Here is a 62,642-nt window from a genome sequence, read left to right as displayed (position 1 = left end):
GTCTGTCCTTACGATAGCACGTGTAGCCTTGAATATTCATTTCCCAGGCCCTGTCCACTTGAAGTCACGTCTCAGTCATCCCCACAATATCGTATCTGCCAATTTCCAAAAGAGCCTCAAGCTCATCCATCTTATGTCATATGCATTGTGCATTCATGTACCTATTATCATTCCCAAAACACCATACTCCTCATGGCAGCCTGACTCTCACTCTAACCTCCATTGCCTCGACCTGTTACTAACATCACAACTCAAAACACGGGAGAGAAATTACCTTTCATTCAAGGAATGGCTACTTTCAAAATCTTGCAGTTACATTCAACCTGGATTTTGAAGAAAGATTTCACAAGACATGGAGGACCCCTTGAGTGCCTGTTGGACAAGCCTGATCTATAATGTTCACTTCAACCATACCCACTGCTAGCAAGTTCACCATTGTTACTGTTATCTGCTAAGCTTATACTGAATTCTCTATTAGATTTCTTGGTGATTATCTTATGAAAACCAACTCTAGGTTTTGCTGTCCACACTCTTCCCCCACCCCCTGTTAAATTGAAATTTTCTCTCCGTATCCACTCTGTCAAAAATTTATATAACTTTAAAAACCTCTATAACGTCATTATCCAACCTTGTCTTTTGAACAAGAAAAAGACTCAGCCCGTTGTATTATGTCTTTCTAGTTTCATTCATAGTTTCAGCACTGTTACAGCAGGGTGTAAAAGTATCAGACTCCATCTCAACACAGTTCATTTGAAGCATGACATGTTGATGTTAATGTGCTATTATTTGTAACTGAGTAGCTTAATAACAGGCCAGACTCAGATATGTCTGTGAATGTAATATTAATATGTATATCAATGAACTGTCATAAATGCTTTTGGTGTTCTTTTGGATTTTTATGAAAACATTATGAGCAAGGTGCACAATGGGGACCCAGTGGATGTGGTGTACCTAGATTTCCAAACGGCCTTTGTCAAGGTACCGCATAAGAGGCTGCTGCACAAGGTAAGGATGCATGGCGTTAGGGGTAAAGTATTAACGTGGATAGAGTTGACTTACAGGAAGCAAAGAGTGGAGATAAATGAGTGCTATTCTGGCTGGCAATCAGTGACTAGTGGTGTGTCTCAGGGGATCAGTGTTGGGACTGCAATTATTAACAATTTATACAGATGATTTGGAGTTGGGGACCATGTGTAGTGTGTCAAAGTTTGCAGATGACATGAAGATGAGGGGCAGAGCAAAGTGTGCAGAGGACTGTGAAACTTTGCAGAGGAACATAGATACTTTGAGTGAGTGGGCAAAGGTCTGGCAAATGGAATACAATATTAATAAATGTGAAGTCATCCATTTTGGTAGGAGTAACAGTAAAAAAGATTATTACTTGAATGGTAAAAAAAAAATTATAGCGTCCTGCTATGCAAATGGACCTGTGAGTCCTACTGTCACTAACTATCACTGAACTAACAAAAAGCAACACAAGGTGTTGGGATAAATGGGTGTTTAATGATTGTTAATCGGTGGCTCGTGGTGTGCCTCAGGGGTCAGTGTTGGGACCACATATATTTACAATTTATATAGATGATTTGGAGTTGGCGACCACATGTAGTGTGTTAAAGTTTGCAGATGACACTAAGATGAGTGGCAAAGCAAAGTGTGCATAGGACTGTGAAACTTTGCAGAGGAACATAGATACATTGAGTGAGTGGGCAAAGGTCTGGCAGATGGAATACAATGTTAATAAATGTGAAGTCATCCATTTTGGTAGGAGTAACAGTAAAAAAGATTATTACTTGAATGGTAAAAAAAAAATTATAGCGTCCTGCTATGCAAATGGACCTGTGTGTCCTTGTTCATGAATCGCAGAAGGTTGGTCTGCAGGTACAACAAGTAATTAGGAAGGCAAATGGAATTTTGTAACCAAAAGAGAAAATGCTGGAAAATTTCAGCAGGTCTGGCAGCAACTGTAAGGAGAGAAAAGAGCTGACGTTTCGAGTCTAACTGACCCTTTGTCAAATGGAATTTTGTTCTTCATGCTAAAGGGATTAAGTTTAAAAGCAGGGAGGTTATGTTGCAGCTGTACAGGGTGCTGGTGAGGCCACACCTGGAGAACTGCATGCAGTTTTGGTCTCCTTACTTGAGAAAGGACGTACTGGCACTGGAGGGGGTGCACAGGAGGTTCACTAAGTTGGTTCCGGAGTTGAGGGGGTTGGCTTATGAAGAGATACTGAGTAAACTGCGATTATATTCATTGGAATTTAGAAGAATGAGGGGGAATCTTATTGAAACATATAAAATTATAAAGGGAATAGACAAGAAAGAAGTAGAAAGGATGATTCCACTGGCAGGTGAAGCTAGGATAAGAGGGCATAGCCTTAAAATTAGGGGGAGCTGATTTAGGACTGAATTGAGAAGGAACTTCTTCATCCAGAGGGTTGTAAAGCTATGGAGTTCTTTGCCCAGTGAAGTAGTTGATGCTACTTCAGTAAACGTTTTTAAAGCTAAGGTAGGTTTTCTTTGAACAGGAAAGAAATTAAGGTATATGTTGAGAGTGCGGGTGAGTGGATCTGAGTCCAAGAAAAGATCAGCCATGATCTTACTGAACGGTGAAGCAGGCTCGAAGGGCCGTGTGGCCTACTCCTGCTCCAAGTGCTTATGTTCTTAAGTCTGTTAGATCCTTCAATACCAAATTACCTGTAATAAGTTCTTATGTTACTTGGGATAAAATAAATATTCCTGCATCAGGTACAACACCCTATAGGAAGCAAAACACACATCACAGCCTATTAAACCTACTCTCATACTCAATTTCTGGAAATCATGTTCAAATCTATTTACTGGTATTTGTAAGGTAGTCATTGGTGGCATATCTGCTTAGTCATTTCATTCCACGACTTGAGTACACTACTTGCACGTTTATGCTGATAAATGTATAATCCCAGTCTTTGCCCTAACCACAAAATTATTACCTTTTCAGATTGATGTCATCAAACTGCAAATAGCACCAGCAGTTTATGATGTACATCTAACACAATCATCATGGGCTGAATGGCTTCTTTCTGTGTTGTATGATTCAATGTGGCAATGCATTCTATTCCAGTACATAAACATCGAAAGGAACGGGTAAACATCTGGTGATGAGATTTGTAAACGTTGTCATTATATTAAAATAGGATCCACGTCACCTGTCTCAACAAACCAATCCAATTGTATAGCACAATTGTCATTAATAGCTATTCACCTTCCTAGCTGGATTGTTGTCCACTCCTTTGCCTGTCCAACTGTTCTTCTCTCTCTTTGGGATCTATTTACACTTCACCCCCTTCCCCCACCCTATCTTCTGCATATAAACCGACATTTTCCCAGTTACTATCAGTTCTGAGGAAGGGCACTCAATCCAAAGTATTAACTGTGAATTCTGTCCACAGATGTTTCCAGACCTGCTGAGCTTTTCCAGCAATTTCTGTTTTTGTTTCTGATTTACAGAAAATGCAGTTCTTTCAATTTTTATCCAATAATACAGCATATTAGAACATTAAATTGCGGAAATCAAGAATGAAGGAACACAATCATAGTAAGCCATAGGATAGAGTATTTAGGAACCAGAGGGGTAGTAGGAATGTGGAACTCTCTTCCTCAAAGGAATGCCTACAGCAGAGAAGGAGGGCATTGAACTGTCCTGGCAAAGGTAAATCAGGGAGCCCCTCTGCCCAGCACTTCCTGGTATCTATTCCAATTTGTTATTTTCACTTTCTTACTTAATTCCCATTTGAAAGCTATGATTAAATTAACTTGCCCCACATCCCAGGTGCTGCATTCCAGATCTGAACCACTCACTGTCAAAAGGTTCAAATTTTGCAATGCAAATTTCTCCATCAACATATGTTTTAGCTTCTACCTCAATGCCAGGTATATATCTATGAACTCCAGCCTATTTCTCTCTCTTAAAAAAATTGAAAAAGCATAGAATCCATACAGTGCAGATAGAAGCAATTTCGGTCCATCAAATCTATACCATCCCTCTAAAGAGCATTCCACCCCATATGGGGTTTTAACCCATGGCCAAATCTCCTCTCCTGCATATCTTTGGAGTGTGGGAGAAAATCCACACAGACACAGGGAGAATGTACAAACTCCACACAGAACGCCACCCAAGGCCAGAATTGAACCTGGGTCCCTGACACTGTGAGGTAGCAGTGCTAACCACTGAGCCACCATGTTGCCCATAGAACAGAGTATTTTAATTTTTAATTTAGTTTCTATGATATCTCTCCATCATTGTGATTAGCTATTTACTCTACTTGGTGACATCATTGTTGCTGGATGTCAAGTGATAACCTGGCTTGGTGCCAGATTCAAACTGGCATTGGGAAATCAATGCCAAAGGGATTGCAACACCTTTGTGGGCAGGTTTCATCCAGGTCACCAGTAAATGTTGTGAAATCAAGGCCAACATGTCAAGAGTATTTAAATTATTGACAGTTTCCCATTTTACACTTTTCCTTGTGCATTTATCGTGATCTATTTATAGAGTGGCTCTGTGTGTGACAACGTAAATTTGATGATCCCTACTTGTTTTCATATCCAGAAGTGCTCTTACACACAACTGAATGATTTATTTCTTTTTTCCCCATTCCCAAAGCACCCATGGTATTTTTTCAGCTAATAACCAGCACCAGTAAATGATCTGTGTTTTCCAGCTGCCTGTTAAGGCTAGTGCAGACCATAAAAAGTGTGGGAGAGGTAGGGACAAAGGAAGGGGCATAAATCACATTGGTGTTGGGAGGGTTGGCAATTCTTATCCTTGTGTACTACCATTCTGACCAGCTGCATGACGCAAGGAGAAAGAGCTACCTTTTCATAATATAGAAGCAAACTTGAAAACAACACAGACATTCCCCAATAAAATATTTTATGACAGTATTTCAATATATGTTTACATTTTCTACCTTCCTTGTTTTGTAGAAATCTTTGTTACCTCCAATACAGTGTCTCTCTTATAAGTTCTGTTGAACACAATTCTTTGTCAAGTACCTCCAATATCGACCACCTTCCCTCCAGTAATTGGAATAAACAAATAGTAAAAAGAATTACAACAGCTGTGACCTTCACAGATGGAGCACCTGTGTGTGCATTATCTGCATTGCTCCATTAATTTCCAATGCATTCATTATTCTTATTGTGTAATTTTGTGACCCCCTTTCTGATTTTGGCAGAGGCTTCACTCCAATGCAATTCTGAACTCAACTGATTGCCAATATGTCAATAAACCTGTGAAGGAATTGGCAAAAGCTACTTAGCTCCATAAACTGGATTTGCTTTTCTGTTCAAAGATTTCATTGTTATTTTCTCAACTGATTCAGAAATATATTTACACCATTGTACTTCTTAAAAATGCTAATTTATGTACATCATAAACTGTCTTATGATAAATAGTATAACTTTCTGAGGGAGTAGGGCAAGAGAGGCAACACAATTACTTGCTCTTCTCCATTCATCCCGAATATCATTTTTCATAAACTTTCACAGCTTGTGAGAGATGTTATTCTATTATTCAGTAGCATATTTGGTGTCTGGTAACCAAATAACCTTTAAATTTAACTTTGAATTAAATACAATAATTTCTCCTTCTTTTCAGTGCTGTTGTAAATCCAATCCAGTGACACCTGGATAGAAGATTGTCTGTGACCCTGGGTGAAGGGTCCTCTTATCCTAACCAAAGTCTGCAGCAAGAAAAGAGATAGCATTGGTTTGTACTTAACATATGGAAAATTTACTGATGCAACAGCACATGATGGAGTCAAGATAAAATATGAGAGTATGAAATATGAAATATGACACTGATAAAATATTTCCAACATAATGTATACAAACAATATATTTGCAACACTATGTACCTACAATATCACATTACTTGCTTATGATGCAAGAAACTTTATTTGTCATTCCACTAAAACATTTATCCCACTTCTCTTTTACTTCACTCCTCATGGTAAATCTGCTAGTGATTTGAAGTGTCTAATGTATTTCTTATACTTCTCCTCATTAGAATCTTAACTCATAAGTGATTAACTCCATCTTATTTCCAGTGGTAGGTTTGTAGTTCTTAATGATGCTGTCCAGAGTGTATGTAATGACCAGCAGCTTATTTGCTAAGACGTTGGTCCGGTTGAATGAGCAGGACTGGTTCTAATGTCTGATGTCACAATCAAAGCGGTACTGTGAACATTCCCCTTAGCCTCATCACTAACCAGCTTCCATCAGTGACGCAAAGACCTCATCCCAAAGTATACTGTTAGCTCAAGGTTATAATTAATGGTTAAAATATAGAAGCACTGAAAAATGAAAGTGTAAGTGCATCAAATCTGAATTCCAACTGGGGATCTATGTTCCCAGGTTGAGAAATGTAGCATTTCCAGTCAGGCTTGCCAAAGGATTGGTGAATTTAGCCTGGAACCTTTACAGAATTGTTAACAATTTTCTGCTCCTCGGGCCTCATGATTCTTATTGCCAAAGTTGGTTGCCACAGTACACTGATTATCGTAGAGCACTCCAACATTAAAAATCAAACTTGTGCATTCCAATACAAATGCTAAGAAAATAATTAATCAATTGGATTGGTTGATCTTATGGCCCTTCCTATGATTTGATGTTTATGTAACCAAAATTAGGTGTTGGTGTCTGCAGGAAAATGTAAATAATATGTTACATAGAATCTGAGATTTGAGGAAATGCAGTGCAAAGGATTAATGTCAAATATTTAAATGTACAGTGGGCATATAAGATCACTCGACAACAGCATCTACCGAAAGATGGTTCTATGTGAAGCTTTGTGATAAGCCTTGTCCAGTATATATTTAGAAAATAATGGAATAAATAATAAAATAATATTTGACAATTAATGGGACTAAATGTAGATAGGTCTCCCTACACTGATGGCTTCCATCTGAAAAGAGATAGCTACAGAAGAAGTGGATGCAGTGGTTGTAATTTTACAAAATCCTTGGATTCTTGAGAAGTCAGAAGTCACACAACACCAGGTTATAGTCCAACAAGATTATTTGAAATCACAAGCATTCGGTGTGCTGCTTCTTCACCAGGCATAGTGAGAAGTGCCAGTGTTTTGGAAAACTATCATTGTGATATTTCTATTCAAAAAGGCAGGGAGGCAAAAAGCAAGTAATTGCAGGCTGATTAGACTAACAACTATTGTTGGAAAGGTATTGGAATAAATTAATAAGGAAGTAATATCAGAACATTTGGAAATTCATAATCTCATCAAGCTGAGTCAGCATGGCTTCATGAAAGGGAAGTCATGTTTGGCTAATTTATTAGAGTTTTTTGAGGATGTCTCAACCAGAGTGGATAGAGAGGAACAAGTAGATGTGTTGCATTTGGACTTCCAGAAGGTGGTTGACAAGGTGCCTCACAAAAAGTTGCCATAAGGATAACATAGTGTTGTGGGTAGTAAACTGGCATGAGCGGAGAATTGGTTAATGGGCGGGAAACAGTGAGTGGGGATAAGGGGTTCTTTTTCAGGTTGGTGACCTGTGACCAGTGGGGTTACACAGGGATCAGTGCTGGGACCGCAACTGTTTATGATATATATTCATGACTTGGTGGAAGGAAGCCAATACTGTATACTGCAGACAAATTTGCAGAAGACACAAAAATAGGTGGAAGGCAGGTTGTGGGAGGGATACAAACAACTTACAAGGAGATATTGATAGGTTAAGTAAGTGCACAAAAGTTGGCACAAGGAGTACAATGTGGGAAAATATGAACTTGTTCATTTAGAAGGGAGGACAAAATAACAGTATTATTTAAATGAGAAAAACTGCAGAAAGCTGCAACACATAGGGACTTGGGTGCACTTGTGCATGAAATAAAGGTATAGCAGGTCATAAGGAAGGCTAATGGAATATTAATCCTGATTTTGAGAGGGTTGGAGTATAAGAGTAGGGAAGTCTTGCTGCAAATGTACAAGGTGCGGGTGAAACCACATCTGGAGTACTGTGAGTAGTTTTGGTCCTGTAGGAAATACGTTATTTTATTGGAGACAGTTCAGAGAAGGTTCACTAGGGATGGTGCCGAGCATGGAGGGATTGTCTTATAAACAAAGGTTAAATATGTGAGGACATTCCTCACTGGAGTTTAGAAGAATGAGAGGTGATCGCATTGAAACACACAGGATCCCTAAGAAACTGGACAGGGTAAATGCTGAGAGGATGTTTCCCCTCATGGGTGAATCTAAGACCAGACAGCATAGTCTCAGAATAAAGCGACTGAGATGAGCATGAATTTCTTCTCTCAGAAGATTGTGAACTCCTTGCCAAAGAGAGCTGCAGAGGCAGAGTCCTTGTGTACATTCAAGGCTGAGATAGGTACATTCTGGGAAATAAAGGATTAAGTGGAAAATGCAGGGAAGTGGATATCAGAAATGTCTGATCAACCATGACCCTATTGAATGGTGGTGCAGGCTCAAAAGGCCAAACAGGCCACTCCTGTTCCTGTTTCTTAACAGATAAAGTTTTCTAACAGTCTAACCTCCAACAGTTCTGAACAATCTTAACCAATGGCACAACCTAAACTAAGATCCACAACAACAAAGACTAATTGTTAAACCAATTTCCAGGCTAAAATTTTTTAAGTGTTGTTCGGGTAGATATAAAGGCATTAAAAATAGCTTGCATGGTATAAATGGGATCTTACAGTGCAGCTTATTACAATTATGTCAGGTACTGAAGAGTAATGTTATGAGGGCAGACTGGCACAATTTTCACTGGACAGAAAAACGGGAGTGGAGCGTCAACTGAATGTTCCACAATGAATGAGGAAAGACTTTTGGCTGTGCAGGGTAGATGGTAAGGGATCATCAAATCAAAAGTGAAAATATGGAAGGCTAATGAAGAATCCACTGAGGAGTGGTTGAGTCAGGAATCAATACATTTTTTTAAAAAATGAATGTAGAGCTATTGAGAGTGCAGGACACTAGTATTAGTTTTGATTCTTCTAACTCAGACAAATGTAATGAATGCTGTAAACTTGTATGATTCGATGTATACATATGCTTCAGAGCAGCTGGTGCTAACAACCGGAGGAATTTCAATCGTATCTGGAATGTAACACTGAAAATGAGATTTGCATCGCAGCAGCTAACTTTACCAACTCGATGACTCCCTGCAGATCCCTCCCACTTCATAAAACTAACAGCTGCTCAGCCTGGTCCCGACCCAATGTATTCAGACCGAAAACGACTTGATACAAATACATTTGCAAAACCTTCCAGCTTCTCCTCTCTCCCCATAAATCAACAAATGCGAAACAAAATCGGCCTCACGCACATTTGCTACAAATAAAATATCGTCCCTCAGCCAATGGGATAGCAAGGCGCGGTCACGGGTCGCACGGGTGCGCGCTAAATGTGGCCGCGCACAAGGGTGCGCGCAAATTTGCAGGTTAAGGTGAGGTTGGTGGAGTGAGGTATTGGAGTAGTGCTACTCCTCAATCCAAGGTAAGACAGATATTCTGCATTGCACTTTTTTTTTCCAGGCTGGTTGCTTTTTGTTATTATTGATATTGTAAAAATAAAACAAAGTCGTTTAGAAAACCCTTCTCTATATCTTTAGGATTTAGCGCATCATTACGTCTTCAGTTTTATTAGATATCGTTGTGCAATTAATCATTGGGGTCCTGTTAAAACTTTAGGCAAATTGCAGACTTTAATCGTACAGATTCATATTTAAATTATGGTTAAGATATGTAGGTGTTATGTGAGGAATGCATTTAATTATTTGTGGGGAGTGCTTTGAAATTAGATAACTCAATTGTTTTCTTTGAAAAGTAATTGGGATTGAATAATGCAACCTATGATCGCAATGTTTTTGTTTTGCATATTGTTTATTGACAGAACTCAGCATGAAATGGTGCAGAAAATGCACCTGGTATGATTAATGATTTGGGATGGCAGTTTGTAAGTGGCTAAAGGGCTCAAAGCTAATAATCTCCCAGGCATAGATGGTATTTGTCAACAGAGAGAGAGAGGGATTGTGAAGAGATTTGTGAGGTGCTAAAATAATTGGTAGGGATGAATGAATCACAGGGTCTATGATGTTGGGGTGGGGGTGAGCTGAAGTGTTGGGATGCTGGGTATAATGTGCCACTGGGTTGCAAGCAGATTATTATGTCCAAATTCAAATGAGGGATAGCAAATTTTCTTAGGGGAAGAAAGATCCATTAGTCTCACACTAATTGTGTGTGAACTAAAAAAATCAAGTATGGACAGTGAATGTCAAGGATATTTACATCAAAAATTAATAATGACCTTGCAACAGTCTTCTCAGAAGGGGGAAGATTCCAACTGTCAAACCTCTTAGTCCCTGGCATGGTGGTTCAATAGTTAGCACTGTTACCTCACAGCACCAACGACCCAAGTTCAATCCCAGACTGTGCAAACTCCACACAGACATTCTCCCTGTGTCAGTGTGGGTTTCCTCTGGGTACTCTGATTTCCTCCCACAGGCCAAACCTGTGCAGGCTAGGTGGATTGGCCATGCTAAATTGCCCATATAGTTCAGGGATGTGCAGATTAGGTGGATTAGTATGAGAAATACAGGGTTACAGGGATGGAGTGAAATGCAATTCAGAAGGCCAGTGCGTACTTCATAGCCTGAAAGGCTTGCATCCGGACTGTAGGGATTCTGTGATTCACTGTCTGGGAAGGGGCAGCCAAACTGGGCTAATGTAGTTTACCTAGATTTGCAAAAAAGCACTAATAAAAGCTGTACAGTTTTTGACTTTAAAAATGCTGCTGGTGTAAGTTTCCCAAAAGTCTCTTCAGATTTTCAGATGAGTGGCTGTGGGGATGAGACTGCAGCAGATGCATCCAACTGAGGCAATGACAGAGGGAGACTTGTGTCATGGGACTCGAGTAGTACAGAGCTCATAGGATAGAGCATATGGTGCCCACTGTTGGGTGGGTTCAGGGAGTCCGAAGCAGAGGAGCTGATGTGAGGGAGATGGAGTTACAATGAGGGTTACAACTAGAATATGGTGAGGTTCTCCAAGTTATTACAGATCCAAGCTGACATGTCAAATTGTTAATCTCTCAGGAGAGGAGGGATGAATTGGCTGTCCCTAATCACCTGTCCCCTTGATTGGTCCCAACAAGGTTAGTTGAGACAAGATCCCTCCCTTGTGTATGTCCTTCTCTCAGACCAAATGTAAACGAAGCCTATTTAACTAAGCTTTCTTGAGTTCATTTTTAAAAAAAAGGTGAGTTATAGTTACTGACCATGAGAAGAATTAATAACTCCTACATGCGCATCATTAAAAGAGTAAGTCCAAAAATAAATGTTTAAAGACATATCTCTCTAGGTGATTCACGAAGAATTGAACAGTGAATACTTGGCTTTGCAGTTTGTCGAAATCCTTTTGTTCTCTTTCCCTTTAACAGTGGTTACCTGGGAGCATTCAGAATGAGAGAATCCTTTTGTCGACCTGTTTCCTTTTTGAATGCCATGTTAGCTAGCTGGCTTCGAGCATTCATTTGATTAAATGAATTTTACCTGCAAATGCTGGGGTGACTAATGGCTGGTTCTTTGACTGTGATCTTCATAACACAATAGTACTCACCCGCAGGCTCTTACTTACATAAAACTCAGTTCGATAGCACGTCCATTGGTGCAGTCATTTCTTTTTTGAATTTTTTTTAATATTCCTGGAAAGGCAAAATACAAGAAACAAATCAATGAGACATGGCTTTTTGCTGAGAGCGAAAAGATAGTCAGACTCCTCATTATCATGTTCTGTTAAGATTCTCTCTGTTGTTACCCAAACTCTGCAGATATGACAATCCCTAGTTCTCCCACAGGAATTTGCCTGACAGTACAGTCTGAACAGTCACTTTTTTATTTCAAAGATAAAAACACATTTTGGATTTGAAAGGTAAGAATAGTGCTTCAGGATTTGGAGACATTGACTGGTCTCCCTCATGTTTATGACAATGAGGACAGGAGGGATGACTTCATTGTGCGTAAGTCGGATCATGGGAAGGTGGGACGGTTACAGGTAGATGTGTAGTCCTGGAGGAAGCATTCTTATCCTTTTGAGTCACAAACATTGCTGTAAAAGTAACCACTTCGTCAGCCTTTACCTTTATTTATCTGCTGCATGCTCCCATTGGGGTGGTATGGTGGCTCAGTGCTCAGCACTACTGCCTCACATAGCCAGGGACCTGGGTTCAGTTCCACCCTTGGCTGGCTGTCTGTTTGAGGTTTGCGTATTCTCCCTACGTCTGTGTGGGATTTATCTGGGTGTCCAACATCAAAAAGATATGCAGTTTGGGTAGCTTGGCAATGGAAAATGCAGATTTATGGGGGTGGATCTGGGTGGAATGCTCTTTGGAGGGTCAGAGTAGACTCAATGACCTGCTTCCACAATGTCAGGTTTCTATTTTTTCAAATTCCCCCTTGCACTGAGTAGATCCCCATGTAAAAGGAAGCACTGTTGTGCCCTTTGGAAACTGGGGGCTAATAGGTTTACAGTGGCTCAAACCTGGATATCAATGTAACTTTTGCAACTTGTTTATTATTGGGTACACACTGAAGGAGATCTGTGTGGTCTGTATCTTGGAATTCCAGGGACTTTGCTTCCAGGCAGCTGAGGTAATCAGCAGTGTGTCAGGAAACTCCCCAGTAGCCTCCTCATCTTTTCAGAAATAAGAGTACACTTTGCACACTGTGCTGCTCATTTGTCTGGGTGGGAAACCACATGCAGAAATCAGCAGTTTATGAGGACTCTGCATTCTAAGGATGCCTTGGTTTGTCTGAGCCTCAAACATTGCCCGTCTTAATGAGGGATCTCATGCTTGATTTAGGTTCACTTGTGGAAATCCGACTTCCTTGAATGGAACCAATGCGAGGTTTTTCATGCAACAGGTTCTGAGTCCATAAGCAGGAGCAGAATTGTTTTCAATAATAATTTGTAACCTCTTAGCCATGCATGTCCCATATTTGTCCATTATCAAACCAAAGAGTAAACCTTGTCTCAGTGAAAAGTGTAGAATGGCATGCAAGGGGCAGCAGCAGGGCCACCTAAAAATTAGTTGTTAACCTGATGAAGCTTCAACACAGGACTCCTTGTGTGCCAAACAGTAGAAGCCGTATCCAATGGCCAGAGGTAAGCAATCACAACTAATAGATTAGACCTAAGCTCTGCAATTGTGCCATATCCATGGTGAATAATGGTGGACAAGTAAACAGCCAACAAGGGGAGGCAGCCCCATCAATATCCCCATCCTCTCCATTGAGGGGAATCTAGTACATTGGTGTAAAATATAAGGCTGAGGTATTTCCAACCATCTAAAAACATTAAGTAGATGTTCCATTGGTTTCCAGTGTCATAGATACTGTCTCAGCCTATTCGATTCACTCAACATGATATCAAGAAATGGCTGAAGAGATTGGATGCTGCGGAGTCTATAGGCCCTGACAGCATTCTGGCAATGGTACGGAAATCTTGTGTTTCCTGCAATATCTACATCCTAGCCAAGCTGTTCTAGTAGAGACTTGACAATGAAGAAGATTTGGTTGGGTCTGTTATTTCCACAAACAACAAGGCAAATCCAATTCGGACAATTAGCATCCCTGTCATTAGGGGAGAAAGCTCTCAAATGACTACAGTCATACTTGGCTGACAGGACGATGTTTGAGGTTGTGCAAGCCAGTCATCTCCGTCCAGGATATTGTTACAGAAGTTCCTCAGGGCACTGTAATCCGTGACCTCCTCTCTATGATAATATTAGAAATCAGAATGTTCACTGATAACAGCATTTAGTACCATTGAAGTCTTCAGATAGTGAAACTGTCCATGTCCATATGCAACAGATTGGGACACCATTCAGGCTTGGCTTGATAAGTGACAAGTAACATATCTGCTATGCCAGTGCCATTCTTGTGACCTAGCCAACAAGGGAGAATCAAACCATTTCTCCTTGACATTCAATGGCAATACCATCACTGAATCCCAATATTGACATCCTGGGGAAAATGCAATTCACCAAATACTGAACTGGACCAGCCATTTAAATACTGTGACAACAGGTATGGGTCAAAGACTGGAAGCTATGAAGTGGTTCACTTGCTTCCTCCCTCTACAAAATCTATCCATCATTTACAGGCACACATCAGGAATGTGATAGAATACTGTCAGTTGGCTGGATTGGTGCAGCTCCAACAACACTCCACATCCTCCAGGAAGTGGCAACCCACTCGGTTGGCACCCCATGCACCAACCTAAACACTCACTCCCTCTGCCACTGATGCATGATAGTAACAATGTATGCAAACTACAAGATGCACTGCAACAACTAGTCAAGGTTACTTTTGATAGCTCCTTCCAAAATCAGAACCCTTGCCATCTAGAAGGACAAGGGTAGCAGACATTTGGAAACAGCACCACTTGCAAGTTCCCCTGACGGCACCATATTGATGTTCATTCACTACTGGGTTAAACTGCTGGAGTTCCCTTCCTAACAGCACTTTGGGGGTGTACTTGTAGCAGATAGACTGCAGTGGTTCAAGAAAGTGGCTCATCACCACCTTCTCGAGGGTGATTAGGAAAGGGCAATAGATACTGACCCAGCTAGCGATGCCCACATCCCATGATCGACTTTATAAAATAAATCATCTTCAGCATTCATTCATATTGCTATGAAATGAAGTGCTTCTCCTGGGCTTACAACACTCCTGTTAGCTCGGTAGTAAAACACTGGGCTTCTGCAGCAGTGCATTTATTTTTAAATGGGGTTTAGTGATTGTCTGTAAAAAAATTAATATTTAAACTTGACACATTATATTCTTTTTCCAGGTACATTACAATTGTGCAGAGATGGCAGACACTGAAGCTATCTTGGAAGAGCTGCAGTAAGCATTAATAATTATGTCTATTATATAACTGTTGAATATAAATGGTTTATTTTGTTGGGATAATATATCCTATGTGCCTTTTCTTTTGCCAACAGGGAGGAGGTGGAAGGTAAGACACTACTGATACTGTTAAATGTTGTTTTTTAAAGAAAACAGAATTGGCTTGACATTTCCGAAATTGTCAACTTCTTTCTTTTTATTTTCCACAGAGCAAACACCAGTCATAGAAGGTAGAAGATGTCTATTTTCTAACACACATTGTTATATTGTCTTCCACTTCTTTTATTGTTTTTTGGAACGCGAGAGAATTGCTCATTGAAGTGGAGCAGAAATAATACAACATTTTGTATGCGTGGGAAAGAATCTTAACCTATTAAGCTGTCAGTCACTGGAAGGAAGTTTTTGAGAATGTGAATGATTTGTGCTATCTATCCTCTGGAGTTTAGAAGAACCAGGTTGATTTAATTGAAGCACATAAGACCCTGGGAGGCCTGACCAGGTGGATGTGGTAAGATGTTTCCTCTTGTGGAAATATCAAATACTAGGGGTCATGTTTTAATAAAAGGGGTCATCCATTTAAAATCAAGTTGAGGAAAGAAAATATTTCATGTTACACTTGTACCGGACTTTGGATTGGCCACTTTTGGAATACTACATATAGTTCTGGTTGCCACATTACCAGAACAATGTAGATGCTTTGGAGAGCATGCAGAGGAGGTTCACCAGGATGTTGCTTGGTATGGTGGGCGCTAGCTATAAAGAGGTTGAGTAGATTAGGATTATTTTCACTAAAAAGACAGAGGTTGAGAGGACACCTGATTGAGGTCTACAAAATCCTGGGAGATGTAGACTGGGATAGCTAGAAGCTTTTTCCTAGAGTGGGGGACTCTGGTACGAGGGGCCATGATTTCAAGGTGAGAGGGGAAAAGATTTAAGGGAGATATGCGTGTAAAGTCCTTTATGCAGAGGGTGGTTGGTGCCTAGAACATGCTAGTGGAAGGAGCAGAGGCCGGCATGATAATATCATTTAAAATATATCTATACAGGTACATGAATGGGCAGGGAGCAGAGGGATACAGTTCCTTGGAAAATAGGTGACAGGCGCAGGCTTGGATGGCTGAAGGGCCTGTTCGTGTGCTGTCATTTTCTTTTGTTCTTTGTTATGTCGGGAATTTGTAAGCCATTGGAATTCCCTTCCTGAAAAGTAGTGGATGCAGATTTTTCAAGTATTTTTAAGGCAGAGGTAGATTCTTGACTACCAAGGGGATGAAAGTGAGGACTGCAGATGCTGGAGATCAGAATCAAGATTAGAGTGGTGCTGGAAAAGCACAACAGGTCAGGCAGCTTCCGAGGAGCAGGAAACTTAATGTTTTGGGCTAAAGTCCTTCATCAGGAATCAGCCCTCTTTTCTTGCTGTGCTTTTCTAGCATCACTCTAACCTTGACTATAGACTAGTGAGCCTGATGTCGGTGGTGGGCAAGTTGTTGGAGGGAATCCTGAGGGACAGGATGTACATGTATTTGAAAAAGCAAGGACTGATTAGGGATAGTCAACCTGGCTTTATGCATGGGAAATCATGTCTCACAAACTTGACTTGAGTTTTTTGAAGAAGTAACAAAAGGATTGAGGGCAGAACAGTAGCATTGATCTATATGGACTTCAGTAAGGCATTCGGCAAGGTTCCCCATGGGGGAATGGTGAGCAAGGTTAGATCTCACAGAATACAGGGAGAACTCACCATTTGGATACTGGCTCAAAGGTAGAAGGCAGAGGGTAGTGGTGGAGGGTTGTTTTTCAGACTGGAGGCCTGTGACCAGTGGAGTGCCACAAGGATTGGTGCTGGGTACACTTCATTTTATATAAATGATTTTGATGTGAGCATAAGAGGTGTAGTTAGTAAGTTTGATATAACCCCAAAATTGGAGGTTAGCAGACAGCAAAGAAGCTTACTTCAGATTACAACAGAATCTTGATCAGATGGGCCAATGCGCTGAGAAATGACAGATGGAGTTTAATTTAGATAAATGTGAGGTACTGCATTTTTGGAAAGCAAATCTTAGCAGGACTTGTACACTTAATGGTAAGGTCCTAGAGAGTGTTGCTGAACAAAGACTTTGGAGTACAGGTTCATAGCTTGAAAGTGGAGTCACAGGTAGATAGGATAGTGAAGAAGGTGTTTGGTATGCTTTTCTTTATTAGTCAGAGTATTGAGTACAGGAATTGGGAGATCATGTTGTGGCTGTACAGGACATTGGTTCAGCCACTGTTGGGATAGTGCATGCAATTCTGGTCTCCTTCCTATCGGAAAGATGTTGTGAAACTTGAAAGGGTTCCAAAAAGATTTACAAGGATGTTGCCAGGGTTGGAGGATTTGAGCTACAGGGAGAGGCTGAACAGGCTGGGGCTGTTTTCCATGGAGCATCGGAAGCTGAGGGGTGATCTTATAGAGATTTACAAAATTGAGGGGCATGGATAGGGTAAATAGGCAGTCTTTTCCCTGGCGTCGGGGAGTCCAGAACTAGAGGGCATAGGTTTAGGGTGAGGGGAGAAAGATATAAAAGAGACCTAAGGGGCAACTTTTTCATGCAGAGGGTGGTACGTGTGTGGAATGAGCTGCCAGAGGAAGTGGTGGAGGCTGGTACAACTCCAACATTTGAAAGGCATCTGGATGGGTATATGAATAGGAAGGGTTTGGAGGGATATAGGCCGGGTGCTGGCAGGTGGGGCTAGATTGGGTTGGGATATCTGGTCGGCATGAACAGGTTGGACCGAAGGGTCTGTTTCCGTGCTGTACATCTGACTCTGCCATCCTTGCTACAGCTAGTCTCTATTGCCAATCAAAAGCAACCTTAATATCCACATCTGATCTTGTAGACAACTTTGAATGACTTGGTCATAATTAATTAGACTGAGAAATGCTCTTTACTTCATAAATACATTTTCCTTTCATAATTGGTCCCGTCATTCAAGTTAAGCAATTTGTATGTATCTAAAGAGAAATTGAATTTTTGTTTTGCTAGGTGATTTGTACAACCCCATATTACAAAGGAAGTGTGTTTCTTGCCAATTTGAAAAAGATTTCAATCATCTACAAAGCTACCAGAAAGAAGCATTGAAATTGGCAAGCTTCATTGTTTCGGGCTGCTTTTGTTATATTGCTGTGTACCTGTGTCTGATTTCACTCAGCAAATCATGCTGAGGAATAGCCTGCAGAGATGGTATTTAAAGGGATTCTTCCCTCTGTTTTGGTTGAGTATCTTGGTTAGTCATTGTAATGACTTATGGAGTTTTTTGTTTGGATGAATGTTGGCTAGAAGTCAAGTATCGAGTGCTTTTTTTTTATAAAAATAATCTGAGTCATCACCTTTTTTGAGAAAGTTTTCTCTACTTTTACTTTCAACATAGTTAATATTATGATAGATCTGCTGTTGGAGCTGGAGGCTGAAGAGGGATCAATAAGGATAATTTCAGAAATTGGTGGTTTTATGTGAAGAGGGATAAAGAGAAGGTAGGTGCAGAAGGCCATACACCATATGGATTTTCAAACATGTGTTGTCGACCTGGACCTGTCATGAGGTAGACATAACTAGCTTCAGTCTCACAGTGGTTGGTGTCATTGGTCGTTGAGGTTCCACACAGGACCTGAAGAGCACTTGTGAAGGCTGTAAATGTGATAGTGCTGATATTCTGCTCCACATTTCTGCTCTGCTGAAACAAGTGGCATTAGCAGCATTGCTGCATCCAACATGATTTATCCTATGCTGCTGCATCTGGGATGTCATGAATGCCCTCTATGCGAAGAGGAATTAATCAATCTTTATTACCTATTGAAGTAGCAAAGTAAGAATGCTGGGAACTTTGCAAGGATAGGAAGCTTTACACACTGACTGCTAAGTATGTTAACAGCAAGGAGGTTTGACGCTCTGATTATCCAGCTAGTGTGTAACAACATGCAATGCATAATTCCTGTTGGTCGCTGCCTTCCTGGTAGCATTCAATTGCCTGCATTTCAACCTGACTATACAGATACCTCAGAGCTTGGTGCTGGGCAAGCCAGATGGTAAGTAGGAGACTTAACTTGCTGATTATACTGAGTTTTGTGCTTCTGCCAGCTCATGGCTCAATGCTTTTATCACCAGTCTTTTTGCAGACACTTTATCCTCCAAGTGATGAGCATGGAGCTTGGAAACATTCTTGTTCAGTGTTTGGAAGATTTATTTCTCTCCTTTTTTACAGTCATTCAGCAGGGAAACAGAGCCTTCGGTCCAACCAGTCCATGCTGAACATAATCTCAAACTAAACTATTTCCACCTGCCTGCTCCTGGCCCATATCCTTCCAAACCTTTCCAAATGTCGTCAATCTTGTAATTGTACCCGCATCCGCCACTTCCTCAGGAAGTTCATTCCACAGGCAAACCACCCTCTGTGTAAAAAGGTTTGCCTCCTTATGTCTTTTTTTTTAAATCTCTCTCCACTCATCTTAAAAATGTGCCCCCCTAGTCTTGAAACTCCACTCCTTAGGGAACAGACAACTAGCATCAAATCCATTTATACCCCTCATTATTTTATAAACTTCTATCAGGTCACTTCTCTTTTGTGCTAGAAACTGTGTCAGAAATTCTGGGTGTAGGACTTTTTTTTTCCCATCTATCCACCACTGTTGGACTGCTTTCTTGGGATATGAGCATCATTAACATTTGTGGTCCTTCCCTCGATGTCCTCGAAGGTGACTGTGAGCTGGCTCCCTTTGGCTCCCGTGTAGCTTAGCTCCATCCACAGAGCTGTTCTGGAGAGAGTTCCAGCATTTTGACCTAGATTTGGTGAGGGAGCATCAATTTAATTAGGAGGGCCTGGAAATAGGAGGGCAGCTGGCCGATGGTGCACTGCCATTGATCTGCTGCCCATGTTCTTCTAGCTGGTAGAGGGTGGAAGTTTGGAAGATGCTTTCACAAAGGCCTTAATGATGCACATTCTTGTCAGTGTCTGAATGTCACAGGTGTCCTGGATCATTTCAAGTAACTTGTTTCCAGCATTCTCCTGATCAGTGCCTTATAGATGCTGCACAGATTTTCAGGAATCAGGAGGAGAGTTGCTCAACTCCGATCTCTCATCTGTTGTTGTAGCCTTAGTATAATCTGACTGGTCCAGTTCAGTTTCTGATCAACAGTAATCCACAGGATGTTGATGATGGGGGATTCCACTGCAGTCATGCTGTTGAAAGTCAGAGAGATGATTAATTAGAAAAGATTATTATCATCAGATACTTGTGTGGCATTAGGATTACTGTGGAAAGTTGCAGTCAAGATGCATCTCCAATTTTTGGGAGTTGTAGTCTGCATTTAAATGGCTTTGGGAATAAACCCCTGTCACCTCTTTGTTTGTCCCTACCTTCCCAAGCTCAAGACAGGAAGGAGGGAGTGCCAATGAATAGCACAATTGCTGGAAACTAACCAGGTCATAGAGTCATAGAAATGTACAGCATGGAAACAGACCCTTCGGTCCAACCCATCCATGCCGACCAGATATCGCAACCCAATCTAGTCCCACCTGCCAGCACCCGGCCCATAGCCCTCCAAACTTTCCTATTCATATACCCATCCAAATGCCTCTTAAATGTTGCAATTGTACCAGCCTCCACCTCTTTCCCCTCTCGCCCTAAACCTAAACCTATGCCCTCTAGTTCTGGACTCCCTGACCCCAGGGAAAAAACTTTGTCTATTTACCCAATCCATGCCCCTCATAATTTTGTAAACCTCTATAAGGTCACCCCTCTAGGGGTAGGTTCTTCACTCAGCGAGTCGTTAGTTCATGGAATGCCCTGCCAGTAACAGTGGTGGACTCTCCCTCTTTATGGGCATTTAAGAGGGCATTGGATAGGTATATGGAGGATAGTGGGTTAGTGTAGTTTAGGTGGGCTTGGATCGGCGCAACATCGAGGGCCCAAGGGCCTGTACTGCGCTGTATTCTTCTATGTTCTATGTTCTATATGAACTCCATCTGCCACTTCTCAGCCCATTGGTCCACCTGGTCAAGATCCTGTTGTAATCTGAGGTAACCCTCTTCGCTGCCCACTACACCTAGTTTTGTTGTCATCTGTAAACTCACTAACGTTACCTCCTATGCTCACATCCAAATCATTTATGTAAATAAGAAAAGTAGAGGACTCAGCATCGATCCTTGTGGCACTCCACTGGTCACAGACCTCCAGTCTGAAAAACAACCCTCCACCACCACCCTCTGTCTTCTACCTTTTGAGCCAGTTCTGGATCCAAATGGTTGTATTGCGTGAGGTCTAACCTTGCTAATCAGTCTCCCATGGGGAACCTTGTCGAACGCCTTACTGAAGTCCATATACCACTCTGCCCTCATCAATCCTCTTTGTTACTACTTCAAAAAACTCAATCAAGTTTGTGAGACACGATTTCCCACACACAAAGCTATCCCTATCCCTAACCAGTCCTTGCCTTACCAAATACATGTACATCCTGTCCCTCAGGATTCCCACCAACAACTTGCCCACCACCGACGTCAAGCTCACCGGTCTATATTCCCTGGCTTGTCCTTACCACCCTTCTTCAACAGTGGCACCACGTTTGCCAGCCTCCAGTCTTCCGGTGCCTCACCTGTGACTATCGATGATACAAATATCTCAGCAAGAGGCCCAGCAATCACTTGTCTAGCTTCCCACAGAGTTCTCGGGTACACCTGATCAGGTCCTGGGGATTTATCCACCTTTACCCGTTTCAAGACATCCAGCACTTCCTCCTCTGTAATCTGGACATTTTGCAAGATGTAGGCAAAATCAAGGACTGCAGATGTTTGTCTCTTTGGCTATGTAGAACAATTCCGTAGTTACATTGGCACCACTCCCCACCTTTTCCTCTGCTACATTGATGACTGCATTGGCGCCACCTCGTCCTCTCGCGAGGAGGTTGAGCAGTTCATCAACACATTCCACCCCGACCTTAAATTCACTTGGACAATCTCTGACACCTCCCTCCCCTTCCTGGACCTCTCCGTCTCCATTAATGATGACCGACTTGACACTCACATTTTTTACAAACCCACCGACTCCCACAGCTACCTGGATTACACCTCTTCCCACCCTATCTCATGCGAAAATGCCATCCTATATTCCCAATTTCTCCACCATATCTGCTCCCAGAAGGACCAGTTCCACCACAGAATACACCAGATGGCTTCCTTCTTTAGAGTCCGCAATTTCCCTTTCCACGTGATTAAAGATGCCCTCCAACGCATCTCATCCACATCCTGCCCCTCTGCCCTCAAACCCCACCCCTCCAACCCTAACAAGGACAGAATCCCCTGGTGCTCACCTTCCACCCTACCAACCTTTGCATAAACCAAATCATCTGATGACATTCCCGCCACCTCCAAACGGACCCCACCACCAGGGAATATTTCCCTCCCCACCCATTTCTGCAAAGACCGTTCCCTCCGTGACTACCTGGTCAGGTCCACGCCCCCCAACAACCCACCCTCCCGTCCTGGCACCTTACCCTGCCACCGCAGGAACTGCAAAACCTGCGCCGACATCTCCTCTCTCACCTCCATCCAAGGCCCCAAAGGATCCTTCCACATCCATCAAAGTTTTACCTGCACATCCACCAATATCATTTATCGGATCCATTGCTCCCGATGCGGTCTCCTCTACATTGGGGAGACTGGACGCCTCCTAGCAGAGCGCTTTAGGGAACATCTCTGGGACACCCACACCAATCAACCACACCACCCTGTGGCCCAACATTTCAACTCCCCCTCCCACTCTGCCGAGGACATGGAGGTACTGGGCCTCCTTCACCACCGTTTCTTCACCACCCGACGCCTGAAGGAAGAACGCCTCCTCTTCCACCTCGGAACACTTCAACCCCAGGGCATCAATGTGGTGTTCACCAGTTTCCTCATTTCCCCTTCCCCCCACCTCACCCCAGTTCCAACCACTCTGCAGGCACCCTGCCTCTATTCCTGATGAAGGGCTTTTGCCCGAAACGTTGATTTTCCTGCTCCTCGTATGCTGCCTGACCTGCTGTGCGTTTCCAGAACCACTCTAATCTAGATTTTGCAAGATGTCACCATTTATTTCCCTACAGTCTATATCTTCCATATCCTTTTCCACCGTAAATACTGATGCAAAATATTCATTTATTATCTCCCCCATTTTCTGTGGCTCCACACAAAGACCTCCTTTCTGATCTTTGAGGGCCCTATACTCTCCCTAGTTACCCTTTTGTCCTTTATGTATTTGTAAAATCTCTTTGGATTCTCCTTAACTCTATTTGCCAAAGCTATCTCATGTCCACTTTTTGACCTTCTGATTTCCCTCTGAAGTATACTCCTACTTCCTTTATACTCTTCTAAGGATTCACCTGATCTATCCTGTCTATACCTGACATATGCTTCCTTCTTTTTCTTAACCAAACCCTCAATTTCTTAATCATCCAGCATTCTCTATACCTACCAGCCTTCCCTTTCACCCTGACCGGAATATACTTTCTCTGGATTCTTGTTATCTCATTTCTGAAGGCTTCCTATTTTCCAGCCGTCTCTTTACCTGCAAACATCTGCCCCCATTCAGCTTTCGAAAGTTCTTACCTAATACCGTCAAAATTGGCCTTTCTCCAATTTAGAACTTCAACTTTTAGATCTGGTGTATTCTTTTTCGTCATTATTTTAAAGCTAATAGAATTCTGGTCGCTGGCCCCACACTTAACAAATTCCTCTCCATCTAAATCTTTAACACTATGGCAGTCCCAGTCTATGTTTTGACAGTTAAAATCCCCAACCATAATCACCCTATTATTCTTACAGACAACTGAGATCTCCTTATAAGTTTGTTTCTCAATTTCCCTCTGACTATTAGGGGGTCTATAATCTAATCCCAATAAGGTGATCATCCCTTTCTTATTTCTCTGTTCCATCCAAATAACTTCCCTGGCTGTATTTCCGGGAATATCCTCCCTCAGCACAGTTTATTAATCCAGTTGTGCATGGGAATGAATATGGCTCCATTCTCCTGTGAATGGTGTGTGAACTATCTCTGTAGTGACTCTAAGTGAATTTCCCGAAATGCACACCTGTTATATTAGGATAGTCACGGGATATATGTTCTGAGCTGTCCTACATCTAATAGATAAACTTGCTGATTTATTGGTGGTGTCTTTACAACCATTTCTAAACAAAACCAAGAGTATCTTTCTAAGTTGCTGTTTTAACTAAAGTCTCTTTCTTTTAGAAGAAGAAACACAAAATGAAGAGGCCAAATTGGAACAAGGTAAAATTGCCAACATTCTGAACAAAGTTGTCATTTATCTCTGCTTTCCACTGTCTTGTTCATAATGGTAGTCGAAGCGGCAGATATTATTTAACTTTGTGGGTTAGTTTTTTTTTAGAAAAGCAAAAGACATTACAAGTGACGAAGCAGACATTGCAGCAGAGAGCACCTGATTTCTGTGTGGATGTTGCACATCCACAGCCGACAAAACTGGAAATATTATGTGCACATGGCTCAAGAATTCTTAGGAGTGAAGTCTCTTAAAGAGATCCAGAACACCCACCAACTGCCAACCTTGTGTAAGGCCAACGTTAGATGGGTATTTCCTGGGGACAACTGCATACAGTTTGAAATCCTGGGTGTGTTCTGCCCTAATTGTCCACTCTGAACTCCCGTAAAGCTCTAGTTCATGCACCTGAAACTGGTCCTCGCAAACACCGCCTTTAACTCAGTTGGTTGTGACTTGAGCGGTTGGTCAGAGACTTCAAATTCAATCACTGTCAGAATATACACCCATTATCTATCATACCATTATATGGGGAGAATATTGCATTTTTGTTTTAGAAGTGCTGTAACTCTGCGGCATTAGATCAGAGTTTTCCCTACCTGTGCATTGGCGTGTTTGAAGACCTCATGACAGTATTCAATGGAGATTACTTAGTTGGTATCCTGGCCAGCATTTATTCCATAATTATCTTTCTATTAAACCAAGACAATCTGTTTGGGAAATAATCTTCATATATTCATAATGTAGCAATTTGTGGCAGTTTGTAGTAATTTGCATTGCAAAAATATGATTTACATTATAAAATGTTTGCGGCAGCTGGTTTCTGTTCTTTTTGACCCCCAATAATTTTTGCAAGTTGAAAAGAAATTGCCTCTGATTTCAGCTAAACAAAACTAATATTTTAAGTGTTTGCAGACTTTCACATGATTTTGAAATAACCATTGCAATGGATGGAAAATGAATGTTGATTAATACTTTTGGGTATTTTAAAGGATTTATGTGCGTGACATCGACTGATTTGTGGAAATTGACAAAATATGATCCTGCAAACTGCTAGTGTAAATTACAAAAATGAGGTGCTGAGTATTAATGCATTTTGCTTGAGCTATTCAAAGATTTATTATACCACACATTGTAATCAATTTGGAGCATTTCCAAAGTGCTCATTGAGCACTTTTCAATGCCAATGCATCAGCAGTATGTTCATCAAACAAAAGTGAGCAATAGTACATGTTAGAAACGAAAATCGCTTCTCAATAATCACTCTAGACAAATTCAGGAGAACAAAGTTTTATTAACAAGTCTGCAGAGTTGGGCACCCTTGAAAAAAGGCGCGCTGAGGCTTACAAAGTCTCCCATTATATACAGTACAAGTCCCTCCCCTCCTTGGCTCTAACAAGCCATGAGGTTCACATTCTTAAAAACATCATTATTTTTATCACAAAGTCTGCAACAAAAGGCTCCAGAGTCTCCAAAGTTTGTTGTTTTTCTCACCCTGTAGTCTTATCAGTGAAAGACTTATTCTTCTCTGTCTGTGCTAGCGGTCTTATCAATCTGTAGCAGATGTCTCTCGGGTCGTTTCCCTATCCTGGAGTCTTATCAGTCAAGGATTCATCCTTCCCTGCCTGTGTTAATGGTTTCATCAATCAAGAGCCTGTTTGTTTTTTACTCTGCTCACAAATTGTCAGCATTCTGCACAATTTAAACTATTCTACTTTTGAGTATATAAAATGTTCTAGAAAAGAAACAAAAGTTTTGTCTTTTATTATAGATCAGTCTGTGGTCCAGGCACATCTTAAAGTTTAAACCGAAATTACCTCTCACAGTACATAACATGTGCCATGATTTTTCAGAGCTGGACACTGATTTGTTCTATGTCTTTCCATGTCTGGTAGAATCAGATTTATCTGCACTTCAGACTGAACAACCAACTCTTGAAGGTACATCCTTTGTCCATGTGCTGATAACATGTTTGACTAAAGTACAGTCTACAGAGTGAGGTTGTCTTAACTTTGTAAAATCCTCATGTTTTAATCATACTGACTTGTACAATGTGTTTTTTTTTTCTCTCTCTTTGATGCACAAATATGGCAGATTTTCCCAGAAAATAGGTTGGAGAAAGTGAGGACTGCAGATGCTGGAGAGTCAGAGTTGAAAAGTGTGTTGCTGGAAAAGCACAGCCGGTCAGGCAGCATCCGAAGAGCAATAGTCGATGTTTCCGACTCTCCTGCTCCTCAGATGCTGCCTGACCTGCTGTGCTTTTCCAGCACCACTCTCTTGACTCAAGAAATATGTTGTCTTAAATTACACTTAAGTTTGCATTGTTGTCACTGAGTAGTAAAATCAACAAATCATGATATCTATACATATAAACCATTTGCAGATTTAAAAATCAAACCCAACCTTCTAATACTATCACTTAAGCTGTGTGTTGTTTGAAACTTTTTGATGCTTACATTCTGCCAAGCCTTAAAATTTAGACTAGTATTCACAATTGGCATTTTTACTGTACTTAACTCAAAATCTGTTACAAGTGGCTTAGATGCATAGGTAGAAACTTTAAAATATTGTAATGTGGAAGCAAATCAACCGTCTGTTCTAGACCAATTTGATTTGTCTTTTCGAAAGACTTAAAATTAAATTGGTTCTACTATAAGATAGCAGGTTCAATACTTAATGTTTAAGTTAAACAGATTAAACATTTTTTTAAAAACATTTTGCTAACTTCCAAAGTTTTTATTTTCTCTTTAGCAGAAGACGCAGAAGAAGGTATGTTAAATTTTAATGGCTTTTTTTTTTTTCTGACTGTATTTGTATGGAATGAATTCTATTTGATAGCATTACAAGCTATTAATTTTGGAGATTTTTATTAAGCTTTGACACAGACAAGTATACAATTGAAAGACTTTTTCAGTGGACAAATCAAACAATCAATAAATAATTTTTGTTTTGATACAAAAGTGTAAATGAGCAAGCTAGAAACTTAGGTATGGCCATTTAAACTGCAACTGCTGAACTAGACTGGACCTGTACTTCAGAAACCAAGAGGCACATTAGGTGCACATCCAATCAAGACTGCTGGGTGCACAGGTCCAATATAAAACAGACCTAACCGATGACTAATGGTTACCTTCATAAGCCCACAGCCAATCGTAAATTTGTAACATATTGATGCCGATTGTCCAAAAATGCTAGAATTTGGACATGAAAATCCACCTTGTAATGGATCAGCAGCCTGTTGATAATCAGTAAACTCTGGAGCTTCTCAGGCACACACCTGGATCCAGTAAGTAAAGCAGTTGCCATCTAAACCAGCCAATTGCCGAGTTTCCTGATGTATGGAAAATGTTGTCGACTTAAGGATGAAAATTTGAACGATGATGCTCCCAGGCTCATTTTGTTCCCTGTAATACTGCAGCCCACCTCCTTGCATCAGGTTAGTCACCTATTCGGCTTCCAACTTCAGCTGGAGCCAGCAGTGGGTGCTGGTCTGAGTTTGTCTCCTACCTGGCCTGTTTTGTTATAGCTCTGTAATTGAGGAAATAATATCAGCAGCATTCTTTGGATAATTTGCAGAAGGGATTCATAAGTTGTCTTGGTCAATCTGTCAAAGTAAAGCCTAAATCCAATATTGAATAGGGCCTAAGCAGCGCCAATAAATTTGCTGAGTTTATCTTTATCAACAATCTAAGACTGTTACCAAAACAGAAGCTGCGGGAAAAGCTCAGCAGGTCCGGCAGCATCTGTGAAGAGAAATCAAATTTAACATTTCAGGTCTGGTGACCTTCAGAACCCAGACCCGAAACATTAACCCTGATTTCTCTGCACAGATGCTGCCAGACCTACTGAGCTTTTCCAGCAGCTTTTATTTGTTGTTTCTGATTTGCAGTTCTTTTAGTTTTTATCTAAGACTGGTACCTCTTTTTATTTTTGTTTATTTTATTTCCAGAATTTTAAAAATAAAATGCCTTTTAAATTCTCAGGCTGGATTGGAACTTTTCCTGTTTATAAGACTGGACTTTTGAATTACTAGTCCGGAAATAAACCACTCCATGACCATAATGTGTATCACTCTTAATTTTCATTTAATCTCTCTAAATTTTAAGGTTTGCAGATTTTGGGATAAATGTATACATTCATAATTGTGAATAATTTGATGCTAGTTTTTGAATGTAAGAGTCCAGCGATGTGTATTCACTAACAACACCCTAGTTATGTTTTTCTCTGTTACAGAAGAGACAAAGCCAAAGCCAAAGTAAGTCATCAGTCTGAGTACTTGTAGAACTCTAGGTGAATGGAATTGGAATGTCTTGTGAAATCTGTCAAATAGGAAATAAGATTCGGGCAGCAAATTGCAAATGCCCAGCCATCTATTATATTGATCTCTTGATTCAAGATTTTCCTTTCATAAGTTCATCTGAATGCTATCAGATTGGCATGGCAGCAACCAGTTCTTCTCCATGTGATATCTAATGAATTTTGAGTGCGCACTGTATGCCTGAGCTGGTGTCTGATTAGAAATTAGACAGTAAGTTTTATTATTCTGTTCTCATTTTATGCCAGATTTTAGCAGCCAAGGTGTGTAGCTCAAATGGGGAAATGTTCTATCTCTGTTGGATGAATTTTTATTATGGGGTAGAATTAGGAAGTGGCTCAGCTGTGGGGCAGGCCCCATTGATTCCCACTTTGCACTTAATTATAAAGTGCGATCTGAGGGAGCAGCAACAGTAATTAAGGCTTGAGGGAAGAGAGGCAAGAAAGTAGTTAAGTGAGTAGAAACTGGAATTTCTGGCCAACTGGTTATGAATGCTGCAAGAGACTAACCTTCATGGGTCTTCAATATGAAAGTATGGGTTTTGGTGCTGCCTAATGTAAGGAATGGCCACATAGCCTCACTCCATATTGGTAAAGTCTCTCAATGCCAGTAATGCAGCTGGCTACCTTTTTCGTAGGTCGTGATCCCTACATCAATATTTTGCCTCAGCTCCTGTTTGGAATTTAATCTTTACCCCTGCTACATGCACTGAACCCCTCACATTCTGGGCACTCTAAAGTACACTTGGAGTGGCATGGTGGCTCAGTGGTTAGCACTGCTGCCTCACAGCGCCAGGGACCTGGGTTTGATTCCCGCCTCAGGTGACTGTGCAAACTCCATACAGACAATCTTCCCGTATCTACGTGGTTTTCCTCTCACAGTCCAAAGATGTGTAGGTTAAGTGAATTAGCCGTGTTAAATTGCCCAGAGTGTTAGGTGCATTAGTCAGAGGGAAATGGGTCTGAGTGGGTTACTCTTCAGAGTGGGTATGAACCTGTTGGGCCGAATGGCCTGTTTCCACACTGTAGAATTAGATTGTAATCTAATCTAATTATAGCACCCTGATTATTTTCACTCAGGGACATACCAGACGCTATTTGTGTATTCACACATAAGACAGCATCAGCTTGTGCTCCCCTTGCTGTCCAGCTTCAGAAAGCAAAAGTTATATCTAGCTCGAAACATTGTCTATCCCCATGGTATCTTTGTTGTGCCATAATGTCCCAGTAGTGTTTTAGAAGCTCCAATACTGTGCCCACAGTCTGGTGCTCCTGGCCTTGGAAGTTGAAGGCTGGAGGAATCCTTTGTATCCTGAAGGAAGAAGGGAGCCTTCCAGTATCACAGACCATGACAGACATGGTGAGCATAGCAGAGACATACCCTCGTGCCTGTGAACAGTCCTACGACGTCCTCTGCCAAAGTGAGTTGCTTGGCATGAACACTTTTTGTTTCACTGATTGCCCTAATGTTTCAGACAGCAGTGTTACATTTGGCACACACCATCCTCCTACCATGATCGAATAGATGGTCTTGTATGCGCAAGCATTCACAAATTGGCATATGAATGTAACCCACTACAACTTTGATGAAAGTCACTGGATACAGGAGAGAATGACCTTTTAAATGCCTTCAGGTATTGTACACTTGCTGGAAAAGAAGGCTCATGACGCTAAGGTGATGGTCAAAACCAAAGGTAGGCAATACACCCATGAGTGATTCATGTCATGGTGCCCTCCGAGACCAGTGAATTGGCTAAAGTAGGTGCTAGAGGTGGTGTTGGAGGTATCTTAGCACTTTTTTAAAATTATTGGGATTGATGGCAATGCATGAGGAAAATGGACAAACTATATTGGGAAGTTGACGTAATGTGGAGCAGGAAGGATTAGTTGCAGTGGGGGGTTCTGCTGATGTGGTTGGAGATAATGACCTTAAGCTGCATGTGCTGTCCAAAGATCCAAGGCTTGTCTTGTTTATCTGTTGTCATTCTCTCATAAATCCCTTGACTATGCAACCACCTCCAGCATCAGGAGAAAGAGGAGATGCCAGAGGAAGCACCATGATGTTTGACTAGCTCAAACTCCGCCAACACTGATACTAGCATTTCAGAGGGATATGGCACTCAATTAGACTCAGTGGCATGTGGTAATGGGCACGGCACTAGAGGGCAGGAGGAGACTATCTGTGCACAGCTCCGTTTGGAGGAAGGAGCACAGAGACAGTTAGAGCCTTCAAAGTCACATAATGGAAAACAGTACTTAAAGTAGCAGATGTATGGACATCTGACGGAGAGTTCCCTGAGGCAATGTGCACTCTAGGAGAGGAGTCTGAACACTGATGAGCTTGACCTTGTCTTGAGGACTCCAAATCGTGAACTCCAACAACGATGGAATGTTCACCATCATCGAGCGACCCATGCTGCATCACTTCCAGTCCGTGCAAGAGCAACATAGAATCATAGAGATGAGCAGCATGGAAACAGACCCTTCGGTCCAACCCATCCATGCCGACCAGATATCCCAACCCAATCTAGTCCTACCCGCCAGCACCTGGTCCATATCCCTTCAAACCTTTCCTATTCATATACCCATCCAAATGCCTCTTAAATGTTGCAATTGTACCAGCCTCCACTTCCTCTGGCAGCTCATTCCATACATGTACCACCCTCTGTGTGAAAAAGTTGCCCTTTGGGTCTCTTTTATATCTTCCTCCTCTCACCCTAAACCTATGCCATCTAGTTCTGGACTCCCCAACCCCAGGGAAAAGACTTTGTCTGTTCATCCTATCCATGCCCCTCATAATTTTGTAAACCTCTACAAGATCACTCCTCAGCCTCCGACGCTCCAGGGAAAACAGCCCCAGCCTGTTCAGCCTCTCCCTATAGCTCAAATCCTCCAACACTGGCATCATCCTTGTAAATCTTTTCTGAATCCTTTCAAGTTTCACAACATGTTTCTGATAGCAAGAAGACCAGAATTATAGGCAATATTCCAAAAGTGGGGTAAAAACAATGATTGCAGATGCTGGAAACCAGATTCTGGATCAGTGGTGCTGGAAGAGCACAGCAATTCAGCCCGGGCTTTTGCCCGAAATTGTTCAGCAACACTCCCTAGGACCTTACCATTCAGTGTATAAGTCCTGCTAAGATTTGCTTTCCCAAAATGCAGCACCTCTCATTTATCTGAATTAAACTCCATCTGCCACTTCTCAGCCCATTAGCTCATCTGGTCCACATCCTGTTGTAATCTGTGGTAACCCTCTTCGCTGTCCACTTCACCTCCAATTTTGGTGTCATCTGCAACCTTACTAACTGTACCTCTTATGCTCGCATCCAAATCATTTATGTAAATGACAAAAAGTAGAGGACCCAGCACCTGAAGACTCAGTCGGTAGCCTCCGAGTATCACTGTGGAATACATGACAAGCTTTTTCCTCTTGACAAGACTTTGGTGTTAGTGACACAGAGTGGAGAACTGCTGCAGCCCATCAGCCAGCCCTACTAACATGCCTGAAAACCAACTCCGGATGAAGATGATACTAAAGACCATTTCTGCACCTTTTTGTCTTCCAAGGCTTACCCAGCTTATTTGTCCAGAGCTGTCCTCTCTAGTATGTGTCCTTGGAACCACAGCTGCCCCCTCATTATCTCAGGCAGGTTGCCAGAGCTGAATGCATGGAATGTAAAATTGCTATGCTTCCTTGATACCTCTTCATGGACAGACATGAGGAGACTGCCTACACCTCAGGTGACACCGAACACCATGTTACTCATAAGTAAAGGACACTGTGTAGCCTCAATTATGGACTGCAGTGGTTCAAGAAGGTAGCTCCCTTCCTTCTCAGCAGTATCTAGACCTGGGCATGAACCAGTGGTGTCTAGAGCTAGACCAGCCAGTGACTCCCACAAGTGAAGAAATAAATAAAAACTGCTAATGGTTTCACAGTGATATCGTATTTCACAATAGGAATGCAATAAAGTCCCAAATATCCAGTAGCCAAGCACCTGGAACTCTCATGGAGCCAGTAATCTGAAAAGCATCTCCCTAGTGCACATTGTAGTACTCCTACAATGTAGTAGGCTGAGATGCAAACTGAGATATCACCATTGTAAACGACATGAAGACCTGGCCAAAGTACAGTGACTGACTTATTGGAACAGGAGAAGATTTTCTTGCTCTGGGAACCAGCCATTTTGGTTGCCTCACTCTCAATCTTTCCCCTCTCTATCCCACCTTTTGATCAAAACCTCACTAATTGGTACTTATGAGCAGTCCAGACCACTTGTTTTTAAAACGCATGGTCACCTTGTGGCAGTGACTAATTGAGTGGTCCAGTCACCCCTAGTATTCCTCATGTGACTGGCACTCCCTGCCCACACCCAACTCCCCATGCATGTTGGATACTAGGAATATTGCTCTAGCTACTTTTCCACATCGTCTAACTACAGTGCGGAGACTGTCTGAAATGAATGGGTGACCTGTCATTATTGAGTGATAGCTACAATTCTCAGGGAAATGGAATGCAACAGGTTCTTCCCAGTGATTGATGGAGACTGCAGCCTGGAGTCTCAGTAACAACAGGATAGAATGAAAGATGTGACCCAAGCACACACATTAGGGCAAGTTCAAGCCCTCATTCAGACTGCCGGTATATGTGTGTACCCCTCATGGGACGTGAACATCAAGGGTTATTTTGACTGTTTGGTTGCCATCTGTGGCTGTATTCATGGAAGCCATGCTGATCAGACCTCTCTGGGACCGACCTATCCTTAGTGGCTAGAGAAAGGCAGTGATATTATTTCAAGACTTTGTGGAACTCTGGTGATTCCATCACAGATAAGGAAGATATCCCATATACTGATACCTCCACTCCTTACAAATAATGTCACTGTCCTTGCAGACAATAAATATCATTGACCAATGAGGAACCTCAGTGAGTTGCTGTGTTGTATGTTGCACACTGCCTGTCACTGCGCAGCAGTCAGATGAAATTCAAAAGGAAGTAGCTGGTATGATGATCACACTTATGTCCAACTTGTGTCATCCACAGAGTGGAATTGCTAACTTGCTGTTGTTTCAGCAATGGTATCCACACCGTCTCTGCTCTCTCCGCTTGGGCGCATTCTTGAGGGAGCGGTTAGGCTTTTGCTTGGTAAGAGGTTTAGTTATTTCCTAGTAAGTGCCAGCTCTAACATGCTCTGTGACAAAGGGGACCTGTAAAAGTATCTTATTGACAATCCCTGAACACTGAACCCAGAGTGGTTAGCTTTGTAAAGCCAGCAGATGTCAAGGACAGTGGTTGATATAGATACATCGAGTGAGTGAGCAAAGGTCTGGCAGGTGGACTACAATGTTAATAAATGTGAAGTCATCCATTTTGGTACGGGTAACTGTAAAAAGGATTATTACTTGAATGGTAAAAAGTTGCAGCATGCTGCTATGCAGAGGGACCGGTGTGTCCTTGTGCATGAATCACAGAAGGTTGGTCTCCAGGTACAACAAGTAATTAGGAAGGCAAATGTAATTTTCTCCTTCATGCTAAAGAGATTAAGTTTAAAAGCAGAGAGGTTATGTTGCAGCTGTACAGGGTGCTGGTGAGGCCACACCTGGAGAACTATGTGCAGTTTTGGTCTCCTTACTTGAGAAAGGATGTCCTGGCACTGGAGGGGGTGCACAGGAGGTTCACTAAGTTGATTCCGGAGTTGAGAGGGTCCTCTTAGAGGAGAGGCTGAGCAGACTGGGATTATATTCATTGGAATTCCGAAGAATGAGGGGGAGATCCTATAGAAACATATAAAATTATGAAGGGAATAGATAAGATAGAAGTAGAGAAGATGTTTCCACTGACGGGTGAAACAAGGACAAGAGGGTATAGCCTCACAATTAGAGGGAGCAGATTTAGGACTGAATTGAGAAGGAACTTCTTCACCCAGAGGGTTGTAAAGCTATGGAATTCTCTGCCCAGTGAAGTAGTTGGCGCTACTTCAGTAAATGTTTTTAAAGCTATGATAGATTTTATTTTTGAACAATAAATGAATGAAGGGATACAGTGAGAGGGTGGTAAGTGGATCTGAGTCCAAGAAAAGATCAACTATGAGCTTATTGAATGGCAGAGCAGGCTCCAAGGGCCAGATGGCCTACTCCTGCTCCAAGTGCTTATGTATGTTCTTATTGACATTTTCTCTTGTTGGAGATGGTCATCACCTGGGAGAACACAGCACTAATGTTTCTGGGTGCTTATCCAGCAACAGCTCACTAGGTAATGGGTACTGAAAGTACAGTGAGATCCTTCAGGTTCCTGAACAGAACTGCCTCCATATTAGGTGGATCCTGATGACAATGTGGTCATGTACTGATCCGACCAAGAATATCTCTCAGGCTCTCTCTCAATATCATTCTCTCCATCGGCATTGCCATCTGACGTGAGAGGGAACTGCAAGCCCTCCTGAGAGCTCTGCGTTCTTATTGCCGGATGTGAATGTCCCTTCATTGTGCCATGCTGTGCAATACGGCAGTGTTATCCCCAGCACCTCTGTAGGCAAATATTGGAGGGCTCCTCCAAGTGTTTGAACTGCATATTTGAGAAGCCAGTATCATGCCCACTGATGCTCAGTCTGCATTCTACTAGGAGCACTCCATTCCTAATATCACTAACTCATTGTTCAAATGTGGACGAAAGAGCTTAATTCCAAAGATAAGAATACGAGTGACTGCCCTTGATATCAAAGCACCATTTGACTGCATACGGCGTGAAGGAACCCAAGCAAAAACAGGAGTCAATGGGAATGTAGGGTTGGAAACTTCCTCTTCTGATTGAAGTCATGTCTCATACGAAGGCAAATGGCTGTGGTTGATGTAGGTCAATCAGCTCAGTCCTAGAATATGGCCAAGGGAGTTTCTCAGGGCAGAATCCCTTGTCCAACCATCTTTAACGCCTTCATAAGCTGGTAGGTAGGGATGTTCCCTAACATTTGCATAGTATTCAGCATTGTTCCCGATTCCTCCGAGCCTGAAGCATTCCATATGCACCTACACCAAAACCTGGAAAGAATCTAGGCTTGGGCTGGTATGTGAAGTGAATGCTTGGCACTTCAGTGTCAAGAAACAATGACCAGACTACTTGATATTCGATACGTTACCATCACTGAATTCACACTGCCAACATGCTGAGGTCACTATTGAGTAGAAACTGAACAGAAGCAGCCTCTGTAGCCACAGTATTTATATGGTTGTGATGTGTAGCTCTCCTCCTAAAGCTTATCCACGGTCTAGAAGTCACACGGCAAGAGTGTGATGGAATCGTCCTGCCTGAATAAGTGCAAATCCAATAGCACTCAAGGAAGTCAAAACCACCCAGAACAAAGTGGCCTGAATGATGGCTCCCTAACCACAATAAACATTTAAATTAAGCATTTTAAAGAAAAAATGGAAGAGGGACTTAGTGCTTCCGAAAACAAGGGAAAATTAATTGGGCTGTGGTGTCCTGTGATACAAGGGCAGCATGGTGGCTCTGTGGTTAACACTGCTAACTCACAGCACCATGGGACCTGGGTTTGATTCCGCCCTCAGGCAAATGTCTATGTGGAGTTTGCACATTCTCCCCATGTCTGTGTGGGTTTCCTCCCACAGTCCAAAGATGTGCATGTTGGGTGGATAAGTCATGCTAAATTGCCCATTGTGTTCAGGGATGTGCAGGTTAGGTGCCTTAGCCAAGGGAAATGTTGGGTAATAAGGAAAAAGATAGGAGAATGTGTCTGGATGGAATGTTCTTCAGTGGGTTGTTAGGACTTATTGGGCTGAATGGCATGTCTCCACACTGTAGGGATTCTGTGAGATGAGACCAGAAACCAGTTTTCTTTTAATACAGAGAGCCATCCTGAAGGTTAGTGAATGTGTGGGTTTCTTTTAGCAAGAAGCAAGAGAGAAAAGACCCTGTATGTACAGCAGTATAGTTTAGCAGTCTCCAGAACAGTCAGGGGATGAAAATGTTTTGAGTACTTTTAGAAGGAAAGGTAAGTTTAAAAAGTTTCCAAATATTTTTAGTTGTCCAAGGTGAAAGCTTACAACAAGGTTTGAGGAACACCTGGTAAGGAATAAACCGCATTAGCTGTTGGTTTTAGGGTCTCATGAAAATGTATTAATTAAAGATGATAACATCTGGTGAATGCAGACATGCGCTGGAATGGAGCCGGGTAAACCATGCCACCTGAACAACGACCTTTAATGTAGGAACAGGGTGATCGTTCAGGCTGAGGGTTGTGTGTAAGGTCGATGTTGAGGGTAAACGTGTGTTTAATTTTTTTTCTTCTTTCTAATTTGACAGTTTTTACAGTGTAACAGAGCTTTTTTTTTCTTTTGTGTGTAATAAGGTCTATCTTTTTAAAAGTGCATTTGCAACTGTATGAATATGTTCAGTGAATGACCACTGCTGTAAACAAATTGCAAAAAAGAAATTTTGGGGTCCAACAAGCCAAATTTCATTCCAGGCTCTGACCTCTCTAACATTACCATCAGCTGGGATTATAACCTACTTCTTCATGTTTTGCAGCATTAAAAATCATAATAGAAATGTAAGTTGTTGTCATTGTGCATTATGGTAGTTTAAGTATGAATTGTAGTGACCGAATAACTGATTACATCCTTCGTACCTCCCTTGTATGTAATGCAGAAATTCAGAAATAATATTTAATCCCATTCTCTCCCTTTCCTTCTCCCTCAGGTTATTTGTACCAAGTCATGCTCCCAAAATGCCTGATGGTGAAAAAGTTGACTTTGATGTGAGTATATTTCTTCAATTGGGTTCACTTTTGTGGAGGGTGGTGCCTATGTGGTTTTGCCCACCAAGAGCAAGACAAATCAGGTAAATTAGATATGTGAGGTTTGTCTGGTTGAAGTATAATGCTCTTGATTTTCTAGTGATTTTTATCTTCAATTGGGTTCACTTTTGTGGAGGGTGGTGCCTATGTGGTTTTGCCCACCAAGAGCAAGACAAATCAGGTAAATTAGATGTGAGGTTTGTCTGGTTGAAGTATAATGCTCTTGATTTTCTAGTGATTTTTAGTTTGAATGACCTGAAAAATAGGCGTCCTCCCCCCTGTATTCAGTTCTTTTGTCCTGTTTAGTAAGGTTGGAACTCTGAAGTTCTTCCAATAGTCTTTTATATTTTTTGAAACATTGCAAAAACTGAAGGTAGAATCTTATTAGAAATCGGCCAACTATTCTCTATTGTCATGTTTTATGGAGGGCTTCTCTCTGTGAGCTCCGGCAAGTTTCATTGCACTATCTTCTAAATTGTGCCTGATTTACCTATGCATCGCACCCTGTGTTGCCTATTCTTGTCTAATGCTGTGTTGCTGTTCCATTATCACCACTGTGAATATACTGAAAATGTGTTGCTGGAAAAACGCAGCAGGTCAGGCAGCATCCAAGGAACAGAAGAATCGACGTTTTGGGCATAAGCCCTTCTTCAGGAGAAGAAGGTCTTATGCTCGGAACGTCGATTCTCCTGTTCCTTGGATGCTGCCTGACCTGCTGCGTTTTTCCAGCAACACATTTTCAGCTCTGATCTCCAGCATCTGCAGCCCTCACTTTCTCACTGTGAATATACTGTCAACATGCTTGAGCTTCTACCCCTTGTTCGCAACATTATTTTGTCTCCCAAGATGCCAGTGGTATCTACATGGGCTCTGAGGCCAAGACACTGACTCTGCAAGACACTTCCTCCTCCACCTGAAATGAACTTTACAAAGACACATTGGATGGCAATGTGGGCAGTTTCACAGCCTGTGGTGTTGACAGGGAGGGATACCAAGAAGGGAATCTGTGCATATGAGGTTCACTAATATTAAGAGGTTGAGCCTGAGACTCTCCATAGCCTGAACGAGTGCTATTTCCTTCCATTGTGCTTTTGACGTCTAGAAGCTCCTCACTGGATATTCTCCACTTCCTCACCATTGCAACATCATTCATGGACTGGGACAATTCCACTGAGGTTTTTTATCTTCCAGTCCTTATTTGAAATTTAAACAAATTTTATCCTTTTGCCTTACTTAGTTATTAAACTGATTTATTTATTTATTTCCACATTTAAACTCTATAATGCAATATTCAACTTTTTAAAACTACAGTTAAGCACAAACTTGTAGATCGTTGGCTGACTTACTTTCTGGGCAATAAAAATACAGTAGTATTCCCTTACCCACTCTCTTCCTCCCCTTTTCCTGAGTCAGTTAGCAAACACTGACAGAAAGCCTAAGGTGGTAAGATCCTGCCCATTAAGTGTGGTTTTCTCTCCACAGATGCTGCCAGGCCAGCTGAGTATTTCCAGTACTTTCCATTTCTATTTCAAATTTCCAGCATCTGCAGTATTTTGCTTTATCATTAACACTGTTCACTTCCCCAAGCATAAAAGAAAACAAAACACAATTAGGAATTGATACTTTGTTCATTGTAAATATACTAACCAAGCCTGGGATTAAATCTTTCATTGCTGAAAAAAGTGTTGCTGGAAAAGCGCAGCAGGTCAGGCAGCATCCAAGGAGCTGGAGGATCAATGTTTCGGGCATAAGCTGCCTGACCTGCTGCGCTTTTCCAGCAACACATTTTTCAGCTCTGATCTCCAGCATCTGCAGTCCTCACTTTCTCCCGTTAAATCTTTCATTTCCTGTCAAAGCGTATGTTCTCCCTTTCGTTTATAACAATATAATGAAATTTAAAGTGGACTAAAAGATTTACTTTTTTTCTTGAAACAGGGACATTGGTATCAACAATAAAGCATTCTGGTAGCTGATTGTACTGTTTCTTTACTCAAATAATAGGTCATAAATAAATTCTTCATGGTGATTAATTCAGGTATAAAGTCAAAGATATTTTTAAATAAGCCATGATATAGCATCTCTTTCCTTACTTAAGATTCTCCTATGACTTTTATCATTATTGCAAAATTACACTCCTCTGGACATGTGCGTTTGCTGTGAGCAATGTGCATCTGTTATGACTGTGCCCCAGTAACTAGCACTTTTTTACTGCTGGACAAGACTTCATGCTGAGCATATACTTTTGTAGAGTAAGCCCTGTATTGTACAGCTAGGTCACTTTCTAAAGGAACAGTTCCCTTACATAGATGATAGTTATTCAAAGGCCTTCACTATCAGTGTTATGTTCTTGCCCACAGGACATTCAACGAAAACGTATGGAAAAGGATCTGTTGGAACTGCAAACTCTCATCGAAGCCCATTTCGAGAGGAGGAAAAAGGAGGAAGAAGATCTTGTTGCTTTAAAAGAGAGAATTGTACGGTTTGGTTTAAAGGCTTTATCTATAATGCTATTGTTTAAGAATGCTGATTGTTGCACAGTAAGTGTCTATCATTGCCAAGTGTTGAACTTGCTTGATGCTACCAGTTTCCTAGAAATTTCAGAGCAGCTATACGGTAAAATCTTGAAGTTGTGATTTGCTCTCTTTCCTTAAAGAAGAGTTAGAATCATATAGTAATCAAATAATCCCAACAGTGTGGAAGCAAGGCCATTTGGCCCATCAAGTCCACATCAGCTCTCCAAAGAGCATCCCACTCCCCCAATGCCACTAACCCCACATTTCCTATGGCTAAGCCACCTAGCCTGCACAGCCCTGGACACTATGGACAATTTTAGCCTGGCTAGTCCACCTAACCTGCACATCTTTGGACTGTGGGAGAAAACCAAATTTAATATTAATTTGCAAAGTGCCATTTCAAATGATTGTCACTTAAATGGGTACCGTTATTAAGCCCTCATTTTGTGTGGAAAAATGAAATGTTTAATTTTCAGAGTCTTCTGTGTTAGCTTTGTGTCACGAAGTGGAAGAAACAGACTACAGAATTGCATAGAGTACCCAGTGCTGGATTCCATGCCCAATCCTCCCATTGGTACACCCATATATCAACAGTTTTGTGTTGCAAAGTTTACATTTATATTTAACATTTGGTTGTATCCAAATCTAAGGCAGTCAGCCAGAAGTGTTGGGGTTTTGGTAAATACCACCAACGTCTTGTCTGCCTCAATTCAGAGAATCCAGTATTATCTGAAGACCCAAACCTAGATCAAACAGTTTGGTTCTAATGGCCCAAGAGTTGACTGGAGACTGTATCTGTATATCCACAGGATGTTGGAGCCAAGTATAACAAATGTTTTATCAAGCAAATTTCAATTATGAACTAATGCCGGTGCCAGATGTAAAAACATAGCGCACGCACAATTTGCCAACTAACCCCACAAAAATGTACGCTTTATTTCAATTCTTGCTGATCAAATCATAGTTCCCTGACACTTATGGTGCTTAAAAATCTGAGTACGCTTTATGTAATTTAATCAATAATTCTGTGTGTGCTTTGTTCCAGCAGCTGCTGTGCAGAGGATGAGCATATGCACAAGCAGAGACTGTTTCTTTGTTAGAATAGCAATTACCGTCAGTATGGTGGAGTTCATGAATTTTATGCTCAAAATTTGAAGCCCTAGTTCAGAGTCTGTATCATGTCTGTAGTTTCACTTCATATGCAAATTCCGGGAGGTAGTGTATGCCTGTTGGAGGGTCAGCAGGAGTCCCATGTCACCTCCATATTGCTTTCTGTATAAAGAGTCTCCCTGATTGCTACTGCGTTAATACCAGTGACAGTCAGATGAGCACTAACTGCTCACTTGAAGGTGGAAAAATAGTTAGAAAGCCGTCTGCCACCCTTGCACCTAATTTCAAAGCCCAGCTCCATTGAACCTGCTACAGGGAGGACACCAGCTTCTGCTGCATGTGGCTATTCAAAACAGCAGGCACCCATTCCTAAGATTGCAAAATCCCAGAAGAGCCTGGGGTTCACTTGCAGTTAGTCAAGGTTCAGGCTGTGTTGGAAAGTCATGTGATGACATGTCAACTGTCTGAAATGGTAATTCTTTCATGAGGTTGACACCAAACTACCTGGCAGCTTATGAAGGTATGTCTCGCATTAATGTAGCATTTGGCTATTTTTCATTTTTCAGAAATAGCTGTTCATGTCCATTTTAATGAATTATAGCTGTCTGTCGTATGTAGTGATCGTGGACCAGTATATATCTCTGCTACATTACAGTTTATATGAAGCATTCTTGTACCCAATTTTTAAAAATCATTTTATAACTACTTCCAAATGAAATATTCACAGGAGAAGCGCAGGGCAGAAAGATCTGAGCAGCAAAGAATCCGAGCTGAAAAGGACAAGGAGCGGTTGAACCGAGCTGCTGTAAGTTTTTTGTGCAGACATCATGAAGGCCTTGCATTGAATTGTTATGTATTCCCTCCCCATCCAATGGCAAGGAAAGTATTAAAAAAAAGTAGGAATAATACACAATCAGTGAATATTGGGAAAGATCAGCTTTAAATCTAGTTTTGTTGGAGGCCTAGGATGAGTTGCTGGTCACCTTCTGGCTTGGCGACATGAGACATGATATCATACACCTGCAGAGCCTAGCAAGAGGCAAAAAACTCAGCCAAACAGTAGGATTTATCAGCTCTTCCTGCTAATCTATTTCAGCCTGTCCCTGGCTGGGGTTTCTTGATTCATTTCAGTTCCAGACAGGAGAACTCAATGTTAACCTATGGTGATAGCGATCAACTGGCTTTCCTTCTTTATTTATCCGCCTTGTTAGTTGGTCATAACAAGGCCCAGTTTAGGATTCTCTTCTCCCAGTCACAAGTGGAAATTGTATTTAAAGAGGGATAATTTAATCAACGTGTTGTGAATTAAGAAAAAGTGAGTTTTTATTAATTACTAACTGTAAGAAGAAATATTAATGCAGCACATGTATACACAGATTGGAAATAAGAATGGCATCCAAAAGGATAAAAGTTTTCCAAAAATATATGGACAGTGTCTCGTATCTTTCATGTTGCAGTGGAGGTTATTAGTTTCATTAATATTGGAAGGTGAATATTTGGATTGATGAACAATAGTTTTGCAGAGGGTTGAGATTCTGTCGTCCTAATGCTTTTTGACTGTGATTCAGGGTGACTGAGAATCCTGCTTCCTTTGTGATAATCTTCTTCAGGAAAGTTCATCACCTGCAGTGCAGGGGTAACTAGGGGATAGTTTTTGAGCCATGACCTTCACAGCACACTAACACTTGCATACAGGCAGCTGTACCGGGAAGATTCAGTTCCACTAGTTCACTCCAATAGATATGCTCTTTAAGCACCTGTTCTTCTGTTTCTCCATTTGAAGAATACACAAGGTATGTTTGCAGATTAAGATATAATCTGGAGGGGATGGGGTGGCTTGCTGTTAAGCAGGAGGTCAATCGCCTCTCTTTACTTTGGTAATTGCAAGAGACCACAGTATAGTCTGTTTGAAGTATCTTTGAAAATTTAGGTGTTTAATTCTATTGGCCACTCCCTAGGCAAGCAGTTAATTTACATCTACCAGGGCAGAAGGATCTGGGCAGCAAAGAATCTGAGCTGAAAAGGAGAAGGAGCAGTTGACCGAGCTGCTGTACCATTTTTGGCTGTAACCGTCTCCTTTTCTTATGTATGACACATTTTGAAATCAAAAGTTTAAAAATGTCCAGAGCACTTTGGGGTTCTGACTGTTGTCCTCACACCAAGTGGGTCACTCTTCTGGTCTCACAAGCAATAAATGCTCAGGTTCCTCGGATATCACTAGCGTGTTCAATACCCCACATCCTCTCCTCGATTCTCATGTGCACTGTGTCTGCTCTGTGTTTTATATATTTGATTTCCATTAGCAATCACTCAGCAAACATAGGATTCCCTTGTGTGTTTGATTTGACTTATTGTCACGTGTACCTAAGTACAGTGAAAAGCTTTTGTGAGCAGTACAAGCAGATCATTGTAAGCAAGGACATACAAATCATAGGGTGAGAAAAAAAAACTTGGATAGAGTGAGGCATACAGGTTATGTTGCATAGGATGTATGTGAGGCAAGATAACATTATTTGAAGTTGGAAAGTCTATTCATCAGTCTAATAACAAGAACAAAGCTGTTCCTGAACTTGCTGGTGCATTTGTTCAAGATTCTATACTTTCTGCTTGATGGAAGAGGTTGTAAGAGATCATTACCGGGGTGGGAGGGGTCTGTGATGTTGGCAGCTTTTCTACAGCAACATGACGTGTGAGTGGAGTCCATGGATGGGAGCTTATGCCCGAAACATCGATTCTCCTGTTCCTTGGATGCTGCCTCACCTGCTGCGCTTTTCCAGCAACACATTTTTCACCTCTGATCTCCAGCATCTGCAGTCCTCACTTTATCTCCTTGGATGGGAGGCTAGCTTCCATGATGGTCTGGGCTGTGCACACAATCTTCTGTAGTTTCTTATGGTCCTGGGCAGAGTAGTTGCCCTACCAGGCTGTTATGCACCTGGACAGTGTGCTTTCTGTGGTAAGACTGTAAAGGTTGGTGAGGGTCTTTATGGACAGGACGAATTTCCTGCTCCAACTGAGGAAAGGGGCATCGTTGTGCCTTCTTGATTGTTGCACCTACATGAGATGTCCAGGGCAGGTTGTCCGTTATTGTCACTCCTTTCATCACAACCCTCTCCATCTCTGCTCTGATGTAGATGGGGGTGTGTTCGCCTCTTTTATTTTCTTTCTGAGGTCAATGATCAGATGTTTTAGTTTTGATGACATTGAGAGAGCGTTTGTTCTCATTGCACCAGGTCACCAAGCCCTCTAACTCCTTTCTGTATTCTGACTCCTCATTGTTCGGTATCCATCCTACCACGGTGTCCTCAGCAAACTGGTAGATGGTGTATGCTCATAACACTGGCTTCTCAGGTTCTTGGAAGTTTCTATTGGCTCTAATTGGTTATACCAATATTTAATCAATCAATGAAAAATCTTGTGGCACAATGGTAATGTCCCTGTCTCTGAGCCAGGTGACCCAGATTCTAGTCCTGCCTTCTCCAGTTATATGTAATAGCATTTCTAAACCGATTTAATTTAGAAAATAACTGAAATTGCAAAAGAATAAAACAAAGCAAAGTAGCAGCTATTCAAAATCACATTTTGCATATTTTTAATCGATCAAGCATAACAAAAATAGATAAAAAAGCAGACTAACATCAATCACGATCAATTAAGTTGTCATATTATGCCCTGAGCTAACACTAATTGACATTTAGATATTTGGAGCTAGCGAGCAATTGGTTGAAAGTTTAGTTTTATGTTAAGCTCACAATAACATCAAATTTTATTGGATTTCTGAACATGTTCTACCTTTGGTCTCCAAGGCTTCAGGTTTTTGTGGAATAAATCACTGGCATTTATTATGTTTATGGTTAGAGTTATATTTTAATGATTTTAAGACCGCTATATAGAGACTGAAAAACACCTTTTTTTTATTAAACTTTCTGCAATACATAGTTCCTTTTCTGTATTCATCTTTGTTTTGGAATGTTGACCTTATACATATGGTACACATTGGGAGGCAAATTCCTTCCTGAAGTTTGGAAAAAATTGTGATGTGAACATAAACTTCACTGGAATTGTACATAACTGAGGTGCTGAATATTTCCTGAGTTTAATTAAATAGCTACTAAGAGAGTTACAATGATAGTGCCCCTGCCTGTGAGCCAGGAGGCCCATATTCAAGTCGGGCCTTCTCCAAATATGTATAATGGTATCTCTGAACAGTTTTTTTTTATTTTATTCGCTTTCAATTTCAGCTATTTTCTTAATCAAAGTAGCATCTATGCAAAATGCATTTTGCAACCAACAATACAAAGAGTAAATTGGAACCCTAATAATTTCCATGAATTACATCGAAGCATCCAGATTCTAATGGCACAGATGAACATTATTTTTTAAAAAACACATTTTTCAGTACAAGATAAATTCAATATCATCTTATTGCTGATCATCAGCAAAATGATAGAAAGGGGTAATTAACAGTGGTATCAAACAGTACTTGCTCAGAATTGCCCTGCCTATTGAGGCGCTGTTTGGATTCTGTCAGGGCTTCTGAGCTCCTGATCTCATTACAGCCTTAGTCCAAACATGGACAAAAGAGCTGACCTCCAGAGGTGAGAGTGACTGAACTTGACATCAAGGTCTCATTTTAAGTATGGTATTGAGAAGTCCTAGCAAAATTGGGTCACTGGGAAATTGTTGAGGTGTGGGTTGGAATTTTAATCTTTGGTGTTTGGCTTTGTATTTAGTGCAAAGAAAGATGGTTATGGGTGTTAGAGGTCCATTAATTCTGCTCCAGGACATCACCAATTGGAGTTTCACAAGGTAATGTTCTAGGCCCAAATGTCTTCAGCTGCTGCAAAGACCTTTCCTCCATCTTAAGGTTAGAATTGGGGATGCCACAATGATTGCTCAATGTTTAGCACCATTTACAACTGTGATACTGAAGCAGTTTGTGTCCGTTTAACGCAGGAAATGGACAAAATCCAGGTTTGAGCTGACAAGCAGCAAGTGACATTTGGGCCAGACAGTGCCATGCAATTTCCATTTGCAAAAAGAGAGCAATTACCCATTACTCCTTGACTTTCAATGGCATTGCCATTGCTGAACCCCCACTATTATTCTCCCAGTGGTTACCATTGACCAGAAACTGAAGTGGACCAGCCTTAAACACTGACTACAAAACCCGTTTAGATGCCATGAAATCTCAATTGAGTAACTCAAGAAGCTGAGCACCATCCAGGACAAAGCAGTCCATTTGCTTGACATCCAACCACTCCCTTCACCATTGATACACAATGACAGCTATTGGTAGCATCTACAAGATGCACTACAATATATTATCAGAAGTCCTTTCACGCCACCTTCCAAACCTGTGCCTCTTTCACAAGGAGGACAAGGGGAGCCTATACATGGGAACATCTGCAAATGCACCCCCAAGCCCCATACCATCTTGACTTGAAACTTTATTACTATTCCTTCACTATCATTAGAGCAAAATCCTGGAACACCTTTCCTAACAATCATGTGATGTCCCTATAGACCAAATGGTTTAGGAATGTAGCCCACACAGCCTCTTCCAGGTAATTAACAAGGGGAATTGTGGTGTTCAAATCCTATGAGTGTATTTTTTTTTTAAATTAATGTATTCCATCTGTTATTCTGTACTGGGAATCACAGCACACATCAGGAAGTGCAATGTGCACACCCAGCCCGAGTACTCTCAAATTCTGCAAAGCTGTGCACCAAGAACAATAACAAACCAAAATATAACACTGTTTACTTATTAGGTTTTTGAAAATTATTGTTCCCCAGGAAGAAAAGGCAAGAAAAGAAGAGGAGGAACTTCGGAAAAAAGCAGAAGAGGATATGAAGAAGAAGAAGGTTTTGTCGAATATGGCACTGCATTATGGAGGCTACCTACAGAAGGTATGCGATGTTGTGATTTAACACTGTCTGTCGTTAACATCTATTTGTGTGAACAAGGTCAATTGTTGTTCATGTTGTTCCTGTTAGAAATTCCTATGCTTGAATTTAATTGTGTTAAAGAAAATTATATTGCTTTTATAATTTGAGATAATTACCATACAAACAAAAAACAAGATGTAGTGCTTCAAACCTGCTTCACCATTCAGTAAGATCATAGCTGATCTGATTTTAACCTTAACTCGATTCCTGCATATCCCAAACTTTAATCCCCTTGGTAATTGAAAATCTATCGACCTCTGCCTTAAGGTATTTCAAGATCCTGCATCCACTGCCTTTTGAGGAAGGGAATTCCAAAGAGACAGTAATTGAGAGGGGCGGAAGGAAAGAAAATGGTGACACCTAGTTCTTGATTCTCCCACAAGAGGATCTTCTATTTTAATTAAGTCACCCCTGACTCATCTATACTTGTCTGACCTTTCCTCATAAGGCAATCTGTTCATTCCAATAAACCTTCTCTGAACTGCTTTCAATGCATAACGTCCTTCCATAAGTATGATGACCAGCACTATACCCAATCCTCCAGATGAGGGCTTACCAATTTTACAAGCATTTTGTGTATACGCTCAGTAGAATGGATATGTTTGGATGGCAAGTCATTACATATTACTGCTTCGATAGACTGAAATCCGTCGAAGTGGCAGGAAGCAAACAGAGAGAGAAAAGAAAAAGAAGATTCTGGCAGATCGACGCAAACCTCTTAATACAGAGAACCTTAATGAACAGAAACTCAAGTAAGTGCTTGCCAGTGAAATTGACGTGAACTGGCAAAAAAAAAGTTGCTGTGGTGATAATTTGTAGCTTAGCACAAGTGCTGTCAGAACTAACTAACCTTTTATCAGTTTGTTAACTGCAACAAATGCTAACAGCTCTTGCTAATGTGTCCCTGGTCCCTCTGCCACCTGTGTACGATGTAGCATCCTTGTTCAGCTCTCTGTCGGCCAGGAACCAAAGTAACATTTTCATTGTTTTCCAGCCCCATTGCCATTTCCGCCAAACTGAAAGCTAACACTGCATTTTGCGAAATTGGGTTCCTTGAAAATATTGTGAGAGAAGGTGTAAAGCATTTCTAACTCTGCATGTGTTGAATGAAGATGTTGATCTATGTACACCTGTATATCCGTAGAAGAATATACATCAGATACAGACTGTGTCATAATATCTGTTACCATTTAGAGAGAAAGCGCAGGAACTGGCAGACTGGCTGCAGCAACTTGAGGGAGAGAAATTTGATCTATGTGAAAACCTGAAGAGGCAGAAATATGAAGTATGTACAATTTTCACATTGTTTGTTCTGACATTATTCTTTGTTAGAATCGTAAAACGTTTTAATACAGAAGGATGTGACTCATCTCATTTTTGTTATGGCTGGCTCTCTCAATAAAGCTGTTTTCCTGCCAATTTGAAAGATTTCTGCTTAACATATCTGCATTGCCTAAACGTGTGTGTCTTTGAGGGACCAAAGAGGCTCCATTTCTGCTTGTTAACTTTGTAATTAAGGTTTCTCTACTGCACACCGAGGGCTGACTCATTCAGACTGTCCATCTCCAAAGGTGGGATTGTGTCCCACTCCTGGGAATGAAAGGAAAGATGGTCAGGGCACATTAATTGGGTGGGAGGCCAACATTCAGAAACCCAGTGGTGGGATGAAATTTCACAAGTTAGTGCTCCTGAGCTTTAAAGGTGAGTCAAGTTCCAGATGGCAAGGCAGCATTTATTTGTATCTCATAAATGTTCAATAAAAGGCCGACTTGCCATAATTAAGTTCCCCGTCCCAGTTTTACTTTTTTGATGAAATGAACAGTACAGTCATTCAGATACCTGACTCTGCATATATGTGGTGTGAACCTGGCATGGTACTCTTCTTCCTGGTCTTTGGAGTAAGTATTTTCTGCTTCATTCTTGTTCGAGAGTGCTTGTTTATGAATGCCATGCAGCAGATTGTCAGCTAGCAAAGGCTTGGGGGATGAAAGGGGTGAGAGGCTGAAGTATGATGTGGATGTGTATGATAGGAGGATAGCTGAGGGTAGCAGTCTGACTGGGGAAATCATACACTCCTAGAATCCCTATCTTGTAGGAAGAGGCCATTTGGCCCATTGAGTCTTTTCTGACTCTCTGAAAACTCGCTCATCCAGACCCAACCTCATAAAACTGCATTGGGGTTGCTAACCCACCTGACCTACACATCCCTGAATGCTATGGGGCAAATTTGGTTCGCATTGCCAATCTGCCTAACTTACGCATCTTTGGACTGTAGGAGGAAACTGGAGCACCCTGCAGAAACTGATGCAGACACTGGGAGAAAGTGCAAACTTCACACAGTTATCTGAGGCTGGCATCAAACCCAGGTCCTTGGTAGTTGAGGCAGCAGTGCTAACTACGAGCCACTGTGCTGCCCTAAGAGAAGGGTGAAGGGCCACAAAATTGAGCCTGAGGCATTGAAAAGCACCAGGGCCTTCAATATGTGTCAGTGCCTGCCCAATATTTGAGCCACACTTGGCTAGCTAATGAGCCAAGCTGCACGTGATCTCTAGACAAAAGCGAACTCAACACATCCCTCTTCAATCCTGCCACCCAACTTAAAGACTGGAAAGCAGATGATTCTACACCTAATGCCTGTCCTGTTTTTTAAAAAAAAAGTAAATTGTCTTGTGGATCATTGCAACTCTGATCAAGCTATATGTTTAGAAATATAATTAACACAAGGCCAACATACTTTTCTCGAAAGCCATTATTAAAAATCATTTGAGATGTGGGCATCACTGGCTATGAGGGCATTTATTGCCCAGTGGGCAATTAAGAATCAACCACATTGCTGAGAGTCTGGAGTCACATGTAGGCCAGACCAGGTAAAGGTGGCAGTTTCCTTCCCTACAGTGAACCAGCAATCAGCAATGGTTGTATGGTCACCATTACATTCTTAATTCCAGATGTTTATTGAATTCAAATTGCACCATCTCCCATGGCAGGATTCACACATGGGTCCCCAGATATTATCTGGGTCTCTGGATTAATAGTCCAGCGATAATACCCACTAGGCTATCACTTCCTCCACATGAGGAAATAAATGTAGTTCTGGAGTTTATCGGTAGTTTTCTAAAACATTCTGCAAATAGTTTTCGCCAATGAATTTGGGGTTCTGTGCGTAGGCTGGAAATTCTATCTGCTATGCTGTTTAAACACATTCTGGGGTTGTGTATTTGCATACAAATGTAAGGCATAACTACGACACCTACTTGACTTAACAGAACTGAAAGAAATTTTCTAGTCTTGTAAGTTGTGAATTTTACAACTTTCTGTAGTTAGAGTAGCCCTAAAATATGATTTCCTGTCCTAGAGCTCCTTGGTAATGCTAGACTCTAGTAACTGATCTTGAACCCCTTATGGCCTGGACACAAATGCCTGCATTATGAATTTCTTAGATTGTCAGGCCATGCAAATGAATCAGCCTTTCAAGACAAAAAAATTTGGCAGTGGCAGATCGAGTTTAATATCGAAGTCTTTGCGTCCCAGTTGAGCTGACCAGGTCACAGTAATCTTACACAGGTTTGCAGGTTGTGGGATTCAGCTCTATTGACATTAAAACTGATTCACCTAATCACAGCTTAGGCAGTCTTACATTCACTTCCCAGTTCCTTAGTACTGTATCTGACTGCACCTTAAATCATTCAGCCATTCTGGATGTGTATCATTTGAACAAAGCAATAGAAGCTGTTGAATTGAGCCTTATTTGCACTGACCTGGCATGCTCCATTGACCAATTGACTTCGCCTATTGTAGGGCTTCTCCAATATAATCACTTCTGTAGCTGCTCAGTTAGAAAAGAAAACTACACTTTGGGGATGGAATTGATAAAGTGGTTCTGCCACTGTGTGTTTTATAGTGACAATTATTCTCATAATTGCTTTTTGTCTGATGTACTTTCTTAATTTACTCCATTCAATAAAAGAAATTGTGCTGGAGAAATTGCAGGTCCAAAGAGTTGAAACAATAACTTTGTTTCTCTCTGTACAGATGTACCAGACCTGCAGAGTTTCTCCAGCATTTTGCTATTTTTTTTTCCAGACTTTCAGCATCTGCAATAGTTTGCTTTTCGATAATTAAAAAAAAAACCTTAGGCATCCAAAATCTCAACCTATTGAAGAAATAGAGTCATACATTATAGAAAGAGGCTATTTGGCCCATTGTCTGTGCTAATTATTCAAAAAATCTATCCAATTGTTCATTAGACTTGAGGAATTGGGAGCAGAAAAGGTTATTTGGCCTCCCTGCACTGCTCTGTCATTTGATAAGATTTTGGCTGGTCTGATTGTGGTAGCAACTGCTCTACCTGTCTGCCTTCCATAAGCCATCTGAATATATACTCACTGGGGTAAAGAATTCTTTAAATCAGCATCCAAGAAAACCTAATTCTACTTATCTCCGGTCTCAAATGGGAGATCCTAAATTTTTTAACTGTCCCCTGGCTCTCAGCGGCCCAGGATAGGAACGAACCACTCTGCCAAGCCGCTTGGGATACAATGGTGTTTTGAAGCTCCCCAAAAAACTGGCAAAATTAACTCATGACAGCCCTATAAAGCAGCGCTGAACAGAAATCAAAATTCCAACAGAGACTTGTTAAATTTAAATTGCACCTTGAAGGAAGATGGAGCATTCCAGCCCCTGTAACACCTACCAGTCAAGGACGCCCTCCTGTACATGCAGACTCTGCCCTGTCACTCCTTTGGAGACATGAGCATTGGTGTAATCATGAAAGTAAAGTTTCTTTCCTAGAGCAATATGGGATGAGGAACAAGATGCTAGTCTTGCTAATGCTGCCCTTTTAGAAAGAGTTACTAAATAGTAAATCGCCTCTGCACCCTTTTATAGGTCATGACCTCAAACCTAAACCTAGAATTGAATATAGGTACCAGCCGAGTCCAGATAATTGATTTTATAAAATCATAACAACGCACCTTTGTTTTTGAATTCTTGTACCTCTATTTATAAAGCCCTTAGCCTGTATTCTTTTTAGCAGGTTTCTCAAATTGTCCAATCACCTTGCCAGGTTTGTGTAGGAGCTAGGAATTATAAGCAAAAAGAATTTTTTTTTAAGCTATGGTACAAAATACAGATCCATAGATAGATAGACCCTGTCACTAAGTTAATAGACCCTAGTTGAGAAGTTTTGGTTGGATGTTCATTTCCTATACATAACAGATATCCAATCACAACCAGAGCTGTTGTCAGCCTGCAACCTGAACATTTAAGATATGAACTGCAGAGAAATGAGCTGGAGAATATGTTTTCTTTGGCTGTCAACTGAACTGAAAAGAAATTTACAAAGAAACCTAATGATCCCGAAATAGGTTCAATATTTTGTATCTGTAAATGCAAAGCAGCAGGAACACTGAAATGGGGAGAGAGAGCCATGGTAGGTTCACTCAGATAACAATGCGAATAAAATGAAGGAAGAGTCATTGCAAATAATTTGACTATAATACAATTATTGATCATAATTAATATACAGTCAAGGGTTAGCAGAGCTAGCTGTTCGTATTAATAGTGACTTGGCCAACATTTGTCCCAAAGTTCATGCAATGTTCTGCTCAAATTGGCTACACTTCCTATGCGACAACAGATACCCAGACACTCAAAATTATTCATTGGGAATTGCTGAGGTCCTAGAAGGTGCTCTATAAATTATGTTGTTCAAATAGTGACTAGGTTACTGAACAATTCATTTGTTCATTACCAACGTACATGCAGGAAAGAGAAAATTGTTGAGATGGACATTAATGGTCAAATGACTAAAAAAAATTCAATGTGCCTTTCACCTTTAAAAAGAATGAAGCTTCATTTTAAGATTTAGTTACATCAGAAGAGCAGAATGTCACTATAATAATGTCTCCACTGCTATTTCTGTAAGATCAAATGGAGTAGGAACAGAATGCTTTGCCATTTAATGAGATTATGGCTGATTTGAAAATCCTCTTTCCTATAAACCTTAATTCTCTATTTCAGCCTGGAATATACTTACTGACCAAGTCCCAGCACCCTTTAGGTAATGAATTCCAAAGATCCAGAATCTCTAAGGGGGGAGAAACCATCTTCCTTGTATCCCTAATAATTTAAGATTTTGCCCTCTGGTCTCAGACTCTACTATAAGGGAATAAAACTTCTCCACATCAACCCTGCTTCCCTGAAGAATTTTATGTTTCAATAACTTTTCCTGTCATCCAGAACCTTCTCTGGACTGTCTCCAACGTCAGTACATCCCTCCCTAAAAAACTCCCCAAGCTGTTCAAAGTTTGTGCGAAGATCTGTAGCTCGGGTGCTCGTTGTTGTGGTTCTGTTCGCCGAGCTGGAAGTTTTTGTTGCAAACGTTTCGTCCCCTGGCTAGGCGACACCATCAGTGCTTGGGAGCCTCCTGCGAAGCGCTTCTTTGATGTTTCCTCCGGTGTTTATAGTGGTCTGTCCCTGCCGCTTCCGGTTGTCAGTTTCAGCTATCCGCTGTAGTGGTTGGTATATTGGGGTCAGTTCATCCACAAACTCCATCAACAAACACATCGACCTGGACCCAATATACCAACCACTACAGCGGACAGCTGAAACTGACAACCGGAAGCGGCAGGGACAGACCACTATAAACACCGGAGGAAACATCAAAGAAGCGCTTCGCAGGAGGCTCCCAAGCACTGATGATGTCGCCTAGCCAGGGGACGAAACGTTTGCAACAAAAACTTCCAGCTCCCCAAGCTGTTCACTGTATTGTTTTAGCAAGACCTTTTCATACTCCAATATCTATAAAGCAAAAGGCAACATTCCGTTAACCTTCTCTATTACCCACTGAACTTGGATGCTAGCTTTTTGTGATTCATGCACTCGGATCCACGAATCTCTGTGCTGCAAATTTCTGTAAACTTCAACCATTTAAATAACATTCAGCTCTTCTATTCTTCCTGCCAAAGTGCATAACCTCACATTTTTCCCATTTTATTATATTTTGTTGTTTTTGTTTTTGTCCACTCAACCTCTCCCCTTTCCCCTTCTGCAGGCTCCTTGTGTCAACCTCAATACTTGCCTTCTCATCTATTCTGTGTCCTCCGTCCAATTCCGTTTCTGGTCAGCTGAAAACCCCCAGACTAATAGAGATATTCAGTGACAATAATGTCATTGAAAGTCAATAGGAAATGGCTAATTCTTTCTTATTGTAGATTGTCATTGCCTGGCACTTGTTTGGTATAGATGTCCCTCGCTATTTATCAACGTAACCCTGAATGTTGTCCACATCTTGCTCTCTCTGAATGCTGATTACTTCAGTATCCCAAACAGAATAATCTTGCTGCTTTATTTTTTGTTGTTTCAGATCAACCTGCTGCAGATTCGAGTTCATGAACAGATGGGAAAATTGTAAGTTTAAAATCTTTAACAGCAATTTCCCTTTGTCTTGAGTGTCAGTTCAGTGACATTTGGTCATAGTTGCTCAGAGTCAGTCTCTGTCTTTTTAAGGGAAAGAGGCAATAAACACCAGCAAACTGAAAGCTCCTCAGTCATGCAGAGAAGGACATTAAAAAAAGATTTTTAAGGAGATCTCAATCTATCCATCAACTCGACATGGAATTAATTAGTTTGCATGCTGTGACTTGATTTCCATATGTGCCATTAACAAATAATACAAAGTCTTTCAAATCAGCCTTCCAAACCATCAGGATATCCAAGTTGCTGTGACACGGTTACATTCATGGAATTAGGGTCAGACTATGGATTGGAGAGACTCTCCATTTCTTTCCATCATATGGCTAACCAGAAATCATTTCGACTACTTACAAATGTTGAAAGGATTTCCCAATTGAAACTCCATCTAGTGGATGGAGTACAGCATAGGAAATTGTGAGGTCATACACTTTGAGAAAAAGCATGGACTTTTTTTCTAAATGGGGAGAAAATTCAGAAGTTTGAAGTGCAAAGAAACCTGAGAATTCTCATCCAGGATTCTCTCAAGGTAAACTTGCAGGTTCAGTCAGCAGTTAGGAAGGCAAATGCAGTGTTGGCATTTATTTTGAGAGGACTTTAATGTAAAAGCAGGGATGTACTTTGTATGGCTCTGGTCAGACCATATATGGAGTATTGTGAGCAATTTTGGGCCTCATATCTCAGAAGAATGTACTGGCCCTGGAGCAGGTTCAGAGGAGCTTCGCGGGAATGGTCCCAAGAATAAAAAGCTCAACATATGAGGAACATTTGAGGACTCTGGGTTTATACTTGATGGAGTTGAGAAGGATGAGGGGGAATCTAATTGAAACAGACAGAATACTGAATGACCTGGACAGAGTGGGATGTTGGGAAAGTGTTTCCTATGGTAGAAGAGATTGGGACCTGAAGGCCTAGCCTTCATGTTAAGGGAAAACCCTTTAGAACGGACGTAAGGAGAAACTTCTTCAGCCAGAGAATGGTGAATTTATGGAATTCACTGCCACAAAAGGCTATGGAGGCCAGTTCACTGAATATGTTTAATACAGAGATAGATGGATAGATGGATTCATTCTTGAGTATCAAGGGTTATGGGGAGAAAGCAAGAGAATGGGGTCGAGAAACTTATCAGACTTGATTGAGTGGCAAAGCAGACGTGATGAGCTGAATGGCCGAATTTCTGCTCCTATGTCTTATGGTCTTAATTGGCCATCAGGTCCTGAAGCAGAACTTGAACCCTGAGATTCTAGCTCAGAGGCAGAGACGTTACCCATTGTACCACAAGATCTAGTATGTAGCAGACTTAGTTAATGAATTATTAAAACACCATGTTGAGACCTACAATTGTAACTTAGAAACATCATTGTTCTGTGTTAAACAATTGATATTCTTTCTTTGTCCTTCTATATGGATAGCTCCTCATTGTGTTGAGTAGTCAAGTGTTGTTATTAATTGTGTTGAGTGCTGTTAAGATAAATAGTTTTCAATTTTTTTTTAAAACAGGTGTGGGAATAATTGAAATGAAACTTTCAGATGTCAGCATTTGTTGTAGCTCTCATTCTTGTCTGAATCAAAAGAAATAGATTTAAGGCAGAAACTTGAGTATATAATCTAGGTAGACACTTCATATTAAACTGTCAAAAGTACAAGACCACAACTTCCAATCGGTGTTGGAACAATTCTCATTTGACATTTAAGCACAAGAGTGCTTGCCTGTGCATTTTATGGTTAATCTTCTGATGATGCGGTGCATGGGAGGCAAAGCCTGGTGTTTGATGAGGGGAGTAGGGTGACAGGTGGATGGAGGCTGTGGAGTGGCATGGAAGTTGGGAGGTAATCTTGGTTGGTAAGGGGACTCCAGGATTTGATCCAGTTTGGGAAGATTCTATTTGACAGCACATGGTTAAGGTCGAGTCAGGTTGAGGACAGAAAAAGCTGGGTCAGGGTGGGCAGTTAGCCAGTTAGTAGGGGAGTGGGTTTTAATCCCTATAACTTCTTTGTTTCCGTTTATGACTATCCAGGTCACTGATTGAAACTCTCCAAAGTTGTCCAATTCCCAACTGAGCTAGGAATTTTCTTTTGGAGGATTCCAGATGCTGGGTATTTATCTGTTGGAAGTTTAAACTTCCTGGGTAGTCAGGTACACCGGGACCTTCACAAAGTCCCATTCTGCATCTCCAGATTATAATGCTGCAGTGATCTACTGGAAAGGATGTGCCACAGTCGTCTAAACAAGACTTTAAAGCAAAGTCCTGTTTGCCTACTTAGAATGATAAAAATCATTTCAACGCAAGCAATCCATCAGCCAATATCGAGGACATCGAGAATAGATGATGTACTCATTTGTTTCATTGTGGTTTGTCCATTGTCAGCCAAGTTTCCCATTTCCCAAAAGAAGTTGACTTTAGGATGGACAATGTCATAGAAGGTTATCCATAAATACAAGATCATTTGTATCAAAGTAAAATGAATGAAACGTCTTTGTTGATCATTACCAATAAAAATTCATGGGGTTGAATTTTGCCACTTTGTCTATTGATGGTCAACAGAATGACCAGGTCCTCAATTGCCGACAGCTACTGTACAGCTCTCTGGCCAAGAACTGCCAGATCCAAGCTTCCAGGTTTCTGTTTTCTACTGTCTAATAATCAGAATTCTTGCAACAAAAAGTTAATAGAGATAAAGTATCCTGTACAAAAGCTTGCTTCATTATTTTTAGAATTTGTGACACATGTTCTATCTTCTTAATGAGAATGAGTGAGTAATTTTTAAGAGGAGTTGATGTGTAGACTGTACAATTTAACCATTTGTATTTGATTGAAAGCTAGTGATAAATGCTGGTTGTAACTATTTATCAGACATTGTTTGCAATGGATGGGACAGATATTGCTAATGGGGCCAATGCAACAATATCTACAAAATCACAAGTTCTAATTCGTTCTCTTTTTTTCTCGATAATTGCAATAGTCATTGTTTTTAAGAAAGCTGGTTTGAGCGTGAAATTTTTCATGTTCCTTTTAATCTTTGATCTCCCTTTCAGCTTAGGAAATTGAGATTTTTTTTTTGAAGTGATGTGTTTCACTTTGCTTACTACTTTAAAATTGCTGCTGTTCCCCATCTCAAGCTGTTTCAGGTTGAATGATGTATCCTGCCAAAAGTCAGTGGTTTTTGTTGCTGTTAATACAGTCATCAGGCCTTCAGACTATTCCTACCCATTTACTGCAGCTTTGTTATACCGTTGTTCATCAGACCATTCTAAGAAAGCCATTAATCTTGTATTACACAATATTTAGTCAAATCTGTGCAATGACTCGTACTGTTTCATGTTGTATGGGAACCAAAGATTAAGAACTAGGTAATGCATGATTTTAACATGTGTTTTTAATTAAATGACATTGGTGAATGATTATTTTTTATTTTCAAACACTCAGCAGTACAAAAGCAGCTCGTGGCAAGGGTAAGGTGGGTGGTCGTTGGAAGTAATAATGGAATGGGCACATCGACAAAGGAAGCACTATCTTCTGATTGTATTCACCTTCCTACTAACCAGAGACTGGATTTCAAGAAGCAAGATGGTTGTTGTTGAAATTATTCAAAAAGGCATGATCAAAACAACCAGTTTATGTTTTAATGTGAAGGTTTAAATTGATCATTTGCATTAATTATCTACATATTTCATTATTCAGATATCAAATAGAGATGCATTCTGAAAAATATGAATGAATTTGCTAGCACCATGTCAACAGGATGTAATTCTGAGTAACTCTGAAAATATTATTTTCAAATTTTTCCTCTTCCTCCACCGTTTGAAATGTGCACATTAAAATATTAATACAACTGTGTAGTCTAATGTATTTTACTGAATCTTGGAATTGATTCCATGTGAAGTTATTGTTTCTAAGCACATTCTTTAAAGTACTCTTGAAAGATTCTGCACATGTTCTGGTATACACTCACTGGATTGTAAAGTAAGTTCAACATATTCCATGTGAGCTGGGCTCACTTTTTTGGGATTGCATGGAAGATTTGATGAGCAGCTTCCAAATTCCTGCCACTCCATGGAGTTGGGACAATCCTTTACTTAAGATTATGATGATTAATTTGCCAGCTCTCTCCTCCTGCTAAGTTTGGTGCACCAAGAATGGTCCATTAACTAAAATCTGGTTAACTTATCTAGCATTGTTTCAATGGAGCCAGGAGTGCTGTGTGATTACATCAGAATATTATGAGCCACTGCAGTCCCAGTTACCTTCTTGAGCTGACCAGATGAGCCTTCTCTCCATGTAACATTCATTTGAAGAGCTGCAGCAGCCCCTCTTTCTCAGTGTGCAGCTCACCATTGGCAGAGTAGCACTGCACTGGTGCTCAAAGTACCTCTCCGACTAGCAGGAACAGATGGAGAGCAAGCACATTCTACCAATGGACAGATGTCTCCCTTCAGTTTCTGTGCTACTTTGTTTACTTTGCACAGCTTTTTTAATAGTGAAAGGTGAGTAAATATGTGTTTCAGAATGCAATAATTGAAGAGAATTATATGGATGATATTTGAAAGTGGCTGTGGTGGATTGAAGATGTGTAATAGGGGTCCATGACGTAACTTAGCATGAAATGGCAACTTGCGCAAACTCTAATGCAGCTGTTTGCATAATGGGGTGAATGCTGCAAATTGAAGCTTTGCATATGGTGTGCATGTCATCATTTCAGGCGTGCAGGTCAGTTCACTGTACCTAACTGCTCATAATTGCATCTTGAGAACTTGGACAAGTAGCTTGACATACCTAGGGATGTTTGGATACTCTGCTGGTGAAGGAGAAGAGGGGGTGGGAAGATATCACCAGGTGGGGTTGTGGTAGAGGTATGAAAGACCAACAGCATGATACGTTTGCAAGGGATTAGCAGCTACCACCCTGGATCTGATAATCTCCACCTCCCTATAAACTGCAGGGAAGCACAATGTTTAGCGTGCACTCCGAAATGGTACTCAAGTGTGAGTCAAGCTGCCTTACTATGATGGAAATTGTCATCCCACTTCCTGGAGGTTGGATGGTTGTCTCCCCTCGCAAATCTCCCCTCTTTTAAAACCTACAGCAGATGGGGGAGTTGACATCAGGCTTTAGATTTTTAGCGTCCAGAAGCCAGCTGGTTTGGTGGGGGTTTGAAATTCTTCCCACTGCTTTTTGGATGTGCATTCCCAATGCAAAGAAATTGTTTTATGTGGCATCCTCTTGCAATGTCAAAATGTTTTGTCAGTAAAAATCGGGTTTTGAACTGTAGTCACTGCTACTATGGAGGCAAACATGGAGTTGATTAGACAGCACGGGTGCATAACTTCACTGTTTTAATCAATTTGAGATGAGATCCTTTTATTGAAATCTAAAATGTGCAGTTGGAAGAAATTTAGGAGAGTCAAAGTTGAAAGTATAAAGTGAGCCTGTGAGTCTGAAATGATTAATACTTAATGGTTAGTGCTAGCTACACTAATGATGTACTTGGGATTTGGTCAGAATAAAGAAGGAGCGTGCTGGGGCAACTGTGTGGCTAGTGTGCTCCTTACTGCAGAGACTGTTATGTCATACGGCTGTACAGCATGGAAGCAGACATTTTGCTACAACTCGTCCATGCTGACCAGGTATCCTAAATAAATCTAATCCCATTTGGCTGATTTCCCCCTCAACCCTTTTCTATTCTATCATTTTAATCCAATCTGCAAATAATGGTAAATAATGCAGTAAATCTCATTATTTATTTGCAAGATTTCTAGTTAGACTGGCAAGGTGTCTGAATCCACATTAGGCCAGGCTTGAAGAAATCCCCACACAACTGGGATAAAGAGAAATCCAGAAGTAATACAATGGAACCAATTGTTTATGGCTAACAATGAAATGTTAGGATTCATAACTTATGGGATATGAGCGAATGAAGTAAGGTGAATGATTGTCAAACAGAATAAACAAATGGTAGGAAAGAGATTAGATTAAGAGAATGTAAGAGCTTAAACAAAAAAAGCTTTTAAAGTATTTCAACAACAATTGCATGGCTTTAGGTGAAATGGCATTGCAAGAATGTAAATCTTAGTAAATCCAGGTGAAGGTTGGTGAATTCCGTTTGCGGCCAATACTCCAGTGATTTGGCCAATGTTGTCCATGACATACACTGCCAGACAGCAATGTTCCTTCCCAGTTGGGAACGCTTCACCGGTCAAAGACATTGAGCCTCGGATCTCTAAGGTGGACTTTGGGATACAGAACAATGCAGAGTTGTTGAGCAGAGGCTGATAGCCAAATTCATCATCCATGAGGACAGCCTCAACTGGCGCAGTACAGGCCCTTTGGCCCTCGATGTTGCACTGACCTGTGAAACCAATCTGAAGCCCATCCACCCTATACGATTCCATTTTCATCCATATGTTTATCCAATGACCATTTAAATACCCTTAAAGTTGGTGAGTCTACTACTGTTGCAGGCACTGCATCTGTCCTATATCTATCACTCCTCAAGTTAAAGCTATGTCCCCTCATACTAGCCATTGCCATCTGAGGAAAAAGACTGTTCACTCTATCAAATCCTCTGATTATCTTCTCTGTCTCAATTAAGTCACCTCTCAATCTTCCAATCCCTCAGCCTTTCCTTCCCTCCATACCAGACAGCATCCTAGTAAATCCCCTTGGAGCCCTTTCCAAAGCTTCCACATCTTTCTTATAATGCGGTGACCAGAACTACGTATGTAATACTCCAAGTGCGGCCACAGCAGAGTTTTGTACAGCTGCAGCATAACCTCGTAGCTCCAAAACTCAATCCCTCTACCAATAAAAGCTAACACAACATATACCTTCTTAACAACCCTGTCAACTTTCAGGGATCTATGTACATGGACACAGAGATTTCTCTACTCCTCTACATGACCAAGAATCTTACTATTAGCCCAGTACTCTTTATCCCTGTTGCTCCTTCCAAAGTGAATCACCTCACACTTTTCCGCATTAAACTCCATTTGCCACCTCTCAGCATAGCTCTGCAGTTAATCTATGTCGCTCTGTAACCTGCAACATCCATCAGCACTGTCCACAACTCCACCGGCTTTAGTGCCATCTGCAAATTTACTAACCCATCCTTCTACAACCTCATCTAGGTTATTCATGAAAATGACAAACAGCAATGGCCCCAAAACAGATCCTTGCAGTACATCACTAGCAACTGAACTCCAGGATGAACATTTCCCATCAACGACCACCAATTCTTTCAGCTCACCAATTTCTGATCCAAACCATTAAATCACCCCCAATCCCATGCCTCCGTATTTTGTGCAATGAAATCCATATGCACCACATCAACAGCTTTACCCTCATCCACTTGTTTGGTCACCATCTTAACGAACTCAGTAAGGTTTGTGAGACATCGATCTATCCTTCACAAAACCATGTGATTATCCCAATCAACTTATTTCTCTCTAGATGAGTATAACTCCTATCTCTTATAACCTTTTCCAACATTTTCCTGACAACCCAAAGTAAGGCTCACTGGTCTATAATTACCAGGGTTTGCTCTACTCCCCTTCTTGAACAAGGGGACAATATTTGCTATCCTCCAGTCTTCTGGCACTATTCCTGTTGACAATGACAACATAAAGATGAAAGCCAAAGAGACTGCAGTCTCCTCCCTGCCTTCCCAGGGAAGCCTAGGACAAGTCCCATCTGGCCCAGGGGACATCTATTTTCACACTTCCCAGAATTGCTAATACTTCCCCCTTGTGAACCTCAATCCTGTCTAGTCTAGTAGCCTATATTTCAGTATTCTTCTTGGCAACATTGTCTTTTTCCAGTGTGAATCTACCTTCCTGCTTACCGGTGAACTCTTGTGACCTTGAAACCTCATTTCTGACCTCACTCCTCTCAACCTCCTGGACACTGGAACTACAATTTAGGTTCCCATCTTGCTGCTGAATTAGTTTAAACCCTCCTGAAGAGCATTACCAAACATCCTCCCAGTATTCATCAACTGATGGAAAATATTTATTTAGCACTTCTATCTCCTCAGACTCCACACATAACTTCCCACTATTATCCTTGATTGACCTTTATTCTGGATTAGTGGTGCTGGAAGAGCACAACAGTTCAGGCAGCATCCAAGGAGCTTCGAAATCGACGTTTCGGGCAAAAGCCCTTCATCAGGAATAAAGGCAGTGAGCCTGAAGCGTGGAGAGTTAAGCTAGAGGAGGGTGGGGGTGGGGAGAAAGCATAGAGTACAATG

The 62,642-nt window shown here is 41.2% G+C and overlaps 1 protein-coding gene across 4 annotated transcripts; it reads left to right on the top strand.

Annotated features, from left to right (window-relative positions):
* The first annotated feature begins 9,405 nt into the window (after window positions 1–9,405).
* LOC122561624 (troponin T, fast skeletal muscle isoforms-like) lies at window positions 9,406–58,235 on the top strand. Of its 4 annotated transcripts, none has more exons than XM_043713548.1 (16): window positions 9,406–9,511; window positions 14,866–14,921; window positions 15,020–15,033; window positions 15,134–15,154; window positions 24,181–24,216; window positions 26,119–26,163; window positions 26,975–26,992; window positions 28,457–28,478; window positions 37,254–37,311; window positions 39,708–39,824; window positions 41,701–41,778; window positions 46,773–46,886; window positions 47,565–47,677; window positions 48,120–48,210; window positions 54,292–54,335; window positions 57,827–58,235. In XM_043713548.1, the coding sequence occupies exons 2-16, from the start codon at window positions 14,887–14,889 to the stop codon at window positions 57,876–57,878; spliced, it is 858 nt and encodes a 285-aa protein (XP_043569483.1). In that variant the 5' UTR covers window positions 9,406–9,511; window positions 14,866–14,886; the 3' UTR covers window positions 57,879–58,235. The 4 variants fall into 4 exon arrangements, with proteins under 4 accessions (XP_043569483.1, XP_043569482.1, XP_043569481.1 ...); XM_043713547.1 differs by having other exon boundaries at window positions 9,407–9,511; window positions 24,178–24,216; window positions 26,978–26,992; window positions 57,827–58,234; XM_043713546.1 differs by having other exon boundaries at window positions 9,407–9,511; window positions 24,178–24,216; window positions 57,827–58,234.
* Window positions 58,236–62,642: the final 4,407 nt, after the last annotated feature.

Source organism: Chiloscyllium plagiosum, chromosome 23 (assembly GCF_004010195.1).
Source record: "Chiloscyllium plagiosum isolate BGI_BamShark_2017 chromosome 23, ASM401019v2, whole genome shotgun sequence".
Classification (NCBI taxonomy): Eukaryota; Metazoa; Chordata; class Chondrichthyes; order Orectolobiformes; family Hemiscylliidae; genus Chiloscyllium; species Chiloscyllium plagiosum.
Note: the sequence above shows the minus strand (reverse complement) of the source record. Positions and strands in the feature narration are given on the sequence as shown.

What these genes read in the sequence shown, in the direction of transcription:
- LOC122561624 (XM_043713546.1), top strand. Translation starts at nt 14,887, where the DNA reads ATGGCAGACACTGAAGCTATCTTGGAAGAGCTGCA. An exon ending in GCAAACACCAGTCATAGAAG is followed by an intron (nt 15,155 to 24,177) that starts GTAGAAGATGTC and finishes TCTTTCTTTTAG; the next exon opens with AAGAAGAAACACAAAATGAA. An exon ending in CTTAATGAACAGAAACTCAA is followed by an intron (nt 47,678 to 48,119) that starts GTAAGTGCTTGC and finishes GTTACCATTTAG; the next exon opens with AGAGAAAGCGCAGGAACTGG.